The sequence below is a fragment of the Notechis scutatus genome, chromosome Z, assembly GCF_049901735.1.
Source record: "Notechis scutatus isolate UNSWTSFEM ecotype Mainland chromosome Z, rNotScu1.2, whole genome shotgun sequence".
Classification (NCBI taxonomy): Eukaryota; Metazoa; Chordata; class Lepidosauria; order Squamata; family Elapidae; genus Notechis; species Notechis scutatus.
Genome location: NC_142025.1, coordinates 35,902,723 through 35,974,811, shown reverse-complemented (window position 1 = coordinate 35,974,811; position 72,089 = coordinate 35,902,723). Strand labels below are relative to the sequence as shown.

The following is a 72,089-nucleotide window of genomic DNA, read 5'->3' as shown; positions in this document are numbered from 1 at the left end:
CAGAGGATACGCTGCTGTTGAAGATGAGGGACAGTTGTTTGGATTCCTGCTCGCTGTGTTCGTCCTTACCATCAGCCAAAGGGGCAAGGGGATGGATTTGGGGAATGGAAAAGAAACACGTTGATCCAGGACATGGGGAAGCTAGCAAACCTTCATAATAAAACTGATTGTTGGATATGTATGCACATGCCAACTCACAAAACATCAGGGCTTCCAATGGTTGCAGTACCTCTGGCCGAAGGTGACTGGTATAAGGGACAATGCTATGGTTGTTCAGGGATGTGGTCTAACAGTTGGACTATAAGTAACATAAATACCTTGCACCTTGGAAGCTGAATCCAAAAGGTGGTGGGTATCTGTTGGACCCACAATGAGACAGTAGAGAATATGACTTACTTGGGAACATATCCATTTTGCAACAAAACAATTGTTATTAGCAATGGAAGTCGGTTTTATTCTAATGATATGAAAACTAAAAATCTCACTTACTTTGTACATAACATTTCTCGATATGATATCACATCTTTGATCAATGAAAATAGGTGTCCATATATTCCTGCCACATGTTGTCCCACCACGAGAGAAAACCAGTTGCCCAAATGTGCGAATGGGAAATACGCACCACCATCCACTTATTTGGCTATGTTAATGGAATCCTTTGCACAATTAATCTATGCTGAACCAAATACGGTTGGTCATCTCCTGGGAGCAAATCTATGGTTACTGTGTGGACGGATGGCCTATGATCGCATGCCAGCACGATGGAAAGGAGTCTGCACCTTTGGGAAAGTAATCCCATCTCATTTCATTCAAAAATCATTGGGGACTGCTCATATCTGCAATGCGCGTTCCGCAACGGAAGTAAACTCTGTTTTGACTCATGACTACTGGACACAGATATTGAGGGGAGTTATTCCTCCTTTAGGAGTCATGATGAACTATAGAGATTTACATCGTTTAAACAATTGGACAATTACTATGTTTAAAGACACCATTAAAACTCTAAAGCTGCTTGAAGAAGAGCAAGGAAAAATCCTTGACTTTGTCCTGCAAACCAGATATGCGGTGGACACTATTTTGGCAGCGCAAGGGGGAGTTTGCGCTGTGATTCATACACATTGTTGCATGTATATCTCTGATTATTCTCCAAACATGACAGCTACTATACAGCATATGGAACAAACCCTGAATGACAATCCATTACGATCGGAAGACGAGGGATTGGACGTGTGGTCGGCACTTTGGTCCTGGTTGCCAGATGGTTCATGGATTCGTCATTTAATTGTTGGAGTGATATTGCTTTTTATACTTTCTCTTTGTGTATGCTGTTGTATCCAATGTCTCCTGGACTTTTAGGAATGTGTCGGGTGAAGCCTACGGAAGGAGAGCAGTTGTTGCAGATGGCGAAAAGCTACCGAGGCATCCGCAATCATCAAAAAACTAAAACGGGAGATGTGGGAATAACTCTGACTCCAGTATTGAGTAATGATTAATCTAAGACCTTATACATACATGTCTGCCTAAAGGTCACCTAGATAAAACAAGGAAATTAAAAGTAAACACCAGAAACAATCAAGCAGCTCAGACAATTGTAAATAATTCTGTGTATTATGTTTAATTATTGTAATCCACAATGAATGCTTACTATGTGTAAAATTCTCAATAAAAAGGGAGCACTAGAAATTGCTCTGGACTCCCATCCCGAGTTCACTCGCTTGTGTCTCATCCTTTCCATGGGAGTCCACCACACAAGACAAATTCCTTGTGTGTCCAATCATACTTGGCCAATAAAGTATTCTATTCTATTCTATTCTATTCTATTCTATTCTATTCTATTCTATTCTATTCTATTCTATTCTATTCTATATTGTTCACATTTTCAATATACATTTGAAATGCCTTTATACATTCTAGATAATTTATCTGGTGTCATATGCAAACAATTTATAAATATTTTCTTTAAAGTCATAAAACAGTATAAACTTCAAGCCTTTTAACCATGTATTTTCCCATTTATCCATCTATTATATTATAAAAAATAGTTTTAAAAATTAAAAGGAAAATACAAGTGATAAACAAAGAGAAAAACCCAAAAAATATTTTTATGGAATATAAAAAGAGGATTGTTAAAGCCTTGAAGAAATATGTGTGATAGGATAAAAAAAGTGAAGGTAAATAAAATCTTATCACAATATTTGATTGAATTAAAGATTAAAACTGTTAGAAGTAAAAGAAAGGAATATAGAGCTGGCACATTTGATCATGGTTAAAATAAGACTTTTTCCCCCTAAAAATTCTGGCAACTCTGAACTTTTAACTGATCTCAGGCTGAAAAGGTGATATTTTTTAAGACTTTCTTATAGATTAGGAAGAAGATGAGATTAAGGATTAAGCACTTGTGATTCTTTTTCTCCTTTCTTTTTCTAATCTTAGTGTGCATTAGTTTTTGCTATTATAATCAAAATTCTTAATAAAAGTATTTTAAAATATTCTTGAATCAAACCTGGATTAAGTTTATTGCATTAAAGTAGTTTTCCTCAATATATTGATCTTTCTAGACTATTTTTTTTAGTATAGGATCTTACTTTTACTTTTGTTAATACCTTTATCAGGATATATATTTGTTTCCAAACAAAAAACAAAAAAAGTTTGTAAGGAATCCTTTCACAGGGCCTTTACTCTAAAATGAATACTGTATTCATATAGTTGTGGATAAAGGGAATTGGTAAAAGATTCCCAGGCAGCTGAAGATACAGTGATGTGCTGCTTACTTCTACATTAAGGTCTGTGTTGTTTGGAGCACTTCTAAACTTTCTCTAAAGATTTGACTTGGCAGCTGTTTGGGATCTCCATGTAACTAGTTTGCTTGTTTATCATCTCCTTCATCTACCCACATGTACACAATCAACTGAAACCCACCATGTCAAAAGTCTTGTTATTTTTTTTAGAACAACAATACATAAGAAAGATGGAATATCTGAGAACAGTGGCAAAAACATTAATCTGAGTCCATAAATTTGTCCATAGATATGTATCTGTTACATAATAGATAACTTGTAGAGGCAATTTTTCTTGCAGCTAATCCTAGATAATTTTCATAGCTTTCTAAATGTGAAGTAATTGTTAACAGTTTGCATCCTAATGGGTGCAAAATAGCAGAATGTTCCAGACAAATGATTGATTGAATTAATTAATTGATTAATTAATCCCATTGATTTCTGTAATTGGAAAGAAGGGAAAAACATATATCTCCCAATATTTATTTATTTAGTTGATTTGCTGCCATTTCATTTCAAAGTGCCTGTAAATGGGTTGCCTCTACACTAACATGAAATTATTGGAAAAAATAACACAAGGGCTCAGTTATATATGTTCTACCTAACCATTACATGAGTTTATCCCAACAGTTGGTAGCATCTCTATAATAAGTTTATTTCAGTATTGTACAGAATAAGAACAAAAAGTTTTATTCTATTCAGGTTTGACTGCTGGTCAATAGAATCAAATAAAGAGCCGTGCAGTGGTTAGAATACAGTACTGCAGGATAATTCTGTTGACTGCCGACTGCCTCAGAATGAGGACCCAGATTGTTGAGGTGAATATTCTGACTTTGTAAACCACTTAGAGAGGTTTACTTAGAGAGTAAAACACAGTGAAGTGGTATATAAGTCTAAGTGCTATTGCTAATGCTATTGTTATTGCTAAGCAGTCTCCTATTCCATACATTCAGTATAGAAATAGTTTATCTCAGATATGCTTTCTTGGATAATCTGTGGCTTCCCAGTCTTAACCTACATCTCTATAGTTATTTCCCATATAAACATAATAGAAACTAACAGCCTGGCCCTGGAACTCAAAGTCATGTTGCAACATGAACAAAACAAAAGGGATGAAAACTTGCTTCTTTGGATAGAAATGCATTCTCGGTGGATGTTCACATGACATTGTGTATTTTATCAATTTTGGCAGGCTCATTACCTGTAATGAACTTATGACTCAATAACAATAGAGTTAGTTGAATAAGTAAGAATATTCGGACTCTTGCAATTGCAGGTAATCCTTGATTTACAACTATTCATTTAGTGACCATTTGAAGTTACAATGGCACTTTAACAAGTAACATGATCATTTTTCACACTCACGACCATTGCAACATTTTGGTCACATGATCAAAATAGTGGCTTGGCAACCAGATCATATTTATGATAGTTGCAGTGTCCCAGGGTCATATTATCACTTTTGTGACAGGCAAAGTCAGTGGAGGAACCAGATTCACTTAACAACAACATTATTAACAACTGTAATGATTTGCTTAACAACTGTGGCAAAAAAGTTCATAAAATGGGGCAAAACTCACTTAACAACTCACTTAGCAACAGAAGTGGTGGGCTCAATTGTGGTCATAAGTCAAGGACTTTTTGTATCTAAATTTTAACGGACTCTTTAAATCAGGCCAGGACTTGTATTTGATTTGTAATACAAACATCAGGTTACTGGTGATAGTAATGTATACATGAAAGAGCCATTTTGATGTAATGGTTAAGGCATCGGGCTAGAAACTGGGAGGCAGTGAGTTCTAGTCCCACCTAGGCACAAAGCCTGCATCAGTCATTCTATCTCAGCCCTAGGAAGTAGGCACTTCCAATAAACCTTGCCAAGAAAATTGCAGGGACTAGTCAAGACCGTGGCCAGAAGTCAAGACTGATTTGATGTAGGGAATATGCATATGCCTGACCCAGCAACCAAGACACTCGAAGTAGTCAAAAATATTCTTATGCTAAGTATTCATATTTCTTCAGTTTAAAAATGTTTTTTAAAAAATTCTTTTTAAGTTACCAGAAGCACGTGGGTATGTTCCTGTGGGTAAAGAGGTTCAAATATATTGAAATAATATCCTATTTCCTGCAATACATTGCCAAAATATACAATTCAACATTCTGCACGTAAAACCTCCAAAAACAAGTTTCCCTATAGGCTATAGTTATTCATAGCATGCTGAGATTAACAATAGAGTAATAGCATATGGCTTTTTAGCTGATTATTAACTAATAATAGAAGATTGATAATTGGTTAGAAGAATTAATGAAAGCTAAAAATAAATTGCAGTGAAGTTTGCTGGAAACAATCCACATTTCCTCCTCCATACCACTGCCCACATTCGCCATTGCCAGCAAATAAATTTAGTAATTTGATGGTCCTAGTAAAATAAACTATCATTTTAAAAAGAAGTCAAAATGAGCAGAAGTTAGTCAAGAAGTGTATTTTTTTTTTTTTTTGCTAGCCTTGATAATATTTCACCATCTTTCCATAAACCAAGCGTTTTGCATCTGGGTAAGAAAATAAGGAGTTTGGAAGGCTGTATACTGTCACATTGCCTATTTATATGCAATGTGCAACTTAAATGCAGAGCACATCATGAGAAAGGTGGGGCTAGATGAATCACAAATTGGAATTAAGATTGCAGGGAGAAATATCAACAACTTCAGATATGAAGATATGCACTCTAATGGCAGAAAGTGAAGAGGAACTAAAGAGTCTCTTGATGTGGGTGAAAGAGGAGAATGCAAAAGTTGGCTTGAAACTCAACATTAAAAAAACTAAGATCATAGCATCCAGCCCTCTCAATTCCTGGCAAATAGATGGGGAAAAAATGGAGGTAGTGACAGATTTTATTTTCCTAGGCTCCAAGATCACCGCAGATGGGGACTACAGCCAAGAAATTAAAAGATCCTTCCTCTGGGGGAGGAAAGCTATAGCAAATCTAGACAGCATATTAAAAAGCAGAGACATCACCCTGCCAACAAAAGTATGTATAATCAAGGCTATCGTTTTCCCAGTTGCAATGTATGGTTGTGAAGGTCGGACTATAAGGAAGGCTAAGTGTCAAAGAATTGAGGCTTTTGAACTAGGGTGCTGGAAAGACTCCTGCGAGTCCCTGACTGCTCTTTAGATAGGCCTGATCCTGAAGATGAAACTCAAATACTAATGAGAAGGAAGGACCCACTGGAGAAGGGCCTAATACTAGGAAAAAGAAGAAGAGGATGGTAGAGAATGAGGTGGCTGGATGCAGTCACTGAATTAGTCGGCATGAGCTTAAATCAATGGTTCCCAAACTTTTTCAGTCCACTGCGCCCTCATTCTCAGTGCCCCCACCAGGGGTGAGATTCAAATTTCTTAACTGGTACTGTGGGTGTGGCCTAATTTGTGGGTGTGGCATGGTGGGCATATGACAGGTGGGTGTGGCTTTCTGGCTGGCATGGCTTGGTGGTCACATGACTGGGTGGGCGTAGTTTGATGGTCATGTGACTGGGTGGGCATGGCCAGGTGGCCATGTGACTGGCAAACCAAATACAAGTGGTCCTCGCTTCTAATTTATGACTGACCTCCCCAGAGCTACTTGTCCTGCACATTCTCTCTCTCTCTCTCTTCCTCTCTTCTAAACTGGATGGAGCGGGTGATTGGACTAGATAACTCGTTCACTTGCTCCTCCCTCCCTCCCTTTCTCCCTCCCTCCCTCCCTTCTTTCTTTCTTTCTTTCTTTCTTTCTTTCTTTCTTTCTTTCTTTCTTTCTTTCTTTCTTTCTTTCTTTCTGTCTGTCTGTCTGTCTGTCTGTCTCTTCCTTCCACCACCCCCTTTTTCTTTCTCTATCCCTTTTCTTCCTTGTTTCTCCCTTTTTCTTTCTTTCCCTTTTCTCTTTCTTTTCTTTTCTTTGTTTCTTCCTTCCCTCTCTCTCTCTTTCCCTCTCTCTTTCTCTTTCTCTCTCTCTTTCCCTCTCTTTCTCTCTCTCTCTCTCTCTCTTCCAACAAGGTAGCCACCCAGCAGTCTCCCAGAGTCTCCCAGAGTCCCAAGGATTGGGTGCGATTGTCCATTCACACCCAGTCCTGCGTTGCCCAGAAGAGCTGGCAGCAAGGCTTCTGGGTCCAACAAAGGGGCTGTGGGAGGGACTTCAACTCCTCCTTCGTTTGGGGAAAGGGCTGAGAACTTCAAGCAAGGCTGCAGCCTCACCTCCCACAGGCGCTGTGGGAGAAGTGAGCTTCAGGAAAAGTGAACCAGCCCATCCTGACTGGCTCACCTTTCCCTCTACCACCAGCCGCGAGAAGAAGGTAAGTTTGTAGGCAGTTGGAAAAGCTCAAACCTTTGGTTTGGGTTTTCTCTAATGCCTACAAACTTAATTTCCTCCCACAGCTGGTGGCAGAGGAAAAGTGAGCCAGTCAGGGCAGACCCATCACTACTCAGCTTCCCACCAGCCCGCATCTCATCAGCTGCTGGGGCTCGCGGGATGCAGCTGCTGAGAGGGAGTGTGGGAAGCAACCAGGAAGCATGAGGCTTACGCCGCCTGCATTGTCCCTCTGCCAGCCGCCTCTCCGAGCATTTTAGCTGAGTGCTGGCTGCCACTATGCAAGCTCCATGGGTGGAAGGTCCACTCTCGCGAGGCTTGACTTGCATCATTCTCACAGCAGCGGCCTGCATTCAGCCAAAGCGCGCAGGCTGGCAGGCAGCAGAAGCAAAGGGCGGCAGACAAGGGGTGATGTGGGAGGCAGAACATCATGCTCAATGGTTGCCACCCCCACCCCTAGCAGGCAAGGCCCAGCAGCTGTGTAGAATTCAGACAGGACCCAACCAGCAATGGGTCAGCCTTGGTTCACCTTCCTCTCAGCCACCAGCAAGCCAGGCAAGTGGAGTGGCGGTGAACTGAATTGTACCCTGTGAGGGGCCCACCTCCAGCACTTCTCTGCCACCCACCCTGCCTCAGCACCCCCCCCCCTGCTGCCCCCTTGCCTCTTAGTGTCCCCCTAAGTCATCCACTGACCCCCAGGGGGTGATATTGCCCACTTTGGGAACCACTGGCTTAAATGGACTCCGAGGATGGTAGAGGACAGGAAGGGCTGGGGGAACATTGTCCACGGGGTCACGATGGGTCAGACATAACTTTGCAACTAACAACAACAACAGGAAAATAATGGTTACACTTCCTCATTCTTCTTCATTTTATGAGCAAACTGACTAGACTATCTCCTAAATATAAATTCCATGCAGCTAATAGGTCTGTGTCATATACACCACTTGAAGATAGCAATTGTGGTTTCATCCTGTCTCATGGAAGTCAAGCTACACGAAGGTCAAGCCTTTCAAGGAGGCAGAATGAAACCATAGGACCGGCCATTGGTTGAGTTACCTTCCCTACCAGAAGAACTGTTTACTAGCATCTGGCACAATTCCTTGTTTTTCTACAAGCTTATATATACTGTCACTCATCAATAATGCCTACCTTGATGAAATGGCTTCTCAGAGCAAGGTATAAATAGACAGTTGCCTTTTTAGTTGCTTATTTATTCTTTAGAAAAACATTTTCCCCTTTTATTAGCTTTTTTAAAAAAAAACCACAGTCACAATGGATAAAAACCAAATTTGAGTTTTGCTATCAATTATTACTCCTGCTTCCTATCTATAGGAAATATCTTCAACAGTGATTCATTCTTCCATTATTTTAATTATTATCAACCACTATTGTCACTTTGAATGACTTTACTGTTACTTAATAATATAATAGAAATATCTATGTATTTATTTAAGAAAATTTATATGGCTGACCACTTACAGTGACTACTGACAGCTTACAGAAATAAAACTTCAAAACTACAAAAATCAATGAACATCTACCTCCTGACCATCACAAATAAACCACTTAATGAGCTCTGGATCATTTTGAGATCCTTAGGTCCCTGGCAAATTCACACATCTTCAAGACCTTTTAAAAGACTATCAAGGTGGGTACTAGTTTTATGTCCATAAATATAATATTCCACTGAAATAGATACATATGTATAATGTTTGTTGGTTTGTTAAATAAATCACAGATTGTTTATTTCAAATGCTTGCCAAACAAGCCACATTAAATGTGAACCATACATTTACTAGTGTAGTTATTTCTGTGACAAAAAGGAATACTCATAAGTTAAATAAACAAATAAATAGGGATGCTGATTATACAAGTAAATTTTAGGAATGAAAAGAAGTGCATTGATAAAATAAATCTATCCCTTTTTTTAACTTCATGCCACTATAGGAAGAAATATCCATCTGGTTCAGTTCCAAGCTAGGAGAAAGACACTGGAAACATGGACGCTGATTGGAAAGATGATTTATTGATGAAGCAGAACTTCATGGATTTGTGGTTTGGGGCAGCTGACAAAATGGAGTTGAAAGTTGTGGGGGAGGTTATACTTTGTGCTTTGCATTTGAGCTTCCTCTTCCTGTGCAAGAACATGTATTCTATTGGCTGTTGCCAGATTCCTATGGGGTTATGTGGGGTTATATAGGAGTTATAGCTGGCTCTATAGACTAAAGAGGAAATGCAAATCCTAGGTGTTTGTCTCAGCTTCCAGTTTGGTTTAAGTTTGGACTGCTCTGAGATGATGTAATGATGTAACTGTGTCTTGTGTCCCGTGTTGGATCTAGGGCTAATCCTACCATTTTGCCTTTGTTTCAAAATATCATGCCTTGAATGGATTATCAAATCTGAATTTCTAAAAGGTGGTCTCCTCAATTTGGTTTCTGAATAGGCTGGCCCAATCTTTCTTAATGGGCCCAAAATATCTGCATGTTTCTTCATTTCTCATTTTGTAAAATATAATAATCTGCCTTTTTTAATATTCCTCAAAATATTTCATTATTCTAGAAGAGACAGGTGGGTGCTAACTTTCTATCTGTAGAGAAGCTCTGATCTGAGAGCATTTATGGATCAGAAACACCAATGCAGATTTCTAATGCGCTTTTTTCATTCCATAAACAGGAAGAAAGTCCTTTGTCAGAACAGGAAATGGTCAGACTGAATCTGAAATTGATACAAAGCTTTTCTTTACACTGTGTTTTCAAAAGGAAAACAACAGAATTTCAATTTAACAATGGAACTTTTAACTGGGATAAGTAGGCGATAGCAAGCTCTAAAATTTTCTTCTTTTCAGTCCCCAAAATAAATTCGGTTCAAAGTTCCATCTATCATATGGTAATCCAACTATTACGGAAACTATAGTTAAAGTGTGTCATCTAAAAATTGAAAACTTGCCCAACCAAGATATTATAAAATGTGTTAATCAGCATCCAATTGTGTTTTAATTCTTGATGGTTTGACAGCTCAGAAATAACTTTTAAGGCAAAATCCAGGCTTCTTGATGTGCATATTGTATGTACTAACTAATGACTTTTTTGTGAAAATCTTGTTTTGAGCTAATTCATCTTAATGCGATAAATATGTATTCAGGACATGTCAATGTAAAATTTTAAGCATAAATCACAAAAAACAATTTGCTACTTGTAATCTGGAACTTTCTTTTCTGATTGTTAAAATTTAAACCATCTTATCTCGTGAAAATATGTAATGTATTTTCCATCAGTTATCAGGCATAAATATTCTATAGCTTGTCTAAATGTTAATATACACCAGGATGAGAATTTTTAAGATCATTCTGACACATTGAAATGTATTTGATTAAGCATTTTGTAGACTACCTGTGACTAGAATAGTAATCAGCATTTTAGGACTAATCCACATAATGAAAAGTGAACCTTCTAGCCCTTTTAAAATTATATAAAGTCTTTTTCTGCAGCTTGTTCCAATTCTGAGTGCTTCACAAAATAGTCAAGTATTATATATCTTTAAAATTAAGCAATCATTAAAACATAAGAATCATGTTGGTTCATGCTGAAATCTTTTTCAATAAGTTGTCTCACAATGAGGCAATTTCACCTGTGTGGCCCTATGGTTAAAGCAATGTCCATCTTAAGCAGCAAGTTTTTTGAAAGAGTAGCTATAAATGAATTATTTACTATGTTATCTTCCTTGCTTCAGGGATGGGTGATGTTTGTGGGATTTTCTGACTTACGTGCAAAATAAATTTCATGGCTATTACAAAGATCTATTAATTTTATTCATTTAGTTTTATTTTATAAAGACTCAAATAAGCAAAGTACAAATGAAATCTAAATTTAGCATTAAACATTTTAACAAATAAAATAATTGATAAGTATTACATAAAACATTTTAAATTAAAACATTGATTTGTTACTAAAGATCTTGTTATCATAGTGATATAATGATAAAAATGTGGGATTTTCTGTCTCATATGCAAAATAATCAAATCTTCCTCTTCAAAACAGTTATTAAAGCTTAATAGTGAAACCAATTATCCAGAAAGTAGTGTCTAAGCAGATCAGAAGGGAAATGGCTATGTTGTTATTTGTTCCATTTTAACATCCTTGATGACTTTTGCTTGAACAAATATATCAAATGAGGTCAAATTCACCACTGATTTATAGGCATCCCAGGGTGACAACTATTGAATGGGTCATTCTAACAGTGGTGCATTTATGGTGGACCTCAGGGTCAAAGTCTAGGGCTCTGAAACCAAGAATATCTCAGAGGATTACCCAAAGAAGCTAGTATCAATGTTGACTCACTCACAAGTTGGCAATGGTTGATGCAACATCCTTGCTTCTTGATAAACCTCTAATTAGAAGTGTGCCAGGCATGTATATTGTTACAAATTGTACTTATAGATGCTCATTTAACTATTTATGCATAAACACATTTTTTATTTCTACATCAAAACTCTCTACAGCATTTGCACAGAGATTTGCACTAAGACAATTAAGCGTAGCATTTAAAATTAATTAATATATTCCACTTCCTTCTGATTACCCAAATTCCAGGAGGGAGATTTGGAAGACTATCAATGTGAAGCTGCCAAGGAATTATTTCAAAAAATGGAAATTGGAAAAGAAAAACAAACAGACAATGGTAGAAAAGTTAGATTCCAGGGAGAAAAGGAACTGAGGAACTGAACTGAGTGCAAAAATATTACACAAAGGACTAGATGGGCTGAAATAATGTTATAATTTTGATTAGAACTTGACCAAAGTAGAGAAGAATCTAAATAAAACATTAAAGGTGTGAAAAAAATTGTGCCATCCCTACAGTTTACCAGGACAGAACGTGGGAAAAATGGCAAGCTAAGAATCATGCATCATTTAATTTAATTAAAATTACCCATAAATGTTATAATAACTTTAAGGAGTGACACTGAAAGTATATAAACAATACATTTGTAGTTTAACTTAATGCTTATGTTTTTTTTAAACCTATTAATGAGAGAAGGAATTTATCCAATCAATGTTTTTAAATAAATTATTTTTAAATTTATTGCTCAGATTGTAAAATTCAGGTAAATGCCCAACGTAGTCAATTCCAAAAATGTATAAAGATGTGCATATGAAAGACATGCATAATGAAAAGCTACATATAGAAAAAGATGCAACTTTTTCTGTAGCAAAGACATTACTTTCTGTTTCTTTGATTATTGCATGACCAATATGGAGAATATTGGTGAGTTCCATTCCTGTTTTCACTTCATGCATTGCTGTCTGATAAAAACAGTAGGAGAATGTCAATAGAAGATGCCAACAAACGATAAGGGCATATTTCAGTTAACGCAAGTTGGAAAAACAGTAATGGGGACCATAGAAATGAAAATGAAAACAAGGAACTTGATTAGTTGGTTTTATTGCTTCCCTTTACTGTCACAGTTCAGATTATACTTACCATACTAACCAAATAGACTTAGTATTTCTAATAAAGGAGAAAATATTATATGTTTCTAGAAATGTGGAAAATAATCAATAAAATTCCAACAATATATTTATGAAACACTGACACATCTAAATCTAATGACAGGGTGTCACATGAACTTAATTTTTGGCAGCTTCTAATTTAGCATCTCCAAAAGTCTCTATGCTAAACCCAGATTAATTATAAAGTCCATTGCCGACTTATCTATAGTCTATGAACTTGGCAGCAATGTATGAAAAAGTAATTTAATTATACTAAGTTTATTTTCCTTGGCCCTTATCCTGTTTCTACAAACATATACATAGTAAGATTTGTGTATCCCAAAAAGTAACATCATGCCATTTCAATTCACGAAGTGGGTGTAGGCCAGATCATCTTCTCTCCATGAGCAATTTCAAGTATTCCAGTTGTTGTTTACTGGACAATTATTCCCCAATATAGCAGCAGTGATGCTGGGATAGGAAGCCTCTGCAGTAACTAACCTGAAAGATGAGAGAACTCCATAAAACTGGGTGACTTCTGACCCAACCAGCAGAAAAATGGAAGAAATCCTGGAGCTTTGCAATTTGGGGTATAGATGGTAGGTTTGGATTCTGGAACAATCACCTATGGGAAATATGGAGGATTTTTCTAACTTAGAACATTGTGCAGCCTCTGAAAACTGCAAAAGCACACCTGTTCTCATTTGATTTTTCAAAGATGCAGAGGTACACAAAAATGATTTCCAGAGAATTCAGAAGCCACTTAAGGGCATAGCCCATTCTCAGGTACTTCTACAGCCATCAACATCACATGAGAATAAGGTATATTTTCAAGAATAGTTGTTGGGTATTGGTGGATGCTGATGTGCCACCCAAAATGTTGCGGTATATTATCTTTGACAAGCATTTCATAGGTTCATCATTGCTGTTTATAACCCTAGTTTCTCTAGTTGCATCTGAAAGTCTTACCATTGCGTTGAGGTTCAAACCTTCTTCTGCATATTTGCATCATCGGTGTTTGTAAGGCAAATATATCTAATTATTTAAGTAAAGACATATTTGCTTCTTATAATATTTCTTAATGCAATGTATGTATGCATGTTAGATTTTAAAAGAAGAAAAATTATTTGAATGTGTGTGTGTGTGTGTGTGTGTGCGTGTGCATGTGTGTGTGTACATCTGTACATTAAGAAGTTCCATACATCTCTTTGTATCAGTATGACTATATGATTGGTGGGTATTTCAGTTGACTATGGAAGAAGTAATAGTACTTTATATTATTATTATTATTATTATTATTATTATTATTATTATTATTATTATTATCATTATAGAATGTTATGTTTATTTTTAATGCATTATCTTTCATCTGCTAAGATGCAAATACAATAAAACAACAACAATATACCATATGAATTGCAGTTAAATAAAGAGGGTCTGAAAGTTTTCTGAATACTTGCCTTAAACTTGGTTGAGAATTATAACTTGCCCTTGTGTCTCACTTGAATTTGTAGATCATTGTAAAATTTGTTAGGATGATTAAAAATCTAACCCGATTCTTATGTTTCATTTTATTTCACATTGTTTATGAACAAATAAGGAAATAGACCTCATAAATGGGAGAAATGTACTTTTTTTAACAGCAAAACATTGTTTGACTTCATAACATCATTAAAATTTCCCATTTTTCAAAACACAGACAGCAGTGCGGAGAGCAGCACGCTCATAATTCGTTCATTACACTGCTTACATTTTCATGTCCAAATTCTTTTCCTCTTAGCATGAAATCCAATATTTAGACCTTCTTATACTTTTTATACCAGGGGATTTTTTTAAAATCAAAAAGTAATTCCTAAAAAAAATCTGAGTAAAATCTGAAAAATCAGTTTCATATATTATCACAGCCATTAAAAATTACTTAGGCAAAAAAAGTGATAATACTTATCTTCAAAATGTGCAATTATATAACTTCAGTTAATGGGAATAAAAGCGAATCTCTGAAAGAAAATGTGACTGTGCTGTTGTTATTTTGAAGTTGTAAAATTATTGCAAGTTAGAGCCATAATGTTTTAGGACGTTGTCTCCAAGCTGTTGGCTTCTGAATTTTCTCTTGAAGAAAATCCTAAACATAGTTGTTCTTTAAAGAATGTAAATATTTCAGTATGCTCTTCCATTATAAATTAGGTGTGGTCCTCCATTACACATGTTATCTGTCATTTCCTGTGAGAAATGAAATGGGTAGTCAAAGTCAGTTATACTGCAATAACCTAACACAGATTTAAACAGCTCACCTTTATAGCTAACATCTGGCCCATGTAAGCACTACTTTCAAGGATGATTTTCCAAGTAAGAATGAGTCTATAAGTAAACTGATGTACAATGTGATAAATTGTGTATCATGGGGAAAAGTTTCGCCTTATTCAACCCCAAGCCTCAGACTGCTTACATTAGCCAATGATGAGCTAGCTATAGCTTACATATCTAGAATATGATGTGACATAACGAAAATAAGAGAGATTAGTGAAAGCCATGCTTCAGCCATAAAAGTATGCACAGGCAGAGCACAATGTTTTTTACAAACTGACCTTAGCCATTCTAGCACATATACAAAATATTAAAATGAATTGCCTGCAAGAGAGATTGAAGTAAAATAGGCTTATTGATCTTCAAACTCATTCATCGACAGGCATTTATGACTTTTTTCCCCCTTGGGTTATTTTTCACTTTAGCTTTTATACAGTATATATTTAATTTTCTTTTAAAAGTGAGCCCAGCCAGATCTAGATCTTGAATATTTCCTGGCGTGATTCCTTTTCTGGCTGTATTACACTTGTCCACAAGTGTTATTCATACACCAACTAATATTCCTAAGTAGCAGCACATGTAAGAAAATATTTTTCTTGAAGGAAGCAGCATCTAAAATGGTTACCATAAATCACTTTTTCCTGTATATTTATCCTGTCTCACCTTTATTTCAACTTAAGGAAATGGACCACATGTTCATTGACAAAAAGATGATGACATTTTCCAATAGCCATACCTTGGACTCAGCTGGGATTTCCAGATAAGGTGCCAGATAATGTTGATTGAGGCGAGGGTGTGGTGATGTAGACACCTGTCTGCTGGGAAATAGAGTGAGAAGCATAAATTCACATTCTTTAGCTTTGAAGCAATGGATGGAGATAATGCAATAACCCATAAAATAAAATAACCCCAGTTTCTCTACCTTTGCAACTTGGCAGTGGCTCTTCCGCCTGTTCTTCAAGGCTGTTTCGTCTTCCATTTTATGATTTTAATAAAAAACAGATATATTTTCTAAAAAAAAAAATCTGCCTCTGTATGTGTGTATGCAAATAAATAAATAAGCTGGGTAACCTTAAGCCAGTCAAATAATAGGTACAGAGTTATATAGCTTAAGTGCAAAATGGGATAACTGAAGAAGTATAATAATTATATAAACAAACAACATCTCATAATGGTAGTTTTGTAACTTTTTTCTACTAGTAATCAAGCCCTATTATTTTTCCTTGATTACTTACTTATATTTAACTATGTATATTTACACCCAAATCATTATTATTACTGACCACTGGCCACCACTCATTTAAGAATTTTTGCTGTTTATAAAATTTTATAGTAATTAAGCATTCAAAGCTAAGATAAACAGGTTGATTAGAAAAGTAATATATAGAGAGAAAGAGTATACAGTATATGTGTGTGTTTGCATATGTGTAAACAAGTTATCTGTAAACTCAATATATTGAGTGACAAGTGTCCAACTCTAGCATTATACCACATAGATTTTAATAAAGTCTTTCCTGTAATAGGAAGATTTCTGGGGATAATTATCAAATTAAGAATTTTCTTAACAAGCACAACGTAAAATTGATTTAAAAGCAACATTTCTAATTCATCATAATTCCCTAGAATTCAGCATACCTTGGAGGTAATTCTGGTGTTGGGGGTATCACTGGGCAGCTGGGCAGTTCGATTATTTCAATACCCCTTAATCTCTAATACAAATTATAAATAAAGCACAATCATTTGCATATGTTTTGGTGCATAGCAGTGTTAGACAACGTTGTACTTCCTGTTCAACACAATACTTTCCAGCTTCCAAATTAACATGCCAAGAAAAAAAAGACTTGGTTAAAATCTTTCCTCAGTCGGGCAAGGATGAGCAGCACATAATCTGCAGGCAACTTCAGACATCCTTCAGACAATTTTTCTGAGATTCAGCAGCAAAATGTAGGTATTTAGTAAGCTGAATGTTTCAGGTCTCATACATACACAAGTTTCTAATAAAAACATGAGAAAAATAGGTATCTGAAGACTTGGAATTTTTTTTTCCAAAATAGCTCTTTTTCCTATACTAAAGCTATAATAAAGATAGATTGTCCAATCCTGCCCAGGAGAGATATAATCATTTGCTCTCCCATCAGCAATCTAAAGTGGTACAATCCAATGACATGTTCATTGTATGTAGCTGCAGATTGTGTTGCTTGTCCTTCTACACGTGAACTTAATCTTTGGTAAGCCCCAGCTCTACCGACTAAAATATATTTTCATGCAGGAAGTGGAACAGATATACAATTACGCAGCCATTAGCTTATTTAGGCCAAGGAGCTCTATATTTAGTGCAAAGCATTATAGTTACACAATAGAGCCATGTAGTTAGTGGATGCATTTTATTCAAATGAGAAAACTGGAAAAGCTGGAATATCTAATCGTAACTTATTAAATTATAATATAGTTGATACTATATAGTTGTGCATCACTTTCCAGTGACTTACAAATTGATCCGAGAATTTTCTTCTATTGACTGTATATTAACTGCATACGTATATTAGAAAAAATGTTTTAAAAAACAGCATAACAAATCAAAAAGCATGTGAACTTACTTTTTCAGCCATTTCGTGAGAGTGATGTAATGAATGTTCTCTTTCTGAAAACATTCTTCTTTGTTCATAGCTGGCTAGTCGGCAAGTTAGCCATGAAGAAAGAGTACAACCAGCAATTCCTATGCATGCTAGAGACATGGAGGTAAGGTGCAGTGGATAGAGAGCTGAGGATTTCTTTGTTAGAGCTCGAAGAAACTGGAAGTTTAATATTCCTCCAATTAGCCCACAGATACAGCAAGCAGAGAAAAGTATCATCTGATAGGAAACAAAAATTCACATAACTGTGAGATGATAAGATGGAGAAAGGAACCAAGTTATCTATTCATTTGAACTTAACCAGCACATCAACCGTGTTGATAAAAATACATATGAACAATGAGAGTAGCAGCTGCAAACCTTTCATTGACTACTCTACCTCTGTTTACTATATTTCTTTTGTTTCAGATAATTAAAATTGAGTGTCACTGTTTTAATGCTGACCTACAAAATATGAACTGATGAAAGCTTCTCCTTCCCATTATAGTATTGTTTCCCATTTTCCCATTTTCATTCAATGATTTATTGGTAGACAAGAATTGTCATCATTAGAGCTTTCAATAGTTAAATGATGGTTTTTCTGGTGAAACATATCCTATGCTTAGAACTGTGCTGTTCAGTATCAATAAGTCTCAGGCAAATAATATATGGGACTAGTTAACCAAACAGCAATTTGGAGTACATTACACCACACCAAAGCAACCAAAACCAAGTACATTTGAAAAGATTTTCTATGTTGAACTACCTGAAAATGAAGAAGATAAGAAAAGTGAAAATGGGGCATATTTTTTTTAAAAAAAATCTAGCTTCTTCTACCAGTTCCAGTGTCTTGTCTTGTTATGTATTCCAATGATTGCTTAAATTGTATAAGGAGCATATGGAACTGTAATGATTAAAAATGAATTAATCAGAGAATCTGATTAATCTACCACTATTAGATGCTTGCTAAAATCTCTAACTTAGGCCTGTTGAAATAGCTGCTGTTTTATGAGCAGCAGTGGAAACTATAAGGATACATGAGGGTACATGAGGGTACAAATCATCTTTTGAACCTCTCCCTCAATCAACATTATTATTGAATTATTGCATTTCTTTTTCATATGTGTTATGTCCTATTTCAACTACTATCTAGTTGCCATGAGTATCTAATATACAGGCAATCCTTGCTTAATGACCAGTTTGCTTTAGTGACCACTTGAAGTTATGATGGGCCTCCACAGAGCTATTTACGATCCGTTTTAAAATTCTAATGTGACTGCAATCATTTGATTGCATTTTGAGCTCTTGGCAATTGGCGCTCATTTATGTTATTTGCAGCATTCCACAGTCATATGACTATGATTTTTGGCTTTTTTTTAATGTTTTCCAAAAAACACCATTGGGGAAAACAGCCTCACTTAATGATCACCATGTTCATTGAATGACTACCACATTTACTTAATGGCCACTACAAAAAAAAGGCCATAAAAATCAGCTGTAATCACATGGTGACCCATTTAACTTAAGATAACTTAAAATAAATTAACAACTTTAACTTAAAATAAATCCATGCTCAATTTCTATTGTAATTAGAGGACTACCTGTAAGCAGTTTTACTTACTTGGGAAATTCCACAGCTTCAATAAGACTGTCTTAGCCCCTAAAAAATGTATAGGTTTATCTCATAGTTCAGAAACACTGAATGACTCAGTCCAGTATCTGCTATCAATCCAAAACTGGAACGATGTCAAGAACTGTACAGACTGAGTACTTTGTTTTATATATATATATATCTTCTTATATATCTAAGATATATGTATATATAAATGTGTGTGTGTGTGTGTGTGTTTTTCTGCCATTCATTTCTTTATTTCTGCCATCAGACTCAAAAAGTTAGATTTTATAACACAGAGACAGAGGAGAGAGAGAGAGAGAGAGAGAGTTTACATTTCACTTATGAATACTTATGAACAGTTTAGTAAAACACTTACAATAAGTCCTGACTTTTTTTTGGCACAAAATATTCCACATACTCCACAAAGCAAAAACTGCAAGGAGAAGAAAGGTATATTTGATATTTTTATGGTCTAGGACAATGGTCGAAGCCTTGCTGTGTTTTAAGTACATAAACAGTAACAGAATACCCTTATTCCCACTGGTTGATATGTAGATTATAATTTCTGTCTGTCGATATTCAATTTAGCCAAACCTCTGTATTTTAGTATATGGTATTAGTATTATTTCTAATGTTAATTTTCAAGTTCAAATACTGAATGCTTCTGAGCAAGATTTCTCTTAAATATACACTACACCATGTATAGTAGGTATATTACCCAGAATTTGTTTTTTATTTCTGTAAAATAATTTGCAACCATTCTATGATTGTTATTAAAACACTAACATAACGCATTCTATTTTCTCTTATAAATTCAAACTTGCCCAAGTAATCTAATAGTAAGAATACTCAGGATAATATGCAACAAAGCAAAGCAAACACTGGAAGGTAAGACTTTTGCAATCAAAAATCAAAAGATGCAAAGTTCCAAACAAAATTTGATTAATAGTTATTCATTGGTCAAAAAAAAAAAAAAAATCAGAGTAGAGAGGATTTCTGAAATTGTTGAACATGGCTGAGGAATCTCGTTTAAACTTTTTTTTTTTTAAAGGTTCACTCCAAAATTATTATGCTAAAATATGTGGTAAATTAAAGCACATTTTTGAGAATATTACTTAAATATTGGCCCATGCCATTATTTAAGTAAATGAACATAGATTTCACACAAAGCTGGACTTTTTTGGCAGATCATGAATATATTTTAAAATATCCATTTTTATTCCTGTCTTTCATTAATCCTACCCTCTCTTTGATAATTATCTGTTTAATTTTTATTTCATCTACATACATGGCTGCTAATCAGGATCAACACATTCACGCAATTCATTAAGCAACACTATAATTTATTAATACAAATTCTTTGGCAATGAAATAAATGTGTACAGTGGAACACATTATTAATTTTGGATTATTGATAAATGATTGAAGGGAACTCTCAATCATGTGATTTGTTATAGTCTCCTTAACATAATAAAAATGTTTCATGACAAATTCTCTTTCTCCCTATGTTTGAAAGTCTGTATTTATTATATGTACTTATGTTTACATATACATAATTCATATATCTCACTGAAAAACATCTAAATAAAAATTGGCCTTTATGACTGAGAATCCCCATAGACATTTAAAATGGAGATTGCAGACTAAATGCATAATCATTTAAGAGTGTTACAACCAGATATCCATGTAATTGTGAATTTGGAAAAAAAAACCTGAATCTTTATATGAGAATCAATATAAGAATGGAAATCCAGACTTCTGGTGGTGCTTCTGTTGACAACCGTCAGAGACCGTGATCGTGCGCAGCTAGGGTCCGTGTTTCTCTTGTCGGAAGGGTCCCTACAGGACTGGTGTCATCCTGACCCACCTCAGAGAGGTGGGTGAAGAGGGGGAGACCACCAGCTGGGTCGAGGGGAGCCGCATCTCCTCTCCCTGGCTAGATATTACTGCCCTGGAAAACAGGGAGAAACGGCAGTCAAAAATGGCTGCCCTGAAGACAGAAAGCTGCCAGAATCTAAGTTTTGCGCTGGAGCAGTGAAGTGGTAAAGCGATGTGCAACCAGATAAAAGAACTTGATTTTTTTCTTAACAACTCCGAGAAGTAGGAAGAAAGTGCCCTTGCATAAGAGTAAGATAGTGGCAAACAGAAAAAAAGAGGAAAATACAAGGTAAACAAAATTGGTTTATAAAAAGCTACAATGAAATTAGAGACTAAACTTTGAATAATATAAATTGGCATTAATTAGGCATTGGAATAAATGCTGGACTTGCCTGGAATTGGTTAATATTAAGAAAATTAATTGTGGAAATAATTGGAAATTAATGTTTAATATAATTAAAAGAGAAAAGAAAAGAACTTAAAAAGTGGAAAGTGATACAGAGCACCAACTAATGGTCAAAGACTTTTTTTTCCTACAAAATTACAGGGAAATTTACTGGACTTCTGTTATGAAATAAAAGACAAATAAAATAATAAGAACCCCAGAAATTTTGAAAAAAGGGGGAGAAATTCTACCAAGAGGATTTACAAATGCAAAGTCCTGGGACTGTTGGGTGTTGATTGTGACAAAGAGACAGGAGGATTAACAAAAGAAATAAAGATAAAAGAAGACTTTTGGCAAGAATTGCAATAAAAGACTTTGAATATTAATAATTTATTATAAAAATGGAAGAAATAAGCAAATACTTTAAATTGGAATTACAAATGGTAAAAGGAATGTTGAAAGAAAGAAGGGAATTATTGGAAATATTGGAAAAGAAAATAATGGCGATGGTTGAAGAACAAAGAAATTCCAGTGAGGTGGAGTTAAAGGAAGAAGAGGCTCAGACAGACACGGAGAACAAGAGACATTGCCAAAAGACACTAAAAGAATTAAAACTATGATGTTGATGACAGACTTAATAAATAAAAGATAAAATGCTCCCACGATTAAACAAAAGAAGAAGAAATTATACAAGAAGAAACTTCAAAAAAGAGAACAGGAAAGTGGGGAGAGAAGATGGGTGAAATATTAGAAGGAAAGAAAGACCAGGGAAATTTAGAAAAGAGAAAGTTGGTTAAAATTAAAATAAATAATAAAGCCAAAAAAATTAGAGATAAGGGCTAGGGATTCTATAAGGGGGATACCACATGGAACATATATTGGTGTTTAATTTAAAACTTGTAGGGAAATATTTTAGGAATGTGTAATTACACACACACACACACACACACAGACACACACACAGACACAGACACACAGACACACAGACACACAGACACACAGACACAGACACACAGACACAGACACAGACACAGACACAGACACAGACACAGACACAGACACACACACACACACACACACACACACACACACACACACACACACACACACACATATATATATATATATATATATATATATATATATATATATATATATATATATATATATATATATGGCATTCAGCTTTGTTCGGGTATTTTCTCACGTCATAGTAGTTGTGCTTTTAAAGTTGTAGCGACGTTTCGGCAGAATCTCATCTGCCATCATCAGGCTTCTGTATAGTGTTCATCTGTGAGTCAGGCTTTTACAGTGGTTTCAGATTTGAATTTGGGGCAGCCTGTCAGAGCAGAAGACACAAGCCTGAAGATGATGAATGAGACTTCATTGAAATGTTGCCTAGATACTTCCAATCTTACACGGGAGAAATAACCAAAGATCCACATACAAATACCCGTGAGAACCTCAGAAATTGTATATAAAATGTGTTATGAACCCTTTTCTTTTTTGGAGGATCAAAACAAAGGAATAGAAATGAATTTTTTAAAAAAAGATATGACTATCAATGATTATAAGTAAAGTGAAGATAAAATGAGAGAAATTAAGAAGTTATTTTGATGATTTATTGGAGAGGATATATACAGTTGACTATATATATATATATATATATATATATATATATATATATATATATATATATATATATATATATATATATATATATATATATATATATATATATATATATATATATATATATATATATATATATATATACACAGTTGATTATTTAATGGGTATTAGAATTGTATAATGAAAATATTCTATTATGATTACAGTAGGGGAATGGAAAATACCATGTGGATCCTAAATATATTGGTTTTATCTATATTTTTACTCTTCTTAGATCATTTATTATATATTGGCTTAGAGAAAACTAAGGATTAATAATGATGTGTAATGTAAAATAAAATAGGTGGTAAGTTGAAAATGGAAATAATAGGAGATAAAGATTTGAAAACTTATGTATGCATGAAATGATATTGATATTGAATCAATGAACTGAAATATAAAATGCAAATTTATTTAAAGTTGAGTGAAATGGATAATGATATGAGTTAATATTATATAAGATTAATGGAAATGAGAGTATGACTATGTACAAGTGTTACAACCTGGAAACATGTTTCTCACGTGAAAAGATGCATAAAATTTAAAAAAATAAAAAAAATGGGGAAAAAAAAGAATGGAAATCCAAGACCTCTTCTAAGTATAATTATAGAATCATGGAATTTGAGGAAATCATTTAGCCATAAGGTGCTGCCATCCATTTCTCAATGTACGAATCCAAATTAAAGAACTTCCAATAGGCAGCAAGTTAAATTTATATTTGAGTACATTCAATTAAAAAGAAGAGACCCTGGTTTCTTTGAATATTTGTTCTTTTTCTAAACTGCGGAAGCTGTTGCTTTTCAACATTCAATTACTTTTCTGTGGGTTAAATGCATTATGACATGTCCTGCACTCTGGGCTGCCAGAAAACAGGCCTAAATATTATTTTTCTTTCAAATATTTGAAGTCTATATCATATCCCACCTATGGTCTTCTCTAAGTGTAAACAAACCCAAGTCTTTTAGTCTTTCATTACAAAATCTCTTCTTTCCCCTCTCTTAATTTAAATCCTTCTTAAAGGATAGGATCCAGAACTGTACACAATATTCAGGCGTCAGCTGATCAGCACAATGGAACTTCACCTCCCATGATTTTAAAACTTCATTCTGTTGATGCAGTCTAAAATAGCATTTGTCTTTGGCAGCCACATCAAATGCTGACTCATACTATTCAAGTATCTTTTCCATAAATATTCTTAAGACGCTAGAAATCCCACATCCTGTCCCTAACCAGGGTCAGCCCTGGTTAAGTAAAACAGAATAGCCTGCATAAAACAGCTTCCAAATCCTACAAAGTAATTACAGTATCTATATTAAGTTAGAAAATTGTGCTATAGAGCCTAGGGATTTTTGTGGAGAAAATTATATACCAGAAAAATAAACACACTTATAACCAGGATTATGTCATAAATTCATTTCTAGTTGGCTGTTGCAGTTCAGGCTCATTTAGCAAAAGATTCATCAAAAATAAAGAATATTTATTTTTGATGAATCTTTGCTTCAGGGTGGGTATGTGAATGTCTCAGTATTACACATACTCTGGTGATTGGTTGGGCTGTTTCTATGGAGAACTAACACTTTGGTGGTTTCAGAAATTTAGCAGTATTTGTATTCCACTCAAGAGACCAATTACAGTTCACATTGTATGGTTACAACAAGCTGATAAGGCATTTAGAAGCAAAGAGCAAAGAAGACAGCATTCCCAAATACCAGAGAGTTCCATATTTTGATATTTAATCTGAGACAGCAGGGACTGGTAATGTTTTCTATATAGATTTGATTAGTGGAATGATTGATCTTAATTGCCTTATGATTAAATTCCTTTTTCTATAAACCATTAGAATCATCTCAAAGTTAGATTTTATAAAATTAGTTGCCTAGGTGTTATCTAGGATAATGAACCTTCATCTATTTTTATCTTCTTTTTTGATACATTAATAATCAGAAGTGTTCCACAAAGCTAAGAAATGCTATATTTAGGTGATTTATGCAAAATGTGTTATCTACAAAATGCTGTGTCCCCCCCCCCTCTTGAAAACTACTGTAAATTGTTAGACCGCATCTGGAAACCCCAATCCCCTTATTCAACATTCCCAGCTATTTCTGTGCAACACGTGTGCAGAAACCTCTTTTTGCTACTACAGCTGCTACATGTCAGAGCTCCTATAGACAGATCATGTCATCTCCATATCCTGAGATGAATCGTATTGCTTGTGCAGTGCAAAATGCTTTGTGCAAGCATAAGAATTTACAGTGTCCTGCATATCTTATAATTGCATGGAATTCAATTTCAAAATAAATGTAAACATGTACTCTAAAATATATAGCTACATGTTTATATTTTGATATATTAGATTAGTCTGGCTCACAAGCTCCATAAATTTACCTGATTTTGATTTTTTAGTGCAACATGCATACTTACTCAGAATTCAGAAATCATTTTAATGGATTTTTTTTTCAGACTTTTCAGACAGCAGAAAATTTATATGCAAATAGATATAATTAAAAATTATCTGAAAATTACATAATGGATTGCAAATAGCAAATTCTTCATTTAAGAAAAAGGAATCAATGTACAGGTACAGAATGGGGTTAACCTGGCTTTTAATAATATTTGAAGAAAAATCCCAGAGAAGGAATTGATATAAATTGAGTATGAGTCAGCAATGTGTCAAGCCTGCCAAAATGCAAATTGAAGTGTAGGCTGTATCAACAGAAGAAGAGTTTTCAAACCACAGAAACCATTATTTCATCCTATTCTGCTCTGCTAAAACTCCTAAATAGTATTTCAAGGACCATATCAAACTGAAGACAGTTCTAATAAAGGCAATAAAGAAGTTCAAATGATCTAATTCCTATAAAAGGAGATTGAAGGAATTGGCATGTATACTTTGAGAGGACTGAGGGAGGAGTTTTCAAATATCTGAAAACAACCCCTACCCCCGCAGAAAAATAATCTAGCTTTGTATCAATCTGGAATAGAGGACGTGGATTACGTGGACGTGGACTTCATAATAAAGCAATTCTTGACAGTTTCATTGAAACACATTTACTTCAATGTGTTTGAATACACTAAACACATTGAATATGTTCAAACACAGGTTAGCAATTCATTTATTGGCGATGCTTTAACATTGAGCAGAGGATTGTACCCAAAAATGTAATGCCCTTTTCAGTTTTATGATTCTTTACACATTTAGTCCAGGAAATCTTTATATTGGTGGGCAGTGGCTCCTATCTGATGGTACAGAATATATTTTGACATAATACTTATGAATATCGTGGGGTTCAAGTATCACAATATGTATACATATAAATAGATGTGATTCTATTTACTGATAACAAAACCCCTGGTTCTTTTGCTTTTAGAATTAAGATTTCTAAGTAGTCTAGTTGTTTGTTTGTTTGTTTATTTATTTGATTTGTCAATCGCTTACAAGATAACAGGTATAAGAATAAACATAGTTTTGAATACATGATATGGATACTTATAAGAAAAATAAAAAGAAACAATAGGACAGGGACGGTAGGCACGATTGGTGCGCTTATTATTATCGCTAATTGTATCCCTATTGTAAGAGATTGTTCTGTCTACCAGTTTGATAGTCTAATAGGATATGTTAACTACCTTTGTTAAGACTTTCTTATTTGTATGCTATTAGATTCATTAATTTCTATTTAAGAGTATTCATTATTTGAAAAAATAGTTCTTCAGAACTGAGATGTCAAGATTAATGAATGAAGTGTTTTTAAAACATCAGTATAACATTGGGAATACCTTCATGCTATATGGTTGCTTTTGTCTATCGTGTTGTTATTATTGCTAAGAGGGATTTTTATAATGGTAAGTAAGGACCATGCTTGGTGAGCTGTGGTCTTAGTGACTAAACAAGGACCATAAAAAAATATATCCTCTTTTCACCTTGCTTTATCTGTCTTTGCGTTTGGAAAACATGTCTAATTTTTAAAAAAATCTCCATTGTTTTTAACTATCACATTTAGTGACATGGATTTTGATTTCATGTTAATAATTCTAAAGTAAACCCTTTAACATTTACAGGCTGCGAGGATTTATTAAATGGCTATTTGGTGTTTTATAATTCTCTTCTGGATTTTTGGATTATATCATGGGTAGTTTGCTAAAGCAATTAATAAGACAGGTATGAAAGATGCAGATAAATAAGAAAACATGTTACATGATAGTTTCAGAGGATCATTGTAGTTTGTAAGAAAGTAGATGAAATAGAGATATGGATTATTTCCATCTATGTAAAATGGGATAGTCAGAGTTAAGGTTTCCATAGTAACCTTCTTGCTTGCCCCTTAGGTGTGAAACTGGGCTTCTAGCTAGCTATAGCTATTTGAAAACTAAAGTGGGTCAAAGGCATTTTCATATTATATTATTTTTAGATAATAAGTGGATGCAAATTAGCTTTGCCATAATGCTGATGCCTCAGAAGTTATTCATTTTTGGATTTTTGCTTCATCCTATTTTTGTTACCTGAGTCTATCATAGTTGAAATCATAGCACTGGCTAATCAAGACTATTATTTGAATTAAGTTTTGATACCCTCCCCCCCAAATTAAACTTAGTTGGGATTCTTCAGATTAATGAACTGAATTCCTAGACTATAGCCAATAAATTAAGAGCAGAGTTGCCTATTGTTTGAAACCAGTCATTTCTGTTACAAATTAGGGTTTTATGGCTTAGCATACTATATGAAATCACAGTATAAGGATGCCTTACACATGAAATCATGCAAACTAAATTATTGTTTAAAGTGTAATATGGCCCTAATTATAAAATTTTTGGCTTTATAGTGGGATCATGAAAAGTTGGACTTTTGGTTTGATTCTCACTAGCCGTTCATGTGAAGGTGTTACATTAACCAGTCTTGTAGATGCTGGAGATTAGGGGACATTTAGTTATGTAAATAAACTCAGCATCCTTTCTTGTCCCAAGCAGCTACTGGAACTTTACATCTGCAGTAATGCTAACATTTTAGTATAATATAGAGAGTGGCAATTTCCTAAACTTCTTGAAAATGACAATTTAGAAGATAAAAGTGGAGATTCATAAGAACACCAGTTTTGGTTTGTGAAAATGCTAAATTTACAAGCCATCTGGTAATCACACTATATTTTTCTTTCCCCTATTAAGTATACAATATTTCTGGAGAAGAATATATACAGGTCATTCACAAAAAGCCATTTTGCAGTGGAAATGAATATGGTGCAACAATCCATATGCTGCTTATGTATGAGATACACAATTCTGAACACATGTGTATGCACAGAGACACATGATCTAGGAAGGTAAAAAAGTGAAATATCTTTCTTAAACAATATAGTAGCATAATAGAAGCAGGGCTAAATCTAAAAAGATACAAATAGACAATATTAATAGGACAATGTTAATTTGTGCCCAATTTGTGAACTTAAAAAAGTAAAAAGAGTGGTATTGGTGCAATCCCAACAGCCATCTTGGTTGGCCTTGCAGGTGGCCTGAACACTTCCTGGTTCAATTGCACAAAAAATATTTGATACAATCTAAAAATATGAAGACATGAGTCCTAATTATCACAATTATCCATAGACACTTTTCCTGCTCCACCAAATTAATCTGGATGTTACCATTTTCCATTATTATAAATGTCAGTAATTGTATGGAAGTATACAAAAGTGGATATTTAAACAAAACAAAATCACACACAAATTTTAAGTTTAAAAAGACAGTATGTGCACTTATAAGTATTGCTGCACTATTTTTCATTCTATCAAAGAGGTAGAAATTTTACAAATAAATTTGCATTTATTTCCGTTGGTTGCCTTTAAAAAAAACAGTTCAGGTTATGAAACTATGATATCTCTTTTTATTTTGTTCTAGCAAATTAAACCTAAAATTGTGAATTTCATGTTATGATTTACAGGAAATATAAGTGGAAAGTAAATTCTTCAATCAGCTTATCCTTTCTCTTCTGGACAAAAGTTTCATAGAAGTTTCAATTAGACTGTTTAATTATTATTGCCATCACTGTAACCATAAGCAGTACTGAGCACTATCTAGAAAATTAAGTATACTTAAATCTTACCTGTATAAATTACTTTAGTAATTTAGTACTAAATTAAATTTAAATCATCAATAATATCTATGGAAACTGAATATTCTTTACTTAGACAATAATTACTTTATTCCTTACAGAAGTTTAAGATTATGGTTATCTAAACGTGTGCTGTAAGTGTTCAGCTCATGAAATTGAATACAATGAAACTGAATACAATGTAAACATCAGCATTTTATTTGCTTTTCTTGCCAAGAAATTGCTCAACAATATAAGATGCTACAGTGAAAAATGAATTCTCCCAAGTATAAAGTTACTTGTTGAATTGCTGGTGAAACCTTAAGTAGAAGATATAGGAGCTTTGCCTCAGCACAAGCATATAATGCAGTGCTTCAAAACTCTCAGATCTTCCAATTTTTCAAAAAATATATTCTTTTCACATAGACATTTATTTATCCTGTCTTGAAATGGTCAGATGTTTGGAAAAGGGTTATCTTATATTGTCAGCATAGAGCATGGTTGGAGAGGGCAGAGCTTGGCATCCTCAATTTTTTGGCTCAGCAGAATGTGGGCCCCAGTGTTCTGTGGTTTTGAAGGGAGGGTGAGGGAATAGCCTTGCATTGGCTTGTTCAAATAAAGTATAGGTTTTGCTCTAAAATTCATTGAAGGAATTAGAGACGCAGCTTGAATCATGCAGATCAAAACTACACAAAACATGCAAGCTAAAGAAAAGCGAGGGACAGGAAAGAAAGGAGAGCTGCGCAAAAGAAGGGGAATCCGAGAGCAGACTGCATTTACCATTAAGAGTTAAAAGAGAGTGAAATAGCTAACGTACACACACCCCGCTCCATACCGGAGAAGAGTCTCCCAGCTGAGTTGAACGCTCAGAACCCGCAAGAACGAAGCTGAAGCTGACTGCCCCCACGGCCACGCTAGAGGCTCCCAGCCCTATCTCCAGCACAGATAGCACCAGAAGGCTCCCGATGATCTGGCTGCTGGTGCACATCGTCTCTCGGTCATCATTCCCACCAGTTCAGCTACTAAAACCAGACATGCGCCTTCTCTGAGGTGGGAGACAAGGAATGCTCTCCTTCCTCCCCCCTCCGCTGAAACTTTTATCTTTCTTTACCAGCCAGGGATATCCACAGTCCACAAGGCCACGGCGCCCCAGGACAGGGCGTGTTTTTCGCCTCAGCAGGAGATCCAATAAAAAAGGTTCTATTCTTTGCAGTACCGACTTGGACGCTTGATGCGCGTCGTCTAGATGATGTATGCAGCAGCCTGGATCTGGACGTATTTTCCCCCCACGCAACCTTTCGCCTCCGCCCCCGTCCCGGGAAGAGAGCGGAGATGGGGGAGCGAAATGGTGTTTGCTGCTTCGCAGATTCAGGGCTAATAAGGGCTCCGTGGAGAGCTGTCCGCGGTACTGATTCCTCCTTCCCGAGCTTTCGCAATGAGCGTCCTCTTCAGGTCCTTGTGATTACAGGGGTCTTGCAAGCTCGATCTCTTGAAAGCACGTGTACTTTTTTTTCTTCTTCTGTTGATGTCCTAATACAGTCACGTTTTTATTTTATGACTAGTCATATACACATGTTACATGAATGAATGACTAAATAAATAAAATTATTTTATGCCCCTAGTCCTGGCAGAGGCAGATTAAATTCAGCACCAGTTTTCTTTAAGCACACAGAAAAGAGAGATAGGGAGAGATGATCACCTCCCGCTTCATTCTCATTGGAATGACCTGCAAAGAGTTGACTGTAGAGATGGAAAACTGAAATAGAAAGTCCGGCTTCTAGAAGAGTACAACATGTGCATTTGTGTTACTGTCACACCTATAACGTTCGAACTGAAAATCCCTTCCACACACAAAAGCCATTGTTTCTTCCCACCCCCATCATTTTCCTTGATCTCAGCACAGACCGAATGATTTCTTTCAAAATATTGCAATCAATTTGCAGAGTTACATAACAATTCTTCATGATATTAGCTGTCCATATTAAGAAACAAGTGTTTCTTTCTCTCTAAAAAAGATTAAAATTCACCCATTCTTGCATGTGCTAGGTCAGGGGTCAGCAACCCGTGGCTCTGAAGCTGCATGTGGCTCTTTCATCTGTCTTCTGCAGCTCCCTGTCACCAGTTGGTAAAAGGAAACTGTGCTAGGAGGAAACTCTATGGTGGGGGGGACCAGACTTCTGGTCAGCTCCAGAATTGAATGGGGAGGCTTCTAGTTAGGACCTTTGTGGCTCTTTGAGTGTTTAAGGTTGCCAACCCCTGTGCTAGGTGTTGACAATCAGCAAGTTACATGTAAGTTCAACATTCTTTAGAGCTTTTTGGAAAAAAAAACATAAATAGAAAAATGTTCAGTGGCTCTTAAAATATAAATGTGTTCCAATGAAATCAAGAATGGTAATTTGATAATGTGACATTTCTCATTTTCTTGGCAATATTATGACTCCATGTTTTATTTTATTTTATTTATTTTATTTAGTTCATAAATGTGGCTCAGAGCATGCACTGAAAAGAACAGAAGGTTATTGAAGGATTGTTGAAACTAAGATTGGTTAGCTGTGATTAATATGGACATGGGTGATTCCTTTTTTAAAAAGCCATCGTTCCTGCAGTTTCCCACAAGATCTATTCTGCTGTTGTCAGGGTCATATCTTCTTTGTTACACACTGAGCCAAAACACCATTTCAAAATCAGACTGACTCATCAGTAACTCAATACCTTGTTTGAATTGTTGCATTTGTCCTGCTTTGTTTTCCTGTTGATCTATATAGATATATATTAGTAAGAAATATCAACCAGCAAGGGATGATAATATCCAAATAAAGGATACATCAAATGGAAAAATGGGGAATGACATTAATTAATGCTACACAGATGTTTCCTAATCTATAAAATATCTGCCATCTACCACCAAATTACAGTATACTATATGTCACAAACTGGAAAATATCATATCACACAGTAGGAAGAAGATTTGAAAAATGTACTGCTTTCTGCATGGAAAAATGTTTCCACTCAAAAGAATCATATACAGTACAATGGTTCATTTAACTTAATTTTCTTACTGACATTTTATATTATATGAAGTAAGAAGAAGTGCAATAGCTTTGATTAATTCAATCAGAATGAAAATTGAAGCTTTTCAGATAGGCCTATAGTTTGCTATATTTGCTCTTTTTTCCAGATAACTTTTGATTGAAGAGTACAAAACAATGCTCAAGAACTCATAGGAAAATTCATGTGGAAATGCCTTTAGTCTCCATTACCACCCCAACACTGAATGAAGTTTCTGAATGGACATAAGTAATTTTCTCTCTCTCTTTTTAATGTCAATTTTTGTTTTGAGAGATTAGATACAGAAAATAGCCTGAATTTAGTGATGGGTCATTCGATTAGATCAGTGCCTAAAGTTACATCACTTGGCAGAAAAATGCTATAAATTTCCAAAGAGGGAGGTAGCTTTTTTGCAGCTTTTATTGACTTAAAGGCAGTTTTTTTATTCCATTCCCCAAGAAAAACTTTGGAGGAAACAAGCTAACACATTGATTGATTGTTGTCTACTTAATTTGATTATCTACTTACACTATGATACCACTCGACAGATTAAAAACACGGGTTTTTGTGATGTAACAGAACCTATTCACACTCATAAATGAGTTAAGCAAGAGTGCAAATTATTTTTCTTATTATTTAACCTTTACATTAACAAAGTAATACTTTTTCCCAATCCAGGGATCGATCTTCTATTTCTCACCCATCATCCAATTCTAATGTATGCAGAATTCAAAAGGAATTTGAAACTGGAAATGGTTGGCTCATATTTAATTTCAGATACATAAAATAATGCTTGAACACATAAGCAATAGAATAAGAAGTTATTCTGAAATTTCATATACTTTTTGTCTTATTTGGATCTTTCCAATTTTTAAAAAACTGGCATTTTCCTTAATATTTTTATTTTTCTCAATCTGCAGTTAATATATATATCTTGCATGGCTCTATGTTGTTTCTCTAGGTCAGTTGTAATGAACAGAATGCATGTAACAACTTTACAAAAGAAAAGCAAATCCTTGCTAGGATGGAAGAGCCTATTTAGTTCCACTGAACATTTGGATAGAAATAAATGAATTAATATAATATATATACAATTTCTAGTAGTACTTTATTTAAAATGCCAATGGTATGCTGAGTATAAAGAACAATAAAAGCAAAACAAAAAAAATTACAAGATTATAAGAATAACCCAAATATGATGTATGTAACATGCTACAATTCCTCAACAGATTCCTCTATACATTTCTCCAAATAATTTGGTAATAATTTGCATGAAACTGTGAATTCTATGTACCATTTCTAATTCATTGGTGCTTGCAAGGTATCATTATTTGAGATTTCTTTGCTAATTATCAGAAAGAAGCATGGATGGAGAATGCTGGCCAGGTTCAACAATAGTCACTTTTATAACATGCAATTTAACATTGCTAGCCTATGGTGGTCTCTCATGAATGAAGACACTGAGGCAGTCGTCTTGAAGCCAAATCGGGATGAGAGCCCAGGGCAAGCTCTGACACCCTCTTTTATTAGAAGCAATCTTTGTTAACGTTTGCAATTTTTTGTTAGTGTGTTGTTACAAACTCATTACATCACACAAAATACCATATGAGAATACAAAGCTGTAAAGTTTAAGTTTGCTACAATTCTGGGTAAGAAGTGGCAACATTTCGACCTTGTCCCTCGCCTCGTGTTACAAACAACTACCAGAAGGCCCGTTGTCCTTGCACGCGCGCGAGGAAACAGATAGCAATTCCCACATCTCCTCTGTTTTTCTTTTTTTAAAAGACAGGGAGTGTTTTAGTTCCAACAGCAGCCTTTGTTAGGCGCGTAGGCAAGAGTGCTGTGTATGCTGATGTTATCCATGGTGTTCGTGACTTCTTCGACCATCACAAACATCTCGTCCTCGTCTGGGTCATCACAGGTTGGCTCTCCCATTTCGTCTTCGGATGGTAGTGATTCATATGTGTTAGTTATTTGTTGATTCCAGAGAGCCATTACCTGTGCAGTGGCTTTTTTCTCAGCCAAAAGGGATAAACTGTTAGAAATAGTGCGTACAAAGATAGGTAATACACAAGGCAATATAATACATCCTGCAGCAATCATACCAATAAGCGCTACAATAGCTTGCAAACCAGGTAATTTTGGGAACCAGGATCCAAACATGTCTCTAAAATCAAGACCATTCCATGTTTGTACAGGTACATGTGCAATCTTGATCATTCTATCAGTAATGTGTTGAATAACTTTTCCACTATCATCTATTTCAATACAGCAATTACTAAGGTTAAATTTTCCACACACTCTTCCTTCTTTGGCAAGAAGATAATCTAAAGCCAAACGATTTTGCATGATATATGTTCTAGACAATGCACTTTCTTTAGCTAATGTTTTCAAAGCAAGAGCAGTTTCATTGGTTATAATTTCTAATACAGCTTGCAACCTTATAATTCTATTGAGCATATATATGTGGGGGTATGGTACCCCCTTGTTTCAGGTAAGTGAGTGTACAAGCAAATAGGATTACATTTGTCAGTGGTACATGAAGTAGAGCTTGATTTAACAGTGACATTAATATTTTGAGGGCCTCTTACTTGAGCAGAGTCAATAGGTGGGGTGTATCAGTAGTTGTAAACAGTGGTGGCCCCCACATTAGTCCCGGACACCTTTCGGAAGAGATATTTCCTTTCCTGTAGATAAGATCTTTGCCAGCTGTGTGAGCCGCAGGTGACTCCTGCAGCGTCATTAGGACCTTGGCCTTTGTTGATGGCAAAGCAAGCATCAAAACACACAGAAGTGTTGGTAACCCCCCGAGTGACATTATGGGTAATGTACCCATTTTTTGCTTGACTGGTTGAGAACATTGAGGCAAGGTCAGAGCTGGATCCTTCTTTGTAGGCATAGACATATAGTGAGGCGGTGATGGGCCCCACAGCCTTTGGTTCGTAGCATTGGATACCTTGTTTGGTGTAGCATCGTGCATATTGAGTGTTGTTATGCAAACAAGGGGAGACTGTCGTGGAGTTGCATTCAGGCTTCAAAGTATGATAGATCAGGGTGGACTGGGTCTTCGTTCCGCTGTGAGTAGTTTTGATGCAGGCATCGCAGGAGGATGGGGTGGCTGTCATATCGGCAGGAACGATGTGGAAACCCAGAAAGCAAATGATGAATGCAGTGGGCAGCTTCATGATGCTGATGTAGGCAAGGCTGGTTTGGGTAGAAAAGGCCTTACTTGTCGTCCAGGGACCCAGATGGTGTTGTTGTTGTCAGCGTACCCTCGTCCCCAGGTTATAAGTTCAGCAGGACCTTTCCACTGAGGATCTGGAAGCTGATACCGTTGGTCTGGGTTCAAGATGAGGCGAGGAAGCGAAATGACATGATGCTGCTGTGCATGGGGGGGATCCGGACTCATTGAGGAAGTTAAGAGTCAATGCATTCTGGAGTCCTGGCAACCCTGTGATATTTTTAAATTTGAATTTAAACTGTCTGGCCAAGGCTTTTTTGTTTTGATGAAAATAACTATGACTGTCCCAGGGTGTTTGTTGTGAAAGAATCATGCAAGAGATGGCGCTGTCTGCGGTTGCAGCTGCCGCATCAGCCATATCATTGCCTTCCTGGAGAATTCCTGGGAAGGGTTGGTGGCTGCGAATGTGTGCTACAAAGAGCGGGTGCTGGTGCTGTGCAACAAGGTGTTGCAATGTAACAAAAAGAGAGAGAAGATTTTTAGAGACAGAGACTGGAGTGAAGGATAGGCAGTAGTTGAAAGCATTTTATGCGTATGGAGTTAGTACTTCGATGAAATCAATCTGTGTTCTCTGGAAAGGCCAGCCCATCAGGGGTCGCCCTCCCATTTCTTTTTTCCTTGCTACTTTCTTGTTTACTTTCAAACATACTTTGCATTCACAGAAACCACCTTCACCCCTTCTCAGTTTCCCAACTCATTTTTCTCTTTTTCCTCAGGTTTCCAATCCTAACAACTCACATTTCTGCGCAGACCATGAAGGAAGGGAGGGAGCCCTTTTATGACCTCCCCTGCTCCTATCATGACTGCAAATCCTGATTTCCTCTTTCCTTCCTCAACCCTGCTTGACCCATCCACCTACTTGCAACAAACAATCATGGTCCTCAGTTCCCACGATTCTGCAAGCCTTTAGATAGCCCGAGAGGGAAGCCCCCCCTCGGGCAGATAGAGGCTGCAGAATCCTCTTTCAATCCTCATTTGCATTTTCAACAACCAGTTTTAACAGACTAAGAGATTTTTTAGGAGTGTTGAGGAAGATGTATCCATTCTAAGATAAGGAGGTTGCTAGTGTGCTGAGACTTTTGGGTTAATACAGCAGTAGGTAAGGAGGGGGTGTATTGAGCAAGATTAAGGAAATAGGAGCATTGTTGTGACATCGGTTGACCCACCTTTTCTGCATAATGTGCTATATGTCCTGGGTGATTTTTAATTGATGATCTGTAATGGTAATTTTATCCCCTGGAGTGGTTCCTCCCTTTAACACCTCAAACAGGGGGTTGAGCATGTGTGTAGTAATGCCAAAATAGGGACGGGTCCAATTAATAGCCCCTAAATATTGTTGTAATTGTACGAGGGATGTCTACACAATGGCATCATGTGTGGATGGACTGAAACTTGTATATCAAAATTTAAAAAAAGAAAAGCAAGAAGGGAAAGGTGTCCTAGGCACTCTTTTCCAATATTTTACAAGGAGAAGAAGAAGCAAGGGAGAAAGGAAGAGATGAGAGGCCTTAAGCAAAAGTTCTCCAGAGACAATAGACAAATTCCACTGAAAAAGGGATTTCAGAAAGGCACACAAGACCGCACTTCTACACCTGCATCCAGAAATAACCATAGAAAACTGGAAACAACATGCAATTCAAAATGTGACAAAACACTCAGTATAATCTAGTGAAGATGCCAATGGTATGCAAAATGCCAATGGTATGCAAAATGCCAATGGTATGCAAAATGCACATGAATCTGAATCTGTGTCTGTACCAAGAGTTTTGACCTGGGACTGAGCAACTTTCAGAAAAGAGATTTTTTATGCTTTTATGTTTTGTGTTTCTGTGTATCCATGTTCTGCATGTCTTTAAAAATTAACAAAGTTTGTTAAAAAGAGAGAGGCTGAGAGTTTTGAGGAAGGATAGAGCAGATCGGGAACCACAGAGATTCCTTTGAGAAGGGCATGAGGGTGAGATTGTAAGAGCAGTTTTATCGGAGAAGAAGGAGGCAGAAGGAGGAAGCTGTGTGCTGACAGAGATGGGGAAAGGATATGAACACATCTTCTGCCATTGATAATTCATACACAGTGGATGGTATATGGGCAGCCTTGGGAGAGGGGCTAGCTGCCGGCCCTCTACTGTCGAGCATCTCTGCTGGCGGAGGGCTTTGCTGCCCCCCGCCGGGGCTCGACATTGTGATTTAAAATGACCAGGCTTCCCACAATTGTAACAATTACCAGATGGTTTATTACCTCTGGTGATAGCTGCAGCCATCATTTCGGAAGTGTCTAAAGAGGCTTTACTGAGGGGTTTTTCAAGAGAGCCCCCTCTTTTAAAAAGGAAAAAATTTCGTTTGGTTGATTCTCTTAGTTCCTCAATGTGCAATTTCTGGTCCCGAGAGAATCCTCCACCCATACTCACGAAGGGATCCACGGCGATCGCCTGCGATCGAATCAGGGATGAGGTATACCAAGGCTATGCCAGCCGATGAGTATGGATGGTCCAAAGACGTACCACCTCGCAGATGATCACGTCGGGGTCACCAGTTATGGTGGTCTCTCATGAATGAAGACACTGAGGCAGTCGTCTTGAAGCCAAATCGGGATGAGAGCCCAGGGCAAGCTCTGACACCCTCTTTTATTAGAAGCAATCTTTGTTAACGTTTGCAATTTTTTGTTAGTGTGTTGTTACAAACTCATTACATCACACAAAATACCATATGAGAATACAAAGCTGTAAAGTTTAAGTTTGCTACAATTCTGGGTAAGAAGTGGCAACATTTCGACCTTGTCCCTCGCCTCGTGTTACAAACAACTACCAGAAGGCCCGTTGTCCTTGCACGCGCGCGAGGAAACAGATAGCAATTCCCACACTAGCCTACACTTGCTTTTCATCAATTAGAATAACCTGGTTAGTGCTATGGGATTTCATAGTAAGCTTGCTTGGATTTCATTAGTAAGCTTACTGGTTAAAGCTGAAAAGGACAAAAGCTGCATTTTTTTCTTTCCTCTGCCTTCGAAAATGTTGTCTTTATATCTCAAAGCAAGGGATGAGAAATAATTGGTTAGAGAAGAAATTTTTTTTAGTTGAAAGTGCCTATATTTCTCTTCTGTTCTGTGAAATAGAAATCCATTGTTTTTGTTACATAATGCACTGATCCCTAGAAGTAAATGAACAAGATGTTCTGCAATAAATTTTTACTATGTTTCTATGCAAAAATCTGGCTAATTTTATGTCTGGTTATAACCTGTTGTATACAGTAATATCTAATAGGGTACAACAGATCTAACATTCTTATTTCAACAAATATAAGTTGAAGTTCCCATAGATTTTAATTTTCAACTTTCCTTACATGATTGCTTAAAATTTATGCCATGAAAAAAAAGTCTTCTGCATTTTTTCTCACCAGGGCTGTCACAGAGACGGGGTTAATCTATTCTTGAAAGCAGGAAAAAATGGATGCACCATTATCAAAGAGAGATCCAGGCTAAAATTCAGGAGAAATGTCATGACAGTGAGAACAATTATTCAGTGGAACAACTTATCTTCAGGCACTATAGGTGCTCCATCACTGAAGGGTTTCAAGAAGAGTTGAAAAGCCATTTATTTAAGCATGGGATTGTGCTAGAAAACATCCAAGGCCCCTTACAATTCTATTATTCTGCATATTCACCACTTTCAGTTACATAAAAAAGTAATAAATGTGGGATAATACATGCATAAATGCTTACATGCATATATGCATGCATGCTTACTTACTTACTGATGATATTACCTAATTTGAGTAATGAAATGTGTGCAAGAAAACAACCAAGCTCAGAGAACACCAAAGACCCTTTATTTCAATCCTGAGCTACAAATATTTTCTTTTATTGTATACATACATACATACATACATACATACATACATACATACATACAATGTATTTTTAAAAATCCTACTGTACATACATACATACATATGTACATGGAATGTATTTTTAAAAAATCCTACTACAACATGTTCATGAGAGGAATTCACGTGAGGTAAGGTAATATTGAACAATGGCAGTTCACATATTAGCCACAACACCAATTGACAGAGTTAGCATTAGTATCCAATATTATTGAACTATTGAGCCCTATTCACAGGAAAGATGTTTTCATGTATACTTGAATATACTGCAAAAATACAATTGATTTGTAAGCTGGTCAATAAATGCAATATGCCATTATCATCTACCAACCTCTGGTAAAGTAGCCTTCAGGGAGGCAATATATTTCTCCTAGCATATCTCTTGATTTAGTTCAAGGCTGAACAGGTTTTTTTTTTCCTGTTAGATATGATGTATTTGATAGAATGTGGTTGACCAAACTGAAGTAACCTGTCTGCATGACCATAGCCAAAAGAAGCTAGTGACCTTCATTTTCTATAACACCTCTTTTTCCTCCCTTTCTTAACTTCTCATATTTTTCTTTCTGATATTCCCAAGCATCCAACTATTTCAATGGTGTAAACAGCTAATTATAATTCAAGGTCTTTTCATAGGAACTTTGAAATTAAGTCAAGAACCACAAGGAAGAAGCCAAAGACCTTCTCTATGCCATTCTAGGACTATATGTTGCTTATACTTGCTGTAGACTGGCCATTTGGGGGTATTAAAAAGTTGTTGGTAATTATGCTTAGATTCTAGAAACCTTTTTGTGAGATGAACCAACTTGTTCCTTCACTGATCGTTTTCCATTGCTTGGAAAACACCATCCTTTTGAGGAAATTCAACATTCTCAAAATTACATTAAAATACTCTTTCATTACGGAAGTGGCTCTGGTCTTTTTTTCTTTTTTTTTTGGAACATGCTAATGGCTTTAAACATACCTTTTATGTAGCAGCTGAGTGAAAACAATCAAGAAAGATTTTCATTCATCTAAACAAATTTTGCAAAGTTTTTTTTCTCCTCGTGTTAATTCTTATCCACCCCCCTACTACTACTATAGTAAGGACATTCATTAATGCAGTCCATTCCTATCTCTCCAAATCTCTAAATACATTATTGCTAAGCAGCAGGAAAGCTGACAGATGGTTTCCTTACATTCTAATGACAGCATTCTTGCTTCAATATACTTCATGTACAATATTAACAAGTTCCTTTTGCTCTTCCCCCTCAAAAGATATAAACAACAGATATTGAAAATATGATACAAGTAATTTAGAAGGAGAGAAAAGCTTTCAGTATTCCAAGCATAAGATTCTTAAAATACAAAAGGTATATAGGAATCATATGCTCATGTATGAATGAAAATCTAAATGAGTCATCTCTACATCAACCCATTATGTAACGGGATTTTGTAAATTAACAATAAATCTCAGGAAGCTGCTTTTAGTGAATATGAACAAACATTGGCTGTGGTAGTTCTATGATTTATAAAAGGAAGATTTCCAACAATATCTGAGTATACCTGTCAATCATTGCAATTTTGTTTGGAAAAAAAGGACCCTCAAATCCATTGTTAGCAAAAGTATACTTTACTAAAACCAAGTTGTTACAGAAATGCAAAGCCAGATTTGACATTTTTGTGCACAAAGCATACGGTTCACTTTTCCCTTTCTCTAAGTCTTCCCCCTTGGTTATCTTTAAGTGTTCAATTGGATTCAAACACATTGTTTGGGTAACAGTCCCTGTCTTCGCAGGCTGGATGGTTGCAGCATTTCATAGTATGACCTTGGAACTGCCAATGACTCTCACGAGATGACACAATGCTTAGTTTCTATTCTTCTTCTACTAATCCTACCTTATCCCACCCCACAGGTCTTCACCTTCCTCCCACTGAGTATGGAACACTGACAGCAAGCAAAGCATGGTCTAGCAGGGTGGCAAGCCTGACAATACCAAGAATTAAAATAGGAATTTTCCGTAAACAAATCTAGTCCTTTCCCGCTGAGCTATGACAGGTTTATATACTTCTTTCCATAGAGAAGAACATTAGAAGTAATCAGAAATACATCATCCTCAACTTTGCCATATTTTGTCTTTTGGGGAGAAGAGCTAGCCTTAGAAAAAGAAAAAAAATATCTACATATTTTTCCATATAGATTGGCTTGGAATTACAGTGGATGTTGTAAACTTCTTAATTTTGTTTTATTTATTATATTGGTTATATTTATTTAGCAGACTCTCTTCGTGATCTCAAAACAACATATTTTGTATGCCTTTCCAGTTTCATGCTCACAACAAGCATAAGGTAGATTTAGACTGAGAAATACTGAGTGGCTGAAAACTCTCCTAAGTTTTATGGCTGGACAGGGTTTCAGACATTTTTTCTCCACAGCCCTAATTCAACAGCCACAGTGATTTAAGCATTTCTTTCCTGCTGAGAATAATAGGAGCTGGAAGGTTAGAGGCTGAGGAAAGAGAAAGTAAACAATGCCTGAAGCTTGGCCTCCATGAATAATAGAAAACCTTTTTAAAATCCTCCTATTAAACCAGTAGCATGCAAATATTTGTTTTCTCTGTTGTACATTCTTTAAATGACTGATAGTTCAGCAAAACTGAGTAAAATGGAAAGACAATGGATTAACCCAGCTCTAATAAAATGTATTCAAAGCTGTCCATTCTTAAATGCAATACAGTGCATTTTGCATAAGATAACACCTCTCTCTGTTCTTCTCTTGTTACAAAACCATGGTAATACTCAGACTGTTAGGGATATACACCCTAGCAGAATGTGCAACGGCAGTCTAGCAGACAGGCAGATATGTGAGACAAAACGTTGTAGTAGCTTACACTCAGTAAGACAGATACACTGCGCAAGTTAAATAGTTTTTATTCCAGCAAGAGTTATAGCATAGCCAAAACGGTCCATATGTCATACACTAAGTTCAGTCAGTCCGGGGGTTATTCAGTTTGCAAAGTCCAGTGTCGAAAAAGAGGTCAGTAAACTTACAATCAATCAGTCCTGTGATATATCTCTTTTGCAGTCAGAGATATGAAGAAAATCAAACCTCCTTTCTTCTTCTCAGCAAACACGCAGTTTATCACCATCAATCCTTCATTGTCAGCATTCCAGTAAAAGCCGAGAAAACAGTGAGCTCTCTTGCTCCCTCTTATGGTGATTTTACAACCGCACCCAAAAACTTGGTTTACAGTTTAAAGTGATACATACACTTAAACTAACTAACATAGTTTATATATTATTTTACCCAAACTAAGTTAGGTAAACAATGTTATCCCTAACACAGACCATTTTATGTACACCTTGGCAGTCCCTTCTGAGAGGCATCTTAAATCAATCTTAGTTTTACACTAGGCCTTTCATGCTTTGGAAAGTGCCAAAGTATGAAAGGACCTGTGTAAGATGAATCGGTGTCAGTGAAGTAACAACAACCCTATATGCTATTCTCAAATAGATTTTTAGATATTTTTTCAAGGCATTTACTATGGCTAGAAGAGATAAATAAAGAATCAGATTAAAATATAGCATCATGAATTTGGGCAGAAAAATGGGTGGGATAAATTAATTTGCATTATTTTATCTTCCAAAATCAACAATAAATATAGAAGGAAAACTGAAATAAACAAAAGCATGGTAGTTTTGCAGATTTAATTATATTAGCTAGCTTCAAACACCTGCATTTTTAGTGTAGTGAAATAAGCTTCTATTAACTGTTCACATGCACCATGGTATGCATGAACATTACAACAATAGCAAAAAGTTGCTATTGTGCTAGACCTGTTTTCATGGGAAACAGCACAACATCAAATAAGAGCATTTTGGTTTTTGTGCCTTCAAATCAGTGTTGACTCTTAGGGATTGCCTGGACATTTGGTGCCATTTTTTGGCAGGGATTCCAAAATGATTTGGCACTGCATACTTGTTAGGCCTGAAACAAAATGATTGGCCCAAGGTCACCCAGTTGACTTCATACCCAAATCAGAAATAAAACTCACAGTCTTTTGCTTTTGCCTGATTCCTTAATCACTCTTTCGCCTGATTCCTTAATCACTGCACCATACTGGTGCTCAGCTATTATTGGATTGGTTTAAATATTCATTGTACGTGTAAATGTTGTGTTTGTAAAAGAGTGCAATGTATGTATACCAAATGCATCTATTGTGTCCATCCCCAGATTAGTCACAAGGTGTCAAAAATTCATATTACATTCTATAAATATATATTTATATTCTATAAATATAAGTGCCTATATCCTGAATGCAGGATAATGAATATGAATATCAACGTTATATTTGTTCAATCTCAATTTCTCCCTAAGAACTAGTTTTAGTACATAGTTATATAAGTTTATTTCACAAACTTACCTCACTCAGTGGACTCCTTTATAACAAGTATTTTTCTCCTTTAAGAACAGTATCTTTCAAAATTAGCAACTTTAAGAAGTATGAACCTTAGTTCTCAGGAATTTCCAGCCAGATTTGAAATCCATAACTCTTAACGTTGCCAAATTTGAAAAAAACATTGCGGTAGACCAGGGATGTCAAACTCATGTCATCATGATGTCATCAGGTGATGTATCAGGACCTTATCCTCCTTTGCTAAACCAGACATGGGTGTGGCCAGCATGTGATGTGTCCAGTCTGCGGGCTGGGAGTTTGACAGCCCTGCTATAGATAAAGCTGACCTGTTCCCTCTTTCTCTCTGGTCCTCTTCCAATTACACTTTTTCTCAGCTGCTTGCTGCTTTTCTCAGGAAAACTCCAGTCTTACTGGCAAGGAAATTACTCCCTTGTTGGCTGCAATTAACCATATCTATCCCACCATTTCTCATTATAGGTAGTTTTTCTATATAGATTTACGTAACTGGTGACTGTTCCATAAACAGTATCTCTTATTTTAACATCTTTGGAACAGAGTGAGATGCTTTGTGGGAACTATCACTAATTTGCTGTTGTTGCTAATTGATTCTTCAGTCCTTTCTGCTAGATTCAGAGAATGGTAGGTAAGAAACCATTGAACTGTCACAAGGATGATCCATGATGCAAAGCAGATTTATTTATTTTATGTATTTATTCCCACAGAATGATAATGCAAGGTTTTTTTTAAAGGGTGTTAATGAATTAGCATTACCATAAACTACAATTATGAGATTCACACAACACCTTATTTGGGAAAGAAATAGTTTCAAGTGAAACAGTGGACATTTTCCTTGTTTTAGGGAATATTTTTGAATGAATGATTTTCATCGGTCACTAACAAGATACAAACATACAAGATACAAATATATTATAATTACTTCCCATCTTCTAGCTGAAAAGTTCCAATGATTTTTTATCTGCTCCTCCTTCCAAAATATTAAGACCATATCTTCTTAGTTCAAGCAAGTATGCTATGCCATGTACCATGATAATGTATTGTCATATTGCCTGACAATATCTTTTAGAAGATAACTGTCATATTATAGTTTGTGGATTTGAAAGCTGCTTGATGTCATGATATTAAAATCTTACTGGGCAAAGAGGAAAGAGCACTTATTTCAGCACACTGAAGGATGTTAATGCTATCAAGAAATGTTCTGCCAGCAGCTCAGAATTACTGGCAGAACTTGGCAATTCTTCTGGCTGAAGTTTTAAATTTTGTTCTACCCAGTTGTGTCTGCCCTAAATGAAATCATTGTATAGCCTACTAAAATAGAACTTTGGCATGATTTTCAAATAGGCCATGATCAAATGCTGGAGATGCAGATCCTATATTTGGATCCAGAATTCTTAAAATATTTTTTTTTAAAGAAAAAATTTATAATGTTGAGGAAAGCCAGAAACCAGGGGTCAAGGAGAGAAGCACGTCATGCTTGAATTTTTACCAGCTTCTTCTTTGTAAATATTTTTTGCTAAAATAATGAGGGAGGAGCAAGGGAGGAAATAAAGTTCACACAAACAAAGGTATGACAAAGGGACCAACTAAAAGTAAAATATGCAGAGTAGTTTGAATTTCTGGCTTAAGGGGAAGTGAAATATTAATCTCTTTTCATTTTTCAAATGCTTCAAAATAAAAAAATAATTATTCCTGTGTGTGTTTGTGTTTTAATATTAGAATTCAATTCTGATATTGGTTTCTTTTTCCAAGTTGTTTTCCTCCAAATCTTTGATAATATTCTGCAGTGATTTATTACAAAAAACTACAAGAGTTTTCACAACAGTTCCAGAAAGAATTAGATGGTACAGCAAATAATGTATATTGTATAAAACAGCACACATTTACTGAAGTAATTTTTTTCACTCAGACAAATACTAATGAGATAAAGAAATCAAAGATAACAAAGAAGCGAAGGGCAGACAATAGAAAATAATGCGATTAAATAAAATAAATGGAAAACACGACTAGATCAACCAAAGCAAATGCTTAATAAAACTGAATTGGAATGTATTATGAACTTACAAAGGATAAGTAATTAATATTCTGATACATTATGAAGAGAGTAAAACTCATTATAATCCAATGCTGCTTGAATTCACTGAGTGTATTTGATTATGTCAGAACTAATCTAAATTTGCTGAAAGCAATCGAAAAGAATAGAATAGAATAGAATAGAATAGAATAGAATAGAATAGAATAGAATAGAATAGAATAGAATAGAATAGAATAGAATAGAATAGATGTCAGGTTTCCAAGTGATGAAATCCATTTAAAAAGAAAAGTGGAAAGTCCATCTTTCAAAAAGATTTCTTTTATTTAGGAAAGCATCAAATTGGCAAAGTCCATGGTAATTCAGGATCTGACCCAACCTGGAAATTATCCCACAATATTAGAAGTTAGGAACAACCCCCAAAAGTCACCTTCTCCAATAGAAGTAATTCAACGTTACTTGATGTCATAAATGTCCACTTCAAGGGGCCCAAGCATGGACAGCTCGTTTCCCATGGGAAAGAAGATCACCTAGCCATAACACTCTCTTTATCTCCACTCCTCCCCCCCTTAGGAATGTGTCAAGCTCAAAACCCTTCCCCCCAGGACTACCACAAATAAAGAAATAAGAAAAAGAATATATAGTAAGACAAACTAAAATGGCTACACTTATGTCAATTTCGGGCTTGACAATAAAATAAAATAAAAGAAGGGACTTTGAAGATCTTCGAGTCCAACCACCTGCTCAGGCTGGAAACCCTATAAGATTTCAGACAAATGTTTGTCCAATCTCTTCTTAAAAATGTCCAGTGTTGGAGATTTCACAACTTCTAGAGGCAAGTTGTTTCACTGGTTAATTGTTCTAAATGTCAGGAAATTTCTCCTTAGTTCTAAGTTCCTCCTCTCCTTGAGAAGAAACCCATTGCTTCTTGTCTTGTTCTCAGGTGCTTTGGAGAATAGCTTCTTTGTGAAAGCCCCTGAGATATTGGAACACTGCTATCATGTCCTTTTTTTCATTAAACTATACATACACAATTCCAGCAACTGTTCTCGTTAATCATTTAGTTTTTAACTTTAGTTAATTTTTAGATGTATGTTTCTGTGATACTAATGTAACTCATAGTTTATTATTCAGTGTGTTCTACAATTCAGTAACAGGATTAAGCTCCTTATGTCAGGGGTCCTCAACCACCGGGCCGCGGACTGGTACCGGTCCGTGGAGCACTCTGTACCGGGCCGCAAAGAAAATAAAATAAAAAAATGGCGGCTTTCTTCGCCTTTGGCGAATCCTGCTGGGATCGGGGATCAAGGACACAAATGAAAGAAGGGGAGGGAGGAAGCAACTGAAGCCTGTCCTGCTCTCTGGCTCAGCAGCTTCGGTTTCCTCCCGCCTCGTTCCTCTCTCAGTCACTCTCTCACTGCTCCACCAGCCCAGGAAGAAACTGCTTCAAAGAAGCTGGAGGGGGGCTTTTCCTGTCGCCGCAGCTCCTCCGAGCGCCGGTTCACCCCCACCCCGCCCGCCCGCGCGCGCTTCAATTCAGTGCTCCGTTCTGCCTGCCTGCCTGCCTTCGTTTCTGGTGAGAATAATAACTATTCGCCTCTTTTTATCAGCCGAAGCTGCTCCGAAACGAAGAAGGCAGGCAGGCAGGCAGAACAGAGCACTGTGAATTGAACTGCGGGCGGGCGGGCGGGGTGGGGGTAAACGGGCGCTTTGGAGGAGCTGCGGCGACAGGAAAAGCCACCCCCCAGCTTCTTTGAAGCAGTTTCTTCCTGGGCTGGTGGAGCAGCGAGAGAGTGACTGAGAGAGGAACGAGGCAGACACCTGAGGGAGGGAGGGAGACACCTGAGGGATGGGGCTGAGGGAGGCAGGGCCGAGGCGCTCCCTGAACTTGGTGGTTTGCTGGCAGACGTTTTATTACCCGACTAGGTAACAACATCAGATGTTACCTAGTCAGGTAATGAAACGTCTGCAAGCAAACCACCAAACTCGATTCCCCGTCCTTGAAAAAGTGTTTGTGCTTGAAACTGGTCCCTGGTACAAAAAGGTTGGGGACCACTGCCTTATGTGACAAAGATCCAAACAGTATACAATATTTTTATGGCACACAATGTAATATTACTTTAATAAATAATAAATGGCTCTTTATTGCTATGGCATGTACCCAGAAAAATATATAAGGCCATCTCTGGTCTTTTCTTTTTAAAGGAAGGAACAACTGCTTATGACTGCACAGATTGAATGCATCTTGTGATTTCCATGGAAAACAGGCTATCAATATAAAACAAGAATTCAGAGCTGCAGAGCTATAGAACATAGACTAAGAACATATTCTGAATTTTGTGTGGCTTTAACTAACTACAGCAATCTGGTGTGCACAGCAAAAATGGCATGTAAACATAATCTTCATAATGAAATACTGAAGAGTGAGTGACTCCTTTTTCTAATCTCAGCAAAATGCTTCAAGGCATTTTATTAGGCTTTCTCAAGAGGTAGTTACATTATGTGTGAAAAGATATTCATTTGCCTTTCTGGCATTGAGATCTAGAAATGAAGTGGAAAGAGTATAATTAGCTTGTTACAGAAGTGCATGGCCCATTGGTTTTAAAATAGAAATTAGAATAGGATAGGATACTGATTGAAACGTTTGAGAAAAATAACAAATTCTATTTAAGGAAATGAATAAAATTCAATACCTTAGATCTATTTAAGACTTTTTATATGGAACTTTGTGGAGTGAAGTGCTCTTGAACATAGTTAGCTAAAATAGAAACCATGATAGTGTTGGAAGAAATGTCCATTTGGGTTCCAAATGGAAAGAAAGACACTGGAAACATGGAGACTATTTGGAAAGATGGTTTAATGGTGGATAGGACCATATGGTTTGAAATCCTGGGTAGCTGATCACATGGAATAGTAGAGTGAGATATATTTATGGGCTTTGAACTTGCTTCCTGTTCCTGTGAAAAAAATGTATCCTGATTGGTTGTCAGACTCCCATGGGGCCATGCAGGGGCAACTTTGTGGGTTGTCTTGAGTCGCAGGCTTGGTTGAATCTTGCTGGGTGATGTAATGTTTCCAGATGATTTTGCAATGTAATGAGCCCTGCTGTTAAATGGGTAGAGAGCTAATCTTATCATGTCCTGAGGGCCATGTCTTAATTCCATCACCCTGGAGCTGCAGGGAGGGACAGGGAGTTGCAGGAAGATGCTTTGTCTTTAAAAACATGTTTCTTCTTTTCTCATTAAGGGAAATATAATATTCTGCCTTTTTAATATTTCCTAGAATATTTTATTCTTCCAGGAGAGGAGTGGGTGCTAACTTTCTACAATAGACTTGTTTTATCATATTCATATTTTCCCAGTGGTGCATATGTAATTTGAACTGGTTACCATAATTTCCTTTAGTCATATCAGAAATTGTTTCTGGGAATTGTCTTGTTGCTCTATTATTCAATATGTAAAAGACTGACTTTTTATTTTTGTGGACCTTCAGTGGGTGATTCAGCCCGGAGATAGACTGTTTCCTCATCTTCCCACTGCCTCTGAGGTGGCATTTGTTTCCTTTGTCTGTTTTAAGTCTACCCTGAAGTTTATCATGCAGTTTTTACCTATTTCATATTCCTAACTTTACTGATTCTTTTTCCTTTTTTGTTAGCAAGGACTTTAAAGGCTACAGGAGTGTCTAGGGATGCTTATATTCTGGAACCTTAATGGTTGACACATTAAGAATTGCAAAAATATGAAAGGTTTTATTCTCACGCTCTCACTTTGGGGGCCTAAGGCCTCAAGCAGCAGCAAATAAGATAGTTATTTATTTATTTATTTTGTCAAGCGATTATTAGATAACAGGTTTAAGTATAAACATGGTTATGAATACATGAAATGGATACGAATAAGAAAAAAGAAACAAACAATAGGACAGGGACAGTAGGCACATTGATGCGCTTATGCACACCCCCTACAGACCTCTTAGGAAAGGGGTGAGGTCAATAGTAGACAGTCTAAAGTTAAAGTTTTTGGGGTTTGGGGAAGTCAGGTAGAGTCAGATAGGGTATTCCAGACATTGACCACTCTGTTGCTGAAGTTGTATTTCCTGCAATCAAGTTTGGTGCAGTTTATCTTGAGTTTATATCTATTGTGTGCTCTTGTATTATTGTGGTTCAAGCTGAAGTATTCATTGACAGGTAGGACATTGTAATATATAATTTTATGTACTATACTTAGATCGAACCGAAGGTGGCATAGTTCTAGGTTGTCTAGGTCTAAAATTTCAAGTCTGGTGGCATACGAGTAGAGGAGAAATATTTCTGGACTTTCTCAATTGTATTAATATCAGATATTTAATGCGGGTTCCAGACTGATGAGCTGTATTCAAGTATTGGTCAAGCAAATGTTTTGTATGCTCTAGTTAGTAGAGTGATATTACTGAAGTGATATTACTAGAGTGTTATCTACTGCTAGGCAGAATTAGGTTTACAATGCTTAATGCCTTTTTGGCTATATAGTTACATTGGGCTCTAGCACTTAGATAATTAGAGATGAGTACTCCAAGATCCTTGACAGAGTTTGGATCATCAACAAGGTCTTGACTATTCAGCCTGTATTTTATTTTCTGATTTTTTTTGCCAATATGTAGGACAGAGCATTTATTTGTTGAGATCTGAAGTTGCCATTTGTTTGACCATTCTGATACATAGTCGAGGTCTTTTTAAGGGTAGCAGTATTGTCTGTGGTGTTGAATAGCTTTACATCATCAGTGAAGAGAACACAGTTGCTCTTAATATGATCACAGAGGTCATTTATGTAGAGTATGAAGAGAGTTGGTCCTAGAACACTGTCTTGGGGGACATCACTGTTGACAGGTACAGGATTTGATAGGACGCTCCCAATTTTGACCAATTGTTGCCTGTTTGGTAGGAATGCTTCTATCCAGTTATGCAGGTGTCCAGAAATACCATAAGATTTTAGTTTTACGTGTAGTTTGTCATGTTCCACTGAATCAAAGGTTTTACAGAAGTCTATGCAAATTGCATTAATTGCTTTGCCCTGATCAAGTTGTGTAGTCCATATGTTTTTGTAGTGTAAGAGTTGCAGATTACAGGATAGTTTTTTTCTGAAACCAAATTGTTTGTTAGAGAGTAGGTTGTTTTTCTGTAAGTGGAGGATAATGGATTGGTTAATAATTGATTCCATGACTTTACAGGTGATGCAGCATAAAGAGATTGGTCTGTAATTTTCATCTAGGCTGGGGTTTCCCTTTTTGAAGATGAGGATGACCATGGCTAGTGACCATAGGTTTGGCAAGTAGCTGGTCCTGAAAGATTTTTCAAAGATATAAGGGAAGGATTGGACCCATCACAAAGGAAACTACTCTATCTCCAGCTAAAGGACCTAGGGTTATACAAATATTTTTCTAAGCCCCAAAGGCCTATTATAGAAGAAGACAATTTTGGCAAAATTGATAAATAAGAAACTTCTTTATATCAGATCACATACTGTGTTAACTAAGAAAGCTCAAGACATAAGGAAAGGAACAGAGGTGGTATTCAGCAGATTCTGACCAGTTCTGGAGAACCAATAGCAGAAATTTTGAGTAGTACAGAGAACCGGCAAATATCACCTCTGACTGGAGATTTTACAGTACCCTTCCCCTGCCACACTGACCAAGCCATGCCCACAGAACCAGTAGTTTAAAAAAGCAAATCCCACCACTGGAAAGGAGGTATGTCCTTGACTCAAAGATGCCCACCTTAACCAAGATTATCAAACTCATTAAATTGATTTTTCAAGAGGCAACTGGATTTTCTTTGTTTTCCTTGAACATGATTCGCTTCTGATCCAATAAGCTTTTTCAGTTCCGTAGGTATTAAGGCTGAAGTTATGAAAAAACACCATTAAAGAGTTGCTTTTTTCTTATCAATGAAATCATTCCAAAAATAATATTTCTTCACAGCAACATAATCAAAACCAAGCATTGTGACAAAAGTAATGGCAGCTACCAAATATTCTGCTTCTGAACCAAGATTGCCTTTTAAATGATTACTTAAAGAAATCTTAAATAGTATTTTCATCACTAAAAAAATATTTTTTTCTTTAGAAAAAATCCTTTCCGGATCTTGTTTTCATACTACCATAGAAAATATATCTGGATTAAGAAGTACTACTCTGTACTTATGTAACCACAGTATGTAACACACATGCATACAGAGACCAAATCAACATAGATTTTAGACTTTTCTCATGAAAAAAGATGTGGTGAGGGGGCAGAGCTCTTTCAATAAACAAGACACATTATTTAATATCTTCTGTGGATTATGCTTTCAAGTTAAACTTATGTTTCTACATGTTAATTGCTGATGACTACTAGTTAACAATGTCCTTTACAATTTCATTTTTCTTCTGTTCAGCAAATGTTGTATATCTATATGTATTTGCTTATTTCATTTAAGAAAAAATGTGCAAGTTCTCTTTTTATGCTTTCAGAAATGGGAGGGAATCCATGTAATGCCTGCAGCTAATAGATATGAACCTTTTGAGAACAGTCAGGGAGGTTTTGGCAGACAATGCAGTGAGCAATCAGTTTCCTTGGGGCAATATAGCAGAAGTCCTTTCAACTCATTACTTTCTGTAGATGCATAGCCATATTGTAACATGAAATGTTTTTCTGACTTTTAGAACACCATCCCTGACTTCTCTTCAACTATGTGGATCATTGTGATCTCTTTAACCTATTCTCCAGCCTTCTCCTCTTGTGGAAACTAACTGAAGTTCTGTTTATCTAAGGCTGCTTGTGGGTGGTTCTTCTCTGTGGAGACATTTGCACACAGGAATGCTCGGCCCCTTGATATTTGTGAAGTAGTTACTGTGGTAACTTTTAAGTGTTGTGAAAGATAAATCTCCTTTCTGTGAGTCATCCTGCACTCTGCAGGAATTTTTTAGTTGTTTTATTGTAAATCAATTCAAAATGTGCAAGAATAGGAAGCTCTATATTATACACACAACAATGCAAAAACACAGATGCACATTCTTTAGTTTGTATTGGCCTTGATAAGCATTGAGTTCTTCCCAAGAACTTAGGATATTAAAATGTATCAGTGTAGGCAGGAGTGGGATTCTTCCGGTTTGGATTGGTTCGGGTGAACCCCTTGTTCCAATAATCAGAGCTGGCTCCGAACCGGTTCACTTCAATGAGCATGTGGGCCTGCCCGCCCGCCCGCCCCTGCTCTTTCCTGTGCTTTATATCTTTTTGTTAGAGCACAGCTGATTCGTGTGGCAGAGCAGTTTGCTGCGCCTCTGCTGTTTTATTCATAGGGGTTGCAGTTGAAGGTAAGTATTAGCTTTTTAAAATGCGGAGCATGTGCACAGAGCATGTGCAAAGCATGCAGTCACCGAACCAGTTGTTATACAGTTGAATCGCATCCCTGAGCATAGCATATGTGCAGATCCAAGTGATGTGGCCTTTTTTAATTGATAGGTGGAAAGTTGTCAGCGCATAAAAATTTCTAAGTGATGTCCAAGCTTTTTGTATAGAAACTTGTAATCAGTGGGGATCACCACAGCTTGATTCCATGGTTGGTTTATGCCTTATTTTTTCAACTTTCATTTTCATATCTTGATACTTTATTATCTTCTGTCTTCTATTCTACTATTTCCTGGTATTGCTACATCAATTATCCATACCTTCTTCTTTTCAACCAATAAAAGATGGTGTGTTATGAGCTAAGACTAAATTAGTTTGCATTTGGAAATCCCACAATATTTTAATCTCTTCATTTTTTACTACTTTTTCATATCTATCTATCTATATATTTTTTTTCATTATTATAACGTGATAATTTTTAAAGACGTTTCAGTGAATTGTTCTGCACACTGTGTCATGTCATAGTCAGTTTGTGCAATCTTCTTGCACAATATGATTGTTATTATTATTATGATTCATTGCAGTCAGCCAGATTTTCAGGCTACATCTACTGAATCCTTCCTAAACACCTGGTATAGGAAGATGTTGTTTGGTATCATCAAAGAAAGTAAAGTGTTGCAAAATTATCTTTTTCAACTGATAGTGATTTTATTGATGCTAGTGGTTATCAAGTATCAACCATCAGATCCTGTAGAGTCTAGGATATCTAAAGAAATAAAGATATTCAAACTTATATGGAGCCATGCATACCTCTGTATGAATAGGAAAAGATGTTGGTGGGAGAGAAAAATATAGTCACCCAGTGGGAAAATTATTGCCCATCCTTGAAAAATTTAGTACTTTAGCTATATTTTTTAAAAAAGAAAACAAATGTTAGAATTGAATTGGAATTCTCAAAGGAAGACAAATAATATTTTCCATTCATGGGATTTATCTTGAGACTAGTATTATGGGAAGTGCTCTTTAATTCTAGTCATGTTCCTCATAAAAAGGGGGTTCATTAATATGGCTGCTATTGCCTTAAGGCTGTTAAAGTGCAACAATTGTATTGATTGTTCAGAATGAACTATTTCTGACTTGGTGGGGAAAAAAATTGGAAAAAAAATAGAACTTGAACTTCTTAAAATAAAAATGGTAGATTGCTACTTGTTATTCCCACTTCTATTTTAACTGAATAATTTGCTAAGATTCATTTAGAAAAATCTTTCCCAATGCCCTTTAACTTGCACCAGTCTACTGTTATGGGAGACTAAAGCAGCATGCACATATCTAAAATCAATGAATTTGGGGGAGGGGGTTCGGGGAGCATTTTTATAAACATCAAATTATAAATTGTACATACCCACATGGTGGTTGGAAGAGTATCATGTTCCCTTTCATGTCCCATTCAGCTTGCATGCACTGCTGAAGTTCAAAACACGGAGGACTGGGATTGGGATGAGATTGGGAAAGATCTTACTAGACATACCTTGCTAACATAAAAGGACACTGTTTTGCTGTTAGCTAAGGGTTCACTATTTAAAATAGGAACAACAATCATTTCCATCACTAGGTGCTGGAATTAGCTCTCATAAATAGCAATTACCCTATAAAAGTAATGATTGGGACTTCAGAAAGGAATTAGTTTCCATCTCTTTTGAGCTTCCATCCAACAAGGTATTATGAACTCAGTTGTAATTAATACATAATTAATTAAGTAATTAATTTGAGAATTGTACCATTGGAGGTTTGTGTGTGTGTGTCTGCAACAATCAACTTTCAGAGTTGATTCATAAATGCAGCATCGTGCTTATAATGATCCAAAATAACACACAAAGTTTGGGTCAAATGGACAATCCTGCTAGCAAAATATGAGGAACAAAAAAGGAAAAAAATCTTCCTCAATCTGGCATCTTCTGGATATTGGACTTTACACTATTATGCACAATGCCTAGTAATCCTTAACAGAACTGGCATTTGTATTTACAAATTGCAAATTGCATTTGTATTTAATTACTCTACTGGTAATTTCACAAAGACAATCAGAGCTGGCATATTTCAAGGACGACAAAAAATCCTGTGATCTGTCACCATGTGCTAATACACACTGTATCAGAAATAGCAGGCATGCAAATGTCTCTCCTTGCCTTTGTTTGATATTCTAGGGAAATGATTTCATGCTATGTTCTCTATCTTCTAGTGAAATCTTATAAACCTTGAAAAGTGGATTTGCAAAGCACTTGACGAATGTTAACCTCTCTTTGAGACTATCTTATAAGAGTTTGCAAGTTGTTATTGGTTTTGCCAAGACTGGTCACTATCTTACTCTTACAGTCATGTGAATCACCAATAATCTTGCTTTCTGTTGCCCCATCATCCTTCCAAAATATGCAACTAAATTATAATTTTCAACCTAAAAGAAAGAGAAACTGAAACAAAATCATACTGAATATATTTATTGTAATTTAAATCACATGTTATTTTGTTTTCCATTCCCATTTTTTCTTTGTTCTTCTCTTGCTTATATTTTGGAATGTAGCCACTAACAACCTACTCAAAGGCCATGCACATCTCTAACCTAAAAACCTGTCCCCAGTTTAGAACAAGGCTTAGGCAGGCACTACAGAGATCTTTTTGGCTTCTTCTTGTGCTACAAATGATGACACAGTAATGTCTATGCAATTAACCCAAAGGACCCAAATACCCAAAGCATCTAATATGTCCAATCCTAACTGGCTTATCTCCAAATTATAGACAGTAAGAAGACCATTGAAAAGAGACCCATTGTGTTTCCTTGGAAACCATGATGGCAGCAATCACACTTGCAACATCTTGCTCTGAGCATGGACTTCTCAGAATCCAGGACTAATTGATGAGTGACACCACACAAACTTATATCACTATTCAGCAACTGCATTCTGCTTGTTGAATTTAAAATCATATAGCAAGTACTTAAGGAGCTAAGATCACTGAATGTTGCAAAGACCTGAATATGGGACTAGATGAGTTTGCCCGTGTCCTTGAGAGTTAAGCTAATATAGTTGCAAGGATATAAAAAATTTCTCAAGAAAAAGCAATACTTGGGCTATTAAATGTTAGTTCTGCATATTTTTCAACTGATTAAATAAAAAGTTAGTTCTGTCTGGATGCGCATGAATCAAGCTGATTTGGCTGATTTGGCACATTACTTACTTGAAAGCACAATATGCTATTCTATTATCTCTCTTAGTTTTATCCAGCTCAATAATGCTGTCTGGAGTGAAATAGCTGCATTCCAAATTTAGCATCAAATAAATCTACAAGCAACACAGGGCAGCTGTAAAGTGTCAAGCTGTTTTTCAGGTCTCAGTTAACGCATGGCAGGGCAGAGTAGATGCCAAAGCAAGGCTGTTGAAAGAAACAAAATGGCTGTTTGTTTCCAAGATAAAATTACTGTGATTCAGTATTTGGCAATATTTAATAGGTTTTATGATTTGGTAGACTGTTTAGTACTGGGTTGTTTGGTACTTGTAATTGAACATGGGAAATATTTTGGAAGTTTGGGCAAAGAAATGCTGCCATGAAAATAGTCAGAAAAGAGACAGCACAACTCTCTGCTGGATAATGAGTGGATTAAGATGTTCAAAAAACCTCCTTCCCTCAACACTCTTTTTCTTCCCAGGGTTTGGCAAGTACAATCCTCACAGCCATCACCATATAAAGGAATAGTACCCCAAATTGTTTTTCAATTGACTTGTCCTAAAACAAAAGCTCCAGGTTACATTAATATATTTGTATCTTAAATATTTTTGCATTGTTATTGTTATGTTTATCCAATATATTTTCACATATTTGCAATATTACCATGTGATAAAAGGAATGTATGTATGTATGTATGTATGTATGTATGTATGTATGTAAAAGGGGAGGAAAATTGTGCCTTTTTCTTTTCTTTCAGCACCTAGCCAGGGTGGATCCTATATGTTAAATGTTAAATTTAATTGACCACTCTTTCCTCCTTTTTTGTACAGTTTTTTCTTTTTTGTTGTTGTTAGGGTTGAATGTATGTTTTTTTTTTATTTGTTTGTTTTACTGTTTATTTTCTATGACAAAACAATAAATGTACTTAAAATGATAAAACAAAAATACTTTCCCCTTGTTTCTTGGGTGATAATGGAGATGATAGGAAAATATAATTGTACTTTCAGACTTGCAAAACTATCAAGGTAGCCTTACAATAAAATATAATTAGCTTAACAGAATATAAGTCCTGTCTGGATGAGTCTGTGTAGTTGACATCAATCAATGACATCAATAACTCTGAAAGTAGAATTCTCCTCCCTTCCATCTCTTTTAGCACCCAAGAAACTCTTGACCTGCTCACCACCCAGCTGCATTCTATGCTGTCTCTTATATGACCATCCCTTGGCAATGTCTCTCTGCCTTGTTTTCCAAGATTTTTCCCACATTCCACCACAGACTTGGACTTTGATACTGGGATGCTACTCTTAGCTCTCAACATGGAGATTCTAATATATATATTAACTGTATGTATGCAAAGATGGAAGTCTTTGGGCCTGGTGAATGACCAAGAAGTAGGAGGGGAACAGAATGCTCAGTGAAAATGTTGAGCTTATATATAAGAAAAATAAACTTATAGTAAAACTACTGCAATGTGCTGTAGAGGTATAGCTGCCCTTGGACTTTCTAACAGTGAGAACAATCAACCAATGGAACAACTTGCCTTCGGAAGTTGTGAGAGCGTCATCACTCAATACTTTCAAGAAGAGATTGGACTGCCATTTGTCAGAAATGATGTAGGGTCTCCCGCTTGGACGGCTGTGTGTGTGTTGGACTAGATGACCTACAAGATCCTTTCCAACTCCGATTATTGGTTATCTGTTTATCTGTTAGGAGTGTCCAGAATGCAGCAGACTGGGCAGTTGTATATGCTTCTAGAACATTGCATGTTATGTTTTGCGAGCTGCATTGTGAGCTGCATTGGTATCCAGTTTGCTTCTGGGTCCAGTTCAAATGCTGGTTGTAACTTTTAAAGCTCGTCAAGGCATGGAACCGGGTTTCTGACGGAATACCTTTCCCTGGTCATTTCAGTTTGACTCATTAGATCTGACAGAAAAGGAGCACTGCAGGGACCATCAGCAAGGGATCTACATTTGATGGGTCCCAGGAGACAGGCCTTCTCTGTTGTAACACATAAGTTTTCACCTCAGATTAGATTAGCTCCATTCCTTATGTCATTTTGGAAGGCCCTCAAGATGTGGTTATGTTGCCAGACCTAAGGCTGCCAGGAAACTGAAAGTTTTCTTAGAGGACTCTATTGTTGAAGTGTATGGGTTTGTGTGTTTGTTTTTATACTATTGAGTTTATTTTTAATGTAGATTTCTTTATTTCCACATGTCTTATTTTTATATTTGTGTTTTTTATTTGATTATTGTGACATGTCCAAAGTTGCTTTTGGTGAGATGGACAACTATACAAATTTGATTAAAAAATAAAAATAAAAAGGAACATAATCTTCCGAAACCAAATAGGTGCTGTAATGTTGAACAGCATTTCATACTTAATAGACTTTCATCTAAAGATTCAGTCTTCATAGAATGTTATAAAAGTTCATAAGTTATCACTATTTTTAGAAGTGTGATGCCTCAGTGGTTAAAGATGCTGAACTTGAGAGTTAGAAAGCTGGCAGCCTGGGTTCAAGACCCAAGTGCTGCACAATGGGTGAGCTCCCATTACTTGCCCCAGCTTCTGCCCACCTAGCAGTTCAAAAGCATGCAAATGCAAGCAGATAGATAGGAATCACTTCAGTAGTAAGGTAAAGGCATTCTGTGACTCTCAGTATATAGTCATGCTGGCCACATGACAATGGAAGAGTCTTTGGATGATGCTGGCTCCATCAGCTAAGAAATGGAGATGAGCACCACCCCAGAGTCAGACACGACTGGACAGGTGAAACCTTTATTTATTTATCACATCTAAAAGTCAACCCACTTTCTCCCAGAGGGATTCTTGACAGTATACAAATAAAATATTAAAAACATAAAAATTGAATATAAAAAATTAAAATAGAGGCAAGGATAGTTAAAATTCAACTTTAAAAGTTAATTAAAAGGTGAAGGGAGGACTTTCAGGATGCTACATAGCTGCGTACTTTTCTATGAACACCAAGAAAATTTTACTATTTTACTAGGATTATAATCCCTGTTTAAAAAATTCAGAACAAAAATCAAAGGATCAATGCTAGAGTTCTTTTCATGTATGCATTAATTTTAATTTTAAATTTTTAAATTTTCTTACTACACACAGCAATAAACTAGAATTTCTGTTGGATTTAGATTCTGGAAACGTATTTTCATGCTCAGTGTTCGAATGCAGTTGGGCTCTCTTCAAGGATGTTGAAAATTCAAAATGGCAGTTTCAGTAATGCTATCATAACCTCAATTTTGGCTTTTCTGATACAGAGAGCACAGATGTCGTTGATTTTGATGCTTCAATTCCTTGTCATAGCAAATTTACTCTCTGCAAATGACTGTAAATAGATCTGCATCATAATTTTTTTTTCACTATGTGAAGTTATTATTTTTTTTAGATAAAAGGAAAAGAAATTAATTTCTTCCTGCCCATAAGAGACCCAGAGTAAGGAGATGCATTTTTGCTTCCTCTCCCCTATTAGCGTCTCCCTGTTATTATTTCTATTTTTCTATTTCTATTTTTTTATTTTATTTTATTTATTTTTGTTAATTGCTTACAAGATAATAGGTATAAGTAAAAACATAGTTATGAATACATGGATACATATAAGAAAAAACAAAAAACAAAAGATACAATAGGACAGGGACAGTAGGCACGTTGGTGCGCTTATGCACGCCCCCTACAGACCTCTTAGGAAAGGGGTGAGGTCAACAGTAGACAGGCTAAGGTTAAAGTTTTTGGGGTTTGGGGAAGAAACCACAGAGTCAGGTAGAGTATTCCAGATATTGACCACTCTGCTGCTGGAGTTGTATTTCCTGCAATCAAGTTTGGTGCGATTTATCTTGAGTTTATATCTATTGTTTGCTCTTGTGTTGTTATGGTTGAAGCTGAAGTATTCATTGCAATGTATGATTTTATATACTATACTTAGATTGGACTGAAGGCAGCATAGTTGTAGGTTTTCTAGGTCTAGAATTTTGAGTCTGGTGGCATAAGGTATTCTGCAATGAGTAGAGGAGTGGAGAACACTTCTTGTGAAATATTTCTGGACTTTTTCTCAACTGTGTTAATATCAGATACATAATGTGGGTTCCAGACTGATGAGCTGTATTGGTCTAGCAAATGTTTTGTATGCTCCAGTTATTAGTGTAATATTACCAGAGAAAAAGCTACGTACAATTAGGTTAACAACTCTTAATGCCTTTTTGGCTATGTAGTTACAGTGGGCTCTAGCATTTAGATTATTAGAGATGAGTATTCCAAGATCCTTGACAGAGTTTGGATCATCAACAAGGTCTTGATTATTCAGCTTGTATTTTATTTTCTGATATTTTTTTTTGCCAATATGTAGGACAGAGCATTTATTTGTTGAGATTTGAAGTTGCCATTTGTTTGACCATTCTGATACATAGTCAAGGTCTTTTTGAAGGGTAGCAGTATTGTCTGTGGTGTTGAATAGCTTTACATCATCAGTGAAGAGAACACAGTTGCTCTTAATATGATCACAGAGGTCATTTATGTAGACTATGAAAAGAGTTGATCCTAGAACACTGCCTTGGGGGACACCACTGTTGACAGGTACAGGATTTGATAGGATGCTCCCAATTTTGACCATTTGTTGTCTGTTTGACAGGAATGCTTCTATCCAGTTATGCAGGTGTCCAGAGATACCATAAGATTTTAGTTTTAGGAGTAGTTTGTCGTGTACCACTGAATCAAAGGCTTTACAGAAGTCTATATAGATTGCATCTATTGCTTTGCCTCAATCGAGTTGTGTAGTCCATATGTTTTTGCAGTGTAAGAGTTGCAGATTACAGGATAGTTTTTTCCTGAAACCAAATTGTTTATTAGAGAGTAGGTTGTTTCTAAGTGGAGGATGATGGATTGGTTAATAATTGATTCCATGACTTTACAGGTGATGCAGCATTAAGAGATTGGTCTGTAATTTTCAATTAGGCTGGGGTCTCTCTTTTTGAAGATGGAGATGACCATGGCTTGTGACCATAGTTTTCACAAGGAGCTAGTCCTGAAAGATTTTTCAAAGATTATGCTTAGAGGTTCGGCTATGGCAGCGGATAGCTTTTTTAAAAAGTAGGCGCATATTCCTTCCAGTCCAATAGATAGGGATGCTTTTAGATTGCATAGTGCTTTTTCAACATTGTTTTCTGTAAAATCAATATGTTAGTCATTGTAGTTGTCTGTGGTTCGACTAGGAAATACTGGGCATGATCCATTGCTGTTTATAAATACTGAGCCAAAGAGTGTGTTAAATAAGTTGGCTTTAATGGTGTTGTCGTTGCAGTCTTTACCATTAGGCCCTTTCAGGAGTGCGATGGACCTTGAGTCTTTTAGTTTGTTGTTTACAAAATTGTAGAAAGCACGGGTGGAATCGGTGCGTAGAAGGTTTTCTTCTTGTTTAATGTGATCATTGGTGCATTCAGTCTTTATCTGGTGGCATAAATTTTTGTATCGGCTTTTGAAGTTGGCAACGTGACCAGATTTGTTTTTCCGCAAAGTGATTTCTTTTTGGATTGCAGATTCCTTATTGTTATGGGTAATTTGTTTTTTTCTGGTTTTGGGAGTTGTTATTGGTACATATAGTTTGATGACTCTTTTGACTTCAAGTAAAAATATGTTGTAATGGTTTTCTACAGTATTGCATCCAGTGAATAGAAATTGCCAATCAAGGGATGATAGATCGTTGTTTATAAGATCATAGTTGCCTTTTTTGATGTTATAATTGGGGATTCTGTCATTGTGATTATTCTTGTGTGGACGTATGTTGAGACAAAAGTCAATCATATTGTGGTCACTGTTGGAAAAGGGTTCTTTAATTTGTACTAAAAGGTTCTTTAATTTGTATTCCGTAAATTGAATTCAAACTATTGCAGAAAATGAGATCGAGGCAGTTGTTTAGTGTTGTTGGTTACTAGCTGTTCTATTCCCAGCTTTGTTACTGCATTGTAGAAGGTTGTGTGTGGGGGTTCAGTTGTACATTCATTAAGGGTCTAGTTAATATGAGGTAGATTGAAGTCACCAAGAAAGATAAAAGCGTGTGGACAGGATGCTGCCCATGTTAGTAGTGTATTTAGCTTGTTTGCATGTTCGATGTCATAATCACGGGCTCTGAAACATAGTAAGAATCTATGCAATTCTTTTTACTAGTAGAGGAAGAATTCTATTTCGTGCCATAAACTCTTCATTAGTTTAATCCTGTCAATAAGACTTCTCAGTATGATTCTTCCTGCTTAGATAAATAACATGCGTCCTCTCACCATAATACCTATAAGTAAAATTGATAATGTCACAACTTTGAAAGACAGTGCACTTGGCAAAACAAGAAAGCTGTAATGGCCTGAAAAAATAATTTAAAAGTAAATGAGAAGGAAAAAAAACCCATTGTCTGAAAGATAGATACAAACATGTATTGTGGAGTCCATTATTAATAATAAGTAAGTTTTGTTGAGTTTCATCATGGCCTTTCTTCTGGATAATTATAAACCAGGGACGAGTAGCATTGAGATGTTACAGTTTTGTTATAACATTGGCAGAGGGTCAAGGACTGTTGTATAGGCAAAATAGCTAGGATATGGCTTCATATTTTTTTCCTCTGGATTTGATTTATTTAGTGGGAAAGTTGTGCAATTTAGTCTAAACAATTTTTCTTTAATACAGCATTTAGCATAATTAAATAACATTTTCTACATTTTTCTGTAATTTCTTCCTTCAAATCAAGGTATATTAGTAGTAAATGACAAGGTAGGTAGCTTTTTTAAAAAAATGTGATTACATCAGATCTGCTAATCTTTAAAAAAAAAACACAAAACAAACAAGTTTTATTAATTCTTCAAGACATACAATACATAAATACACAAAAACACAAAACATAAAAGCATAAAAAATCTCTTTTCTGAAAGTTGCTTAGTCCCGGGTTATAACTCTTGGTACAGACACAAATTCAAATTCATATTCCTTTTATATACCATTTCATATCTTATTAACATTTTCAATTTTCTATATAACTTCTCCTCTCTTTTAAATTTTCTCAATTTTATTTTATTTATCTCCTCTCAGTTCAGATCATAATATTTATTATTCTTTGTCTGTTCTATTTCCAGCCATCCATTTATTTTTCTTCTTTAAAAAAGAAGAAAAACTTCTCCTGTACACTATATGGAGTATGATGCCTTTATCTCTCTCCCCTATATTTATAATACTTAATATAAAACACATAACTTACATTGGGATTCTGTCTGGTACATTCTAAAATTATACTATGTTATCGAAAATGATACAAATCTATTCATTAGTATTGATATTCATTTATATCTTGAACGTTTAACACATTACTTTTCAATTAAATCACATACTTTTATGGGAGCCCTAGTTTCCATAGTTATTTCCCCCCCCCCCCACATCACATATTATAGCTCATTATTTCATTACAATGTTCCTCCTTCTTCTACTTCAAATCTCTCATTTCACAAAAAATTTCGCTAATATACCATAGTCTGATCATTAATATTAACAATCATTTATATCTTAAACATTTTATCCATTTCAATTAAATATCATGTCTTTGTGGGAACAGTTATGCTTTCCAAAAATTATTACCCCCCTCCCAGATCACAATCTTAAATCATATTTCATTGCAGTACTCCTTTTTTCTTAACAAAAATTTCACTAGTTTATGTTAAATATTTTATCACATTTTAAATTACATATTATTTCCAATTTTCTATGATTATTTCTAAATACAAATATAAAAATACAGTCTTATGTACCTTTCTAGAATCCCTTTATCAATAAAGTTTATCCATTATCTCTAAAAAACTTTTGCTTCTTAACATCTTGCTCCCCACCATTAGGGCTTCTCATCCCTTCCTTTCTCCCTTGCTTCTTCTTCTCCTTGTCCTCTTTAACCCCTTGTCTCCCCACCTCCCTTTTATTCTGTTTTCCCCCTTTCTGTTGTTTCCTAACATAATGTCCCCTTTTCACCTTATTCTTCTCTTTTTGGGTTGTTTTTCCAGATCTTAGAGTCTTCTTTTCCTTTCTCTCTTTCTTTTTCCCTTCTCCAACCAAAGTCATTTGTTCATCAAAGATGGCTTCTTCTTTGTCCCCTTCATCCTGTTGTTCATTCTGCTTCACATAAGTACCGTGTTTCTCCAACAATATGGCCTTCACCAATAGGAAGGCCCAGCATGTTTTTGGGGCATAAAATCAAATTAAGCCCCTCCCCCCAAATTTAGGCCTATCTTAAAATATGCAAAATAAGGGGGAAGGGCAGGAGACTTGCTGTTAGGAGCGCCCGGCGGGCAGGAATTCCTCACCACCAGCCGCTCCTAATGGGCGATCATGGTGAAGCGCGGGGAGCTCCCTACTCCCACCAAACACCTTTGCTGCAGACACCTTTGGCACCCGCCGCTGTTGCTTTCCCTTCTGCCCATTCCGCCGCCACGTTTGGAGCTGGCGCTTCCATGTTTGGAGTGCCGCCGCCATTTGGAGCTCCAAACGCGGAAGTGGCAGCTCCAAACATGACGGCGGGCAATCTTTTTATTTTGGTCTGCGCGAAGTTCAGAGCGAGCAAGAGAGGGAGACTGCGATGCCTAGAGCCTAGAGACGCACCCGGGAAGAGGCGCAGATGCTGCCTTGTAGTCCCCAAACCAACTGCGTGCGCCGCCTTTAGTTATGTGCGCTCTGCTCTCTAGGCATCTCCGTGTGATCGTGACCCTGTCCTTTCCACCTGGCGCCCTTGCTGCTTTCTGGCTCTTTAGCGACTGGCTTCGCGTTTGGAACACGTTCGCGTTTGGAGTTGGTTTGGGGACTACAAGGCAGCATCTGCGCCTCTTCCCGGGCGCGTCTCTAGGCTGCTTCCGGAGCTACGGGACGCTCTCCGTTGCCTACCGGCCCTTCTTCCTTGGGCTCCCTGCCGTGGGGTACACCCACTTCCTCCTGCAAATTACGTCTCACAACTCTTCTCTCCCTTTCCTCTCGCTCCAAAAAGATTGCCATCGTATCCCGCCGATTTGGGCTTCTAGCCACGTTGTGATCCACTAGTGAAGTTGCCATCTCGGATGGAGGCATCGCAGTCTCCCTCTCTTGCTCGCTCTGAACTTCGCGCGGACCAAAATAAAAAGATCGCCTGCCGTCATGTTTGGAGCTGCCGCTTCCGCGTTTGGAGCTCCAAATGGCGGCGGCACTCCAAACACGGAAGCGCCAGCTCCAAACGTGGCGGTGGAATGGGCAGAAGGGAAAGCAACAGTGGCGGGTGCCAAAGGTGTCTGCAGCAAAGGTGGGAGTAGGGAGCTCTCTGCGCTTCACCATGATCACCCGTTAGGAGCAGCTGTTGGTGAGGATGCAAGGGGGGGAATTAAGTCACCCCCCGAAAAGACAGCCTAGCCGTTTTTTCAGGGCTCAAAAAAAATAAGCCCCAGCCTTATTATGTGAGAAACACGGTATAAACCGCCATTTCTAAAAATTGAAAAATAGTGCCAAGACCATCTTTCCCTTCTTGTTTTTCTTTTTCATATTTTTGATATACAAGTTTCAATCCATCCACAAGTGATGCCATTGTGTAGAGAAAAAGTTTTTCCAGACAACCACCCAGATGTTTTAATCAGAAATAATTCTCAAAAATTCCAAAGTCACCAAACAATCCAAACAGGCTGTTTCTTTTAAATACCTTCTTCTTCTTCACTTTCTCTTTCTGGAGTTAAAGTTTAATCACAAAGTTCCCTTTCAAATATATTTTTGGAAGTCTTATTGATGTTTAGTAACTTTAAAATTCTAGGCAATCTTCTCCTTATTTTCAAATTTTGCTCCAATTTTTCCCCTCTCCCTTCCCACTCACAGCCAAAAGGATTTTTTCCCTCCGCTGTCACTTTAGGAAGGAGAGTGGAACAAAGAAAAAACTTTCCCTTTTAAAATATTCGCAGCTTGTAACTCTCACTAGAGACAATGCATACTTAGCAGCCTTCAAGATTCCAGGTCACTTTCTCTTGTCTTGTCCCAGTTAGAAGCAACTTTCACTATTCTTCCGACTTTCTCCCTCCTGCACCTGCTTGTCCGGCTGCAGATTTCTTCGTGGCGGCCATTGCTGACCGCCATTCCTCCGCCTCGGGAAAAGGGGGTTTAGCCGGCTGGGGAGGGGGTCTGCGACACCCCCAAACCCCTTTCCAGATCACCCTGTCTTCACCTGCCTCTACGGGGCAGCTATATCCCCCAGATCCAAACAGATCGGGGGAACCTTAGCAGTGAACGCAGCAGGGATCACGCGGTGTCGCGAATCCCTGCCGCTGCCGAAAGCTTGCAAACCGGAAGAGATCTGCTACTCTGATGTTTAGGAAACTCGAATTATTCATTGGATCAATTGAAGTTTGTGCATGTACATGTATAATTGGCAATATAGGAATCAGCTAGGAATCTTGCAATGGGCTGAGGGGCTTTAGTAATTCTAAGACAGATTAAAAGACTGAATCTCTAAAAAGATCTTCAGGAAAAAACATTGAAAGCCAGTTTATTAAGACAATACGGTATGTCCCAGAAAGAAGGCATATAAATGCCAATTCATTGCTATTATTTATTCAAGTTGCCCATTTCTGCTTAAACCTCCAGGTATTTCTTATGTAATTATTATGCTGTGCATTCTAATACTCTTAAAGAAATTCTGGAGAACCATTCATAGACTTCTTCAGGAAGGCCAGCAAGTCTGCAGACTTGTATCTAGTAGGTAAAAATGTTTCAACAGATGTTATTGTCATTTTGCAGTTTGGGATTATTTTTATTCCTAGGGCAATTCTTTACATATGTACAGTACTTCACTTTGCCCAGACAGAGTGATATTGTCCTGCTATTTTCAAATTTGGGTTCCTCCATAACATTTAGCATGTTGATGTGGGTTGAACTTTGTTTGTTATTTCACTTCTTCCATAGCACTTCCCTTCTAGGTTAATAGTAGCAAGAATTCCATATTTATACAATTGCATTCTAATATCTTCCAATTTACAGAGGGTGCCAAGTAAATTGACTGTAGGAGAGTTTAGACTGACAAAATCTGCCAGTCACTGATCCAAGTAAAATGATACATTTACAACTGAGAAATCAAATCTTCCTTCTCAAGCCATTAAAGCTGATTACAGGCGACAAAATAATGCATTAATTTTTGAAAGCGTGTTTAGGAGTACATAAAATATATTTTAGGAATATATAAAGATTTATATGTCTATTTGGTGCAAGATAAATCAATCTGAATCAGAACCGATGCTTTTGGAAGCTTACATGTTATAAATAGCAGTGTTTTCTCAGTGCATTTGATGGTTTCTGGAGGCAATACTTTATCTGAGCTTAGGGCTATCTAGATATATCTAAGATAATTAAGCAGAATTTAAATACATAGTTATTAAAAGTAGGCTGGACAAATTTTGTGTAATTTGAGTGCATGGGAATGTGTGTGTGTGTGTGTGTGTGTATGTGTGTGTATGTATGTATATAAGTGTGTATGTATGTGTGTATATGCATGATATTCAGCTTTGTTTGGGTATTTTCCCACGTCATTATAGTTGTGCTTTTAAAGTTGTAGCAACGTTTCGGCAGAATCTCATCTGCCATCATCAGGCTTGTGTATTGGGTTTGTCTGTGTATCAGCCTTTTGCAGCTGTTTGTTTTAAATTTGGTGCTAGCCTTGTGCTTTGTTAGAATGTTTTTTTTCTTCATCCTGATTGGTTGGGAGTCTTGGTCTGTGTTTATTGGTCTTAGAGTTTGTTGTGTTCTGCTTGGTTGGTGTTTCTCATATCTTCTGCCTGTTTTGTAGCATTTTTTTGTCTTAATTAGCTGGCAAAATTGTGTTTCATGTATTGGGGGCTTTTAGCGCGGCTTGGCTTCTGGTGAATGGCTGGATATATATACCATGTTTCTCATATAAGGCCGGGTCTTTTGTTTTTTGAGCCCCCCCAAAATGGCTAGGCCATCTTTTTGGGGGTGACTTAATTCCCCCCCCTTGCATCCAAAGGTGGGCGGGCGGCAATGGCTTGGATGTTGACCTCAGCGTTGGTGGGGAACTTCGTATCAGGAGACCTTCCACCACCGTTGCTTTCCCTTCTCCCCATGCTGCCACGGCGTTTGGAGCAACGCTGCAGCATTTGGCACAGCCACATGGCATTTGGCACAACCACGCAGGGCCGGCCAGGGCTCCTCCCTGCAACCGGAGCCCAGTGGAGACACTCGGCTTCAGGCACTTCTGTCGCTGCCTTCCCGAGCATCGTTTGAAGGCAAAGCCCATTCTTTTAAAAACAATGCCCTACTACCGGTACGACAAAGCCTCCCCTGCCCGAGAGGGCAACCCAACCCCATGTGGGGAGGCGAATCTCCCGGGGCCGCAGAGCAAGATTGGCCCACCCCGGGAGAAGCGGCCAGCCACCATCCCTGCCTGGCGCCAGGCAGAGCGCGAAGAGCTTCACCTGGGGCGCCCAGCACAGCTGACAGGCGGGCCCTCCTGCCCGGCGGCGGAGCTCTGGTCAAGGCAGCAAGTGGCTTGAACACAGACCCAGACCCCAAACTTGAAGCCAGACTAAAACCCAGAATGCTACATCACAGCCACCCACTCAGGACATCACATCAGAAAACTCAGGAAATTACACCACAAGAACTCAAGACGTTGCAACACAGCAAATGACCCAGGATATCACAGCACAAGACCAAGGATACCACAGCAATAAATCTCAGAAGGTCATCACACAACCCATTACCCAAGCCGTTACTACACAGGAGGCTAATGGAAAAGAGATCAAAACACAAATAACCCAGGAGATCACAATGCAGGACCCAGGATACCACAACAAAAGAACTCGCAAGCCCATCACACAACCCTTTACCCAAGCTGTTAAAACACGAGAGGCTAATGGAAAAAAGATCACTACAAAACAAACGACCCAGGAGATTACAGCACAAGGTCCAGGATATCTCCACAACAAAACTCACAAGGCCATCACACAGCCCATTATACCAACATCAACTCCATCAACCAATCAAGAGGCAGCAGTGCAGCCAACCAGCCCAGCACACCAGCCCCCCCCACCAGTATTTATAGAGAGATGGCAGCTCCGATCACACACTGCTTGCACTGGCACGAAGCCGAAAGCACCAGCCTGAGGATGGCGAGTGGGACCTCGCCAAAACGTCACCAAGATACTCTTAATCTTACACGAGAAAAGACCTGAACACACCTAGACACACACACACACACACACACACACACACACACACACAAAATGAACATGTTATAGGTAATTGGTATCTTATGTGACCCTAAAAATGGAATGGGGAGCTATATGCATCCTTTAAGTTGCTCACTCTTGCTGCATATTATTTCCTCTCTCTCATTTGTCAAGCTGATCATTCAGCCAAGTATAATACACTCCAATTTTAGAACTCCTAAGAATAGAAATAGAAACAGCTTGTGCTCTATTTAGAATGCTTACTATCAGCAAAATCCTGAGCAGATTTGCCCCCTTAGTTATTCCTCCAAGCTAATACTTTAGTGGCTGTGCCTGAAAAGAACTGTAGTCCATTCATTCCTATTTCAAATAGGACTGATCCAGCAACCAATAGAAGATTTAGTCCCTCAACTGAATGATGTGGTTTCCACCCATTTTTAGTGTAAACCATAAATCTTAGGCCATAGTACTGCAAAACAGCTCATACTAAGTATATAAACTGAGACTAAGCCACAGGTTATACAGTAACTATATAATATAATGTATGTGTATGAAAAAAAAAAGTCTCTTTAGTTATTCTGAACCCTAACTAGGAGTGTTCAGTGGTTTGAATTTGAAGATCAAAAGGTATCACATAGACCTTGTTTGTAACTGTTTTGCCCTAGAATCTGATCTGTAGAGAATAGCAGTACAAATCCGAAAAGGTACAGCTCATTTAAGGATGTACAAGCAGATTTCCCATTTGTATTCTGGCATGCTCCGAAGCACTTTTTTCTCTCCTCCAATTTAAAGAACTGCACAGCCCTACTCCTTATCATATGCATCACAAGATGTGTTGAATGTTATTATTCTAAAGACAAAAGAAGAATTAAATAATACAGTCTGTCTCATTAAGATAAAGGGTTCTTTTAGGGTTCAAATATTAGGTTCCAGTTCTAAATAAAGTCATAACAGTTTTTTCTTTTTATAGCATAGAACTTTTTCCTTTGCAAACCCACAGCAAAATATATTCAAAATTATTTGAAAGCAATGGCATTTGGCATTAATGTACTTTGAAAATTTACATATTTTATGTGTAAAATATTACACATTTCATGTTTACTATTTTCTCAAAAGCAGAAAGTAATTCTTGATTAAATTCTAAATAGTTCTTTTAGTGTTAGGGAAAATATTATCTCTCTCTCTCTCTCTTATTTTATTTCTCTCTTTTTCATTCTCTATATTATCAGACAATTGCTGGAGGGAGTGATATCTCCTAATTATACACAAGCACCTAAACAATTCATGAACCTCTATCACTAAAAGAAAATTCAGAACTATCAAAAAATGAAACTGTTTAGAAAATTGTACTAAAATATTCTGAAGTCAATCTTTGTTGAAAATGTCTGTTTTGATTTAACTAATCTTTTGAAAGTGTCAAGAGTATTAATCAAAATTAAAGGCACTCCAAACCACAAGAGTTCCACTTCTGAATTCTTCAAAAGCAATTAGAAACTGTACTGCACTCTTCTAAGCTATTGCCAGCTTCAAAAGACTAGTAAATACAAGCCAAATAATATTCTCTTCAGCTGAGTAACAGAAAACTAGATTTGCAAAGAAAGAAAGAAAGAAAGAAAGAAAATACAATTAAAAAATTGAATGGCAAAAATTGGGCTTCCAACTTCCTGAATTCCATTCCTAATTTTATGACATAATAGCTGGGAAACACAATGACAATTGAATACTGGGAGTAGGGAGTTTGGGTACAGGCCAAGACTTGGGAAATAAAGTGACATTTGAAGTCTCATCAATGGGAAATCACATCACCCTCCAGGCTCAAAAGCTTTATTATTGTAAGAGGGAACTTGTGTTCAATGCAACTTGGAATATGCAGCACCTGAATTAGAAATAAACTCTTCAACTGCCGCTGACAGTGGCATTGATATGGCAGATGCATAGAGACATCTTTACAGAAATATCCAAGGATATATTCATTAAGAAAGGCTTCAAGCAGGGTAGAGAATGCAAGAAATCATCCCAAGCATTCAGAATGAATAAATAGATTTTTTTAAAAATCAGAATACTTAATCAGCATAACATATTTAATCTATATAATGTCAGCCCCTGGTTCGCCAGATGGCCCAGGGTTGCCATTCAGTCAGGGGAGGAGAGCTGCCAGCTGGGAAACATGTCCATGGCCGCCTACGCCCACCAAACACCTGTCTTCCTTACAGCTGGCATGTCATGGGGACCCTGCATCTACAGACCAATCGGATGGCCAGCGGAGCCATGGACCTTGAAAACAATTGATTCGTGGCAGAACAGCTGACTGTTGGAGCACACGCAGGTGCAGAGACCTGGAGGAAGAGCAGCTGGGATGCTTCAGGAGCACGGAGGGCATATTAGCAGCATGTGATGGGGAGGGGGAGCGGGGAGCCACAGGATAGGGTAGAGCACAATTGAAGGTGTGGAGAAGTAAACCATGGCATTTAACAAAGTGGCAGAAGAGGTGCCTGGCTGAGGATGGTGAAGGGGAGTGGAGCTACTCCA

General features: G+C 36.7%; 1 protein-coding gene across 7 annotated transcripts; it reads right to left on the bottom strand.

Annotated features, from left to right (window-relative positions):
- Positions 1–14,223: 14,223 nt before the first annotated feature.
- Positions 14,224–30,590, bottom strand: TMEM196 (transmembrane protein 196). Of its 7 annotated transcripts, none has more exons than XM_087945037.1 (6): positions 29,968–30,590; positions 19,514–19,570; positions 17,508–17,762; positions 16,546–16,619; positions 15,647–15,725; positions 14,224–14,826 (listed from the first exon to the last, which is right to left on the bottom strand). In XM_087945037.1, the coding sequence occupies exons 1-6, from the start codon at positions 30,136–30,138 to the stop codon at positions 14,764–14,766; spliced, it is 699 nt and encodes a 232-aa protein (XP_087801163.1). In that variant the 5' UTR covers positions 30,139–30,590; the 3' UTR covers positions 14,224–14,763. The 7 variants fall into 7 exon arrangements, with proteins under 7 accessions (XP_087801163.1, XP_087801164.1, XP_087801162.1 ...); XM_087945038.1 differs by having other exon boundaries at positions 15,647–15,728; positions 29,974–30,590; XM_087945036.1 differs by having other exon boundaries at positions 15,647–15,728; positions 29,968–30,589.
- Positions 30,591–72,089: the final 41,499 nt, after the last annotated feature.

What these genes read in the sequence shown, in the direction of transcription:
- TMEM196 (XM_087945036.1), bottom strand. Translation starts at nt 30,138, where the DNA reads ATGTGCACCAGCAGCCAGATCATCGGGAGCCTTCTGGTGCTATCTGTG. An exon ending in ACACCAGAATTACCTCCAAG is followed by an intron (nt 15,729 to 16,545) that starts GTATGCTGAATT and finishes TCTATTTCCCAG; the next exon opens with CAGACAGGTGTCTACATCAC. An exon ending in AAATCCCAGCTGAGTCCAAG is followed by an intron (nt 14,827 to 15,646) that starts GTATGGCTATTG and finishes CATTTCTCACAG; the next exon opens with GAAATGACAGATAACATGTG.